We start from the raw sequence: 60,948 nt of genomic DNA, 5'->3' as shown, positions 1-60,948 counted from the left end.
TATGAATAATAATTTATATATTCCATTAACTGCATTATTTTTCATGTTCCTTCTCACAGATCTTTTTTTGACTCATCACTGTGCTTCTTTGTCACCCAAAATTATCTATGTTACTTGTTTTTTAGCTGCTTGTATTTTTTCCTCTTTTCAAAGTGTGTAGATATTATAACTCTGTATGTGTAGTAACTGTGTATGCATAGATAATATCTGTACAAAACAATTAGACATCATAATGTTAGGCAGAAATATCAAGTTTCAACACCAAACTGTTATTGACTTGCAAAACTTACCAGCTTTTTGTGTGTTGAATTTGAAGGGTGTTCCTGTGACAGATTATGTTACTTCGGGATAGAAAACCCAGCAAACATCTGGTTAACAAATGAGGTCCACAGCAGAGTTCGTGATTCAGTGTCTTTTCATCTCCACCACTAATATTAACTTTACTGTGAGAGATTCCCAGTGCCAGTGAGTCCTCACCAGCTGGTTTTAATGGGGAGCTGAGAACAATGTGGTGAGGTCATAAAGGACATGAGTTCTGAGACAGCTGCTGTGGTGTGAGAAATCTAAGATATTTATCTATGTGACCAGGATTTGGTAATTCTGGTTTTTATGGAACAACTTATTAGATGCCTGGGATAACGAAGGCCCTAAGTTGTTTATGTGACAGAAGATGAGTGAAAAGGAAGACTCTGAACTTCTCACCATGTGTGGGGACAGTGCAGACCACATTGTGCCTGCCTGGTGTCAAAAATACCCTACAAGCAGCTTGAGCCTCCCCTCATGAGTCTTACAGCAGGATAACTCTTTTTTTTTTTTTTTTTCTGGAGTTAATGTCTTGTGCTTCCAGCTGAATAATTTTAGACTCCCCAGTTGGATGATTACCACACATTCAGCCTCTGGGAGCCACTGAGCTGCAGCCCTTTGTGGCAGCTGATTCAGGCTGCTTCCAGCTGTGCTCTCAGGGGTGATGGTGCCTATAAACAGCAAGGCTGTGGCCCTGTAGAATCACTTGGAAGACTTTATCAGTCTGATGAAGTGAAAAGCAAGAGAATCTACACGCTCCCTTCTGCCCCCTCCTTTGCACCAAACACACTGCAGAGCCTTCTAGACCTCTCTCTTCCTTTCATGGACAAGGTGTTTGATCCTTGATAACCCGGTGCATGCAAATCGCTGACCCAGCTCAGATGTGCCTTTTCCCATGGCCAGGACGTGTAGCTATCCCAGCCTTTGCATTTCAGCCTCTCAGAGCTCTGCTCCCCTTTCACGTTTAACAAATGAGCAAATTCTTGTGAACGTCTCCTCCAAGTCCTGCTGACATGAAGCATGTTTTTCAGCTGGTTGCTACTCCTGTGATCTCTTTGCTAATCCTGCTTCTTCCTTACTGCTTCTGCAGCATTTTGGTAGCCTTTGAGCAGTGTGAAATTTCAGTGACGTAAGTCCGTGTACAGCAACTAAGCTGCTAGACTGCATAGAGGCAACTCGTGGAAAAAGAAAAGAATAACTTAGTGCAAAAAGCATTTCAAGTGGGTCAAAAATTGCTTTATTATAAATTATAGACTACTTTTGCTGATAATGGGGCACTATCTACTGTGATTCATAGTAGTCAAGCAGCATTAACTTCAGAGAGAAATGGGACAGAAGGGAAACTGCTCCATTGGTAATGGGATGCTTTGTGTGGGCAGGCACTGTGGCTATACTTAATTATTGTACTCTGCTCATTTAGATCTGACCTTCTCAGCCCTTTTGAGGTTGAAGTTATATGCTGTACATTAAAAAGTAAGTTAAAGAGTGTCTGAGTAATTGAATCAAGGATGTTAATGAGAATATAATTCTGAACTATGTTAAGTTTTAAAGAAATTACTTTTAACAGAATAACGAAAAACCCAGAACTAACAAAAACCCATTTGATAAGAGACTGATAAATTTGTGTTCAAAATCCTTCAGTGGATGAATTTTCCTGATTTTTAGCTACCTTCTCTCAGTGTCACATTCGACAGACCCCAGGGAGATATATCTCACTGGAATAAATTCTGTGAACCTCTGCCACAGAATATCATAATGTGTTAGCTGACTTCTATTTTAGCAGAAAACTCTCTTATTATGACTCATGAACACTGGGAGGCATTAAAGATTATAATTTTTTTTAGGGTATGTGTGTGTGTTCAAATTTAATCAGGTTGATATGCCACAACATACCATTTAATTGAAATGGAATTAATCAGTAGCCTCATTTTAATATTGTCTTAGTAAAATCTTTGACCTGTAGAACTCAAGAACAAGACTCCTCAGCATGGTGGTAAAATGACACTATGGCATCAGCTCTTTTACAAAATTAATGCAGCAAAATAAATTACTTCTTTCTTCCCTTGTCATTCTTCACGTTTTGAACTGCTGCCATTCAGACAAACATCCTCTATATTCTATTTTCATTTATGGAGCAAAAGTATTGCAGAGATTTGTAATGGGGGCTGAGACCCCTCCCTAATTATTTCTGTAAGAAGTGGTGAGAGCTGTTAGTGATTTGCAATGCCCAGATGTAGAGTATTGTGATTTTACTTGGAAATTTCATTTTACTTCAAGGGAAAAGATGTTATTTTCTTGATGTGGCTGGGAAATTCAAGATATGGCCAAGTCTCAAAGCTCTTTTTCCTCAGATGTGCATTTTTATTTTTAGTTAACTGGTTAGTTATTATGATGGATGATGACAATAGACTTGGGCTCATGGAGGGCAATTCTAACCTTGCTGGAGCTGGAGTTTAGCATTTCTTGGTAAATAGACAGAACTCTGTGTAATGACCTGAACAAGTATCTATATATTAACAGAACTAGACAGTGACAAAGGACCTTGGGAAAACTGAACTCAGCTTCGCTTATCCTTAAGATTTAATTTCAATCATGGAGAGGTCTTGATTGAATGATTTAGACATCTTATGGCCTTTCATCTCTGAGGTCTGTATAATATTATATTATCTTATAATTTCCATTCTGCCTTGGGTCAAGTGCAGATTTCTACAGTACTTGGAGAACTAATAGTGAAAAAGATTTGTCTCCAGATTAAGCAGAGCTGATCCTACTCTAGAGATTGTTGTTTTATATACGTGAAACTGGGCCTGTAGTACTTTTTAATTTTCACTTTTCAGTGTGCTTTAGTTATTTATGACTTTGTGACTGAAATTTTCCTATACATTTGTAAATCACCAAAGAAATATTTAAAGGTTACTTTTCCCATTGAGTAAAAGCAGTCATAACTAAAAGGTTTATTTAACTTGTTTACATCTGGATTCTTTTTATCAGCCTTTTGTACAATTTTCATTTCATTCTGGCAGTGTGTGCTGCATAGTCTACAGATCCACAGGGTTATAACTGGGCATTCTGTAAACAATACATTTCTTTTAATGGGAACATATTATTTTTTAAATATGCTTTTGGAGATAAAAGGAAAATTCTCTGAATGTAAATTTGGCTGTGCTGAATAGTCATTCAAAAAGAGTGGCTGGAAAGTGACATATGTACCCTTTTTAACTTGTATAACATTGAAAGCCTTAGAAATTTTACCACCATTCACGTTAACACATCAAAGTATTGCTGGTTGAACTCAAATCTCTCTGAAATGCTAATCCACACCCTTCACTGTAGTGAAATGAACATACAGATGGTTCTTCTAATTACTTGGAGAAAGAAAAGGGGATGATTTCCTTTAAAGATTTCCCCTTCTTTTCCCGAATGAAAGCAGTTTCAGCTCTTCCCTCCAGCTAATTTGACGATTAAAAGATGCCTTTGTCTTGCTTTCAGCTATTGAGGCTTCATCGCAATTTGTTAAAACTTTCTGTCATGAAACGAGGTGTGAACCCAGGGCTATGTAGCTTTGGTTCAGAGGTCATGTGAAGGGGAATTCCAGCCTTGAATATTTAAAGCCAGAATGCAGGGGGGTTATTATTACATGGATGGCAAAGATGGAGTTTTCAGATTAAAATAGGATCTTGAGTCTGAGATGCAGGAAGTTATTGACTTAGGAATACACCTCAGGTATTCAGACTCATGGCAGCTCCATTTTCCCAAGGATAGAAAGGAAGAGATTTGAAACACATTCCTTTGAGCTGTTGACTTCACTGGAGATTTGTGGGGCAATGTGCTTCAGGGGAACTGGAGAAAAAATGGTTTAAGAATAATTTCAAAGCTCTAAATTTTTGCTATAAATTACAACAAAGGTTGAGATTTTGCAAACTCTACCCTGAAATATGAGATCTACACACGAGGAACAGCTGGTGTGAGCACTGACCTATTGGTCCTCTACCTCTCTTGATTTCTTCTGGCTTGAGATCTGGCTGCAAGGAGCAGTCTTTTTGCTCTGTTTTGAAGGTTGTGACCAGTGGCCTTGAAAAAAACCTCTATGTCAATGGCAGTGTCATCCCACAACTCCTGCAAGTATTTCACTTCCTTCGACATCAAACAGCTGCTGTTTCTTCAGGATTCAGCAGAATGAAAAAAGTTACCATTCGATGGCATGTTATCCTGAATATTCTGGAAGCTCTCGTGCATTTTTCAAGTAAAATACTCAATGAGAACAACAAAAGAGAAAGAAAGCTTAAATAAATATAGATACTTCAGTGCTTCTGAGCTTTTAGCTATGTACCTATATAATCGGCCCCCATCAACAATGCTTTCTTTACTGTTTTTGAGGCACACTACTTCTCTCCAAGCTTTCAAAAGAATGGGGAATAATATTTCAGTGCTCAGAAAGAGTAAATGAGGGGCAAGTATTCAGTGGGGCTTTTTTCCTACTTCATTTTCTATTAGACAGAATATTGTAGAATAATTTTGTGACTAAAAGTCTAACCAGGGTTAAAAGCTCTTTTCCCTACTAGAACAAAAGTAGGGACCATTACTGATATAGAAAAGAGTTTTGGTCTTTTTTTAAGTATTGTGGGCATCTTCAGAAGAGGATTTGGAGTAGTTTGTTGCCTAGAGCTGTGTATTTTGATTTTTTTTTTTCTGTTCAAATCTGTCATTATAATGTTGGGAAAGAAACAGGAGAAAGAGAGAATTGTTAATTAGAAATTCTTGTTCCTCTTGAGCAATGTCACCTCACTTAGTAGTGGGGAAAGGTGGTTTGCCTATGTAAGATATCAGCAGGTCTGGATTCCCTTGTCAATTCTACCAGGAATATCTATCCTGCTCCAGGGTAAAAATTACCCAGCCTCAGTTTCATCCTCCCTGCTGTGGAATCATCATTGCTTGGTGTCAGAAAGCACTGTTCATTATCATGTATAAAATGCTGTGAGTTTCTGGCCTGTTACATTTGCAGTGATAAAGTTGTCTTCTGTTTGGGCAGGTCTTACCTTGCTCAATTGCAAGTCCCTCTGAACACCTGGAGAATTGCTTGAGCAATAGGGTTAAAATAACAAATTAGTCCTATATAACATGTATCAGCTCACTTCTATGGAGCTTTTTTAGATTAGGATATGGCTCTCATAATTCACTACTACTGGAAATGAAATATCTGGAACAACACTTAGGTTTCTTAATAGGAAAGATTTATTTTGCTGGCATGATGAAACAAAATATACGTAAAGTGATGTAAGAATTGTAAACACCTGGGGCATACTGGGCCTCACTTTCAGCCAAGCTCTCATCCATTAGTTATTATGACATTACAGTGCTTAACTGCAAGCTTTTAGCAAAAAAAAAATTTCAAGGTTAATGCTCCCAACTGCTTTGTTTGATGAGTATAATTTCACTATATTTCATCATCATCAGAGGGTGGTCACATCCAGCCCTGAAGTGAGTGACCATGGATAACAGACACTTAGAAATCTTGCACAGTAAAACAAATTTCTTCTTTGGAATAAAGATACCTATGGAAAAATAGATACATTATGGGATAGATATTTATAGTAGCAACTGCATGTCTTCTAACTGATGGGGGTTCAACCGGTGCATTCAGTTGAAACAAGAGTGTTCATAAAATTAGAGCCAACCTGTGACTCTTAGTGCTCCTCATGTACTTGACAGAGCCCATGGATAAGAACAATTCTCCCAACACAAATGCTGTCACAAAATAAACAAAACAATTCTATAAGAAAAAGTTAGGGGAAAGCTACTATGAGATTAAACTCTTAATCCAAAAGCAATCAGATAATGGGAGAATATCCATGGGGAATAATAGGGCTTACAAACAGGAGACGAGGTACTCTGCAGATGGATTCCTTCTGGGTAAGGCTCATTAAAAAGTGGAAGAGTATTCAAAGGAGGGGCTGGCAGAGGTGAGACAGAAGAAGTCACAGTAAAGGAAATCTGATTGTCTTTGTGGTTTCAGACTTCTTGTGTTAGATTAAAAGATTGGGGAAGCTGACAGAGCTGGAGAGAAACATTCTAAAGCAAATAAGTTAAAGAAAAGGGCAGGGGAGAAACTGGACAATGAAATCTGCAGCAAAAATTGATTTCCACAGGAAGAGAATCTTCAGCCAGTAATATTGTCATTTTTAACCAGCTACATATATCAGAATATCATGAGAGAATAAACAGCAGAAGTGGTGTTTGTTGGAGGGGACAAGTCATGGAAGAAGGAGTCACCATGATGTGATCATTCATCTTCTATATTCCTCTAATTTCTTCCTCATTAATTCTTTTGGACTGATTTCACACATCTGACAGTAGATGCCTTTAATGGCTGCTGTGAGCAGAGAAAAATAAACAACCAAATTCTACTGTGGAAGAGAAATGCAGACAAAGAAAGAGAATAAACCCAGGTGTTGAAGCCTAGGTAGAAGAGATCAATGCACATACACACACACACACACACCGAGTGAGGGAATAGTCCTGAGAGCACATATAGATCTGTATATTTTGAGAGAAGATGATCATAAACCAGCCTGGCTGTGAAGATGCTATAAAAAGTTTTATGTTGTTTAAAATGTCCTTTCCTTATTATTAATGTAACTGTACTGAAAATGTGCATAAGGCTTCATTAGAAGTTGTTTTATTTTTTTCTGATGATGTAGGTTATAAAAATCCAATTTCTCTTATCCTTTTTATTTTCTTTTTTTTTTTCTTCAAACAGGAATTTACATGAGAGACCAGAACAACTCAATTCTAAATGGTGTTCTTATCTCTACATAATGTTATTATGCAAACTATAATCAAACTAGATGACAGTCCTCCAGACAAACCTTTGGTATTAAGAGCTTTTAAAGCTCCCGGACAGATTGTTGTTAGTGGGATAGTTAATTAAATGGAAGTTGGATTTTGTTTCTTTATATAAACAACTAAGGGCAGCTGGAATGATGTTGGTCCTCTGGGTTTTTTTTTTCCTTTCTGTTTGGCAAATATTAATTGAACTCATTGTTCCATGAAATCAGCAAGTTTGCTTATGGCAACATGGTTGCTAAAGAACATCAAGGAGCTGTTGATCTCTTCTGTCCTTTACCCATCACCAGTGTAAATGGGAAATTTGGGATAGTGGTGGGTTTTGCTGGGATAGAGTTGATTTTCTTCACAGTAGCTGACATATGGCTGTGTGTTGGATTTGAGCTGAAAACAGTGCTGATAAAATGAGAGGTTTTTGTTGCTGCTGAGCAGCACAGAGTCAAAGCCTTTTTTGCTCCTCACTCCATCATTCAGGGGGATGGGGGTTCACAAGGAGTTGGGGGGGACACATCTGGAACATCTGACCCCAACTGTCCACAGGGGTGTTCCCTATTATATGGCATCATTCTCAGCTTGTGAAGCTGGGGGAAGAATGAAGGGGGAATGTTTGAAGGGATGGCATTGGTCTTCCCAGGTGGCCACTGAATGTGATGGAGCCCAGCTTTCCTGGAGATGACTGAACACCTTGCCCATGGCAAGCAGTGAGTGAATTCTTGTTCTGCTTTGTTTGCATATGCAGCTTTGACTTTAGTTATTGAACTGTCATTGTCTCAACCCATGAGTTTTCTCACCTTTACTCTTCTCATTCTCCCACTATCCCATCAGCTGGAAGTGAGCCAGTGGGGCTCAGTTGATGTGGATAAACCACGACATTCAGGAAGCAGGAAATGCTTTTCCCCTTCTTTCTGTTCTTGGGGAGAAATCCCCACGGGGGACAGAGTTCAGTACAACTTCTGGCCTGACATTTTTTCATGTATTCCACATGGACAATTTCGGTGGGAGTAGTAGTTGGTGGGAGAATCCTTAGGTACAGGGATGGCTCTGAGGGTCTTGCCCTTGCCTTTCAGCTCTGAGCTATCCTGTCTTGTCACACGGAGAGGGACTCAAATTCATCCTGGGGTGAGACCGCGGCTCTGGCGGGGCTGTCCCTGGTGCTGGGGGTGCCGCTGTCCCTGGTGCTGAAGGTGCCGCTGTCCGTGGTGCTGCAGATCACCGCTGTCCCTGGTGCTGCAGGCGCCGGGAAACCGCTTGGAAGGTGCTCGAACCTCTCCTCTCCACTCACACCCATGCACTGTTTCTCCGCGGTGCTACACAGCAGTGTCATGGGCAAGGCAGCATTTTGTCCCGTCAAGCCTCAGCTGTTGGGTTTTCTTGGCAGCCCTCTGCTGCCCCAGTGACCTTCCTGCAGTGGCCCTGACTCCCGGCTGTTCGGGGCTGCAGGGAACAGCTGCAACACCAAATTTCTCCAGGGCTCAGCATTCCATCTGCAGACGTTTGTGGCAGCCAATTCCCACAGTCTGCTCTGGCCTGGGGCACATATTTGTATCGCTCTCTGCATCCCTTCAGGACCTGTGAGCAGAGGAGAAATGCCAGTTTTTCTGGAGTGGTAGGAATTGTTGGATCTGATTAGTATGCAAATCTACCTGCATACTTTTCCATTTTTATCCTTCCTTGTAAAAACCTTTAGATCAGACACATTTAGATACCTTTTCCCAGGTGAGTTCTGACTGAGCCAAATAAAACAAATAAATGCATTTTCCATGATGTGTCAGCAGTATTGTCTAAAATTGCAGTTATAGATGATGAAGAAGAAAACTTCTAGCTCTGATATTCCTCAGGACTTTGCCCCAGGGATTTGTCTGTCTGTCTGTCTGTTTGTTTGTTTCCTAGACCTGTCCATGGGAATGCTGAAGACAGCCACTGTCTCTTCCTGTAACATGAATAGAGTGCATTTCAGTCGTGGGTTTACAGAAGAATCTGTAGTAAAAATCAGAAATTCTATTGCTGTTTGTCCAGTCAACTCAGAGATGGTCAGACTTGTTAGCCAGACCTATTTTTCAGCAAAATTCTACTTGAGCATGCTAAAGCAACATATTAAACACAAATGCCTCTTCAGTCATCCTAATGTTCAACCTGTGTTTCCTGAGCTTACTTAGAAATTAAATAAATACTCCCCCTCCAAACAGCACACACACACAGAGAAACAAAAAAATCACTCATAACTGCACATTAAAACACAGCATTAAAAAAAAAAAAATCAGCTTTTCTTGGTCATTAATTCCTGCGTGGGTTTGGCTGAGAAAGAAAATATTAAGGGGTTAGGGATGTGGGAGAATCAGGGCTGCTTGCATCAAGTCTCTTGGCAACAATTTTGTAGGAAGGCAGATCAGAGAAAGAAGAATCAGTGGCTGGAGTGCCTTGTGGCTGAAATGATTTCACAGAGTGACTGTGCTGACCCTGCCCCTCTCCCTGCTTTATAAATCAGCTGCTCTGAGCAGCTGCTGAGACCAGCAACAGGAAAAGTTTGTCTGGCAAATATTTATGTGCTGTTCTAGTAGATCTTCACAGGCACTACTGCAACATTCTCCCCATTGAAAAATGACAAAGAATACTAGAAACATATTAAGACAGTGTGAGCTGTGCTCATGTGTGTGGGTGTGCAGGTATATAAATTTTAATTCTGTCTTTTGAATTCTATCTTCCTATTGTCAATGGGAATACTGCTGAAAAAGGTGATAGTGGAGTTATTTTCAAGTGGGAGTGAATACAGTCTGAAGCCTGTGTTGATGAAGGATGAAAGGAACCCCCTGAAACCCATGGCCAATGCAAGAAATCAGACTACATGGATGTTTTTATCCACCATAATACACTGGTTGTTCAATAGGCAAGCAGTGACAAGGGGCAATTTGTTGCCCTCCAACCTAGAAACGTTCTACTTTCCATCCTAAATTTGCCCAAAGTGAATTTGTTCTTTCATTCTCATTGTTCCTTTCTATAAATACATGTTTTCCTGCCCTGGAGTTTACCATCCTCTCCAGTGCTTCTAAAGAATACAGTGCAATTCTGCTCTGGTGAATAGACACTAATAGCAACAAAATTGTCCAGAGGTTGTAAGAAAGTAGAGGCAAATTCAGTCTGAGAACTCTCACAGAGCAGAAGATTTTCTTTTGTTTGCATTTCAAATGCACTGCCTGTTCCTTTCTGTAGATCCATGACACAATTTGCTTTGTCCTAAGCCACAGTAAAAATTCTTATTATGGAGACCTTGATTTTGTCTTTTATGACAAATTTTCCTTCTGTTCTCCCTCAGGTTTTCAAAGCTTCACAGTTTAATTGTGCAGTCATCTGCATTGTCATCTCTGATTCCAAACTTGGTGTTTCTACCAAATTTACTTGGTGCAGTCCTGCTTTTTGTGCTAACACAGTAAAATGAAAAGAGCTACGAAGGCTGGTCAATCCTAAACAAGGTTCTTGAGTACCACGAATAGTTGCTGTCTTCTGGTCCAGTTTCTTCATAGATGCTGCTGTTCTTTGCCTGCCTCACAATTTTTATTCTATTTCCTCTGGTATAGATGATGGTTTCTCATAAGCTACACAAACCCCAACTGAGAATTACTACATATTCTGTGTTGAGAAAATAATTTTAACAACATAGATGGAAAATTAATTTCACAAATTCTCCTCTGGTATCCTATTCTGTCTAATTTCCCTCTTGAGTAAGTTCTTCTGTCCTTAAATCTAGTCTAAAACCTACTATAAAACTGCTATCAGACTACAGGACCTCCACTTTTCATCTATAGTGAATTATTTTAATCTGAATTTTGTGTTTATCAAAGTTTGATGCCTTGAATTTGAGAAAAGCAGTAGCAACAAGCAAAAAAAGCCAACAAAAACCCTTCAAAACAACAAATGAACCCCCCTCCCTTAGTTGTAAACATGGTTCTCAGAGTCTACGGACTGTGATGTCTCAGTCCACAGAAGGGACAAATAGGATGCATTCAAATGCTTAAATGGGAGAAGGGAAAGCTGCCCGGACTTGAAATTGATATATGAAATAAAATCTTATTCCCTGGCTGGCCAAAAGAAGAATTTGGTAAAGGAGCCTCCAGCCTGACATCATTAAAAATACGCAAATAATCTGCTTTTATTATAGGCTCTGCATGAACTACCTGATCTGTCCTGCACAGAACATTCCTGAAAGAATGTGAAAGAATTTTTAAAGTAGCTCTGTGATGCAAAAAAGTTGTGGTTTATAGGGAAAAAAAAAATAGAAACATGGAAAAGTAACAGCTGAAATTGTGAGACTTTAACGACAGAAGAAAACGTTTTGGTCTGTAAAGTCTAAAAGCAACTTCCAATGTTTGTACTCAGAGTTTCTGTGCAGAGCTGGACAGGTTAGCAAAAGCGATTATGAAAGTTCAGCTGTGAAACATTTCTGTGAAGTGCTGGTCTGGTTCTAAATATAACGTTCCCTGTTGGCTCAAGGAAGACCAGGGTTTCAACCAGACACTCATCAACATTCGTGTGTGTGACACCCTTATACACTTGGAATGTCAAAATAGTTCTAATGTGACAGTAAAGCAATTTCTGTGACCTTTTCTCTTTTAATGAGGAAATTCTGCATGTGAAAAGGACTTATAGTCCATTCAGGAAGGACTCTGTCAGATAGCCTTAGAAATTCTAAACAAAAGTATTATTTGCAGTTTTAGAAGGAGAAAAGATTATTACCTTGGGATAAATTGCTGGAATATTTTTCTATTCAAGCCCTTATTAAATATTATCTTTCCAGACCTTGGTTGTGGCATACAGCTGAACTGAAGACATTTTCTGCCTGAAGCCAAAACAAACAAAAAATCACTATGAGAAATAGGTGGGAGCCTTCAAACAGAGGGTGTACTGGTTACTGGCTTCGGAGGTGAAGAAAATAAATTTAAAGGGAAAATGCAGGAAGATTGTCTGGTACAGCTTGAAATAAAAGAATATATACGGTTAGTTAAGGTGACCTTGAAGGCTTCTTGAGATGACACTGTGTTCGATTTTTCTCCCATAGTGAACCATAAACATTTTACTCCTAGGAACACAATAAGGATATTTGTGGAATCTACTCTGCAGCTCAAGGGAAGGATGCAAAAAATTCACTTAGCTAAAAATGAAATTTTCATTTTTTTTTGTTTGCAAAGATATTATTGTGAGGGTTCATTCCTCACACAAGCCTTGTCATTCCAGTAGGATGTGGGCAATTTGAAGGCCTTTTACAAATGCCCCCATTTATTTTCCTGTGTTTTGACTTCCACGAGAGGCCAGGTACAAAGCCTGCTGCAATCCTACTTTAAACCAGGCCATGCTTTTCTCCCGCATTAAATGAAGCAATTGAATTTATGGGTTTTAGGAATTCTGCAGCATGCTGCTTATCACCAAACAGTGTGGTTGTGGGTGGTAACAGCAGTAGGAATTTCCTATTTCCTTGCCTCTTTGCAACATCTACCCTCAGGTCCCTCTCCTATTCTGGATTTGGGTATGTAGAGATACACAGGTGCTGTGCTCCCCTGGGTCCCATACAGCTCAGAGAGGCGAGATTGGACTCTGAAGTGGGCTATAACATCCCACTTTTAGTCTGGGTCATGCCTAGATGACTATAGCCATGAAGTGAAGGATGACACTCCTGAGCAATGGGGCTACATGCTCCATCTCCCTTCAGGTTGGAATTACAGCCCTATTCCAGTCCATGGCATAATCTAACCATGCATGCAGCAGCACAGAGCCAGCACTTGCCATATTTGAATTTCCCATCCTTCACAAGCAGAACGTCTCTGATCAGATGCAGGGCTACACAAGATTAGCTTCTGTTTTAGGATTAGGGAAAGGAGTAGGACAAAAATGAAGTCTATTTAAACTTCTGATTTATGTCAATGACATCAAATCAAAAGGATATGGTTCTGCCCATAGCCTCCTAGAAAATAACGGGCTAATATTTCCTTAGTCTAACTGAATAGGATATAAACTCTCATTTAAAATTGTGTCTAAATCCCTTGAGTGCCTTGCAGAATCTAACAATATTGTCTGCTCTGAAGCATTCAGAAGTTAGGCTGCTCCATGGATTTTTACAGTTTCTCTAGCTGGTACAAATGGATGCAGTGGATTTTCACTGTTTTTCACCAGGTAAGGTCCTGATCCTGGGCTGAAATGAAGAAGGGTTAAGGGAGAATTATAACAATAGACAAGAGCTGGATGGGGTTGTCTAATTATATGTTCTGTAAGCATTTATCCCGATTTTTTTGCTTTCTAATACCTGAACCAGGCAAAACAACTATAGATTGTTTTTCAGACTGGTTAGCACTTGTTGTCTGGTATAGAAAAGGTTAACAAATCTGACACAGAAATGAAGAAACACCCCAAATATTTTTGGGTAGTCGCAATATTAGCAGTTTGCTGTAGTTCTCTGCAGGTAAACTCTTACATCTGACCTATTTGAATGCTAATATTTCCTTTGAGATGCTCACATGTTTGTTTACTTTTAAAGATGTGTAAATCCTACTGAAAATAGTCATAGTGGGTGAGCAAACATTGCAGCACCAGTGGAAAATAAATTTAAGTAAAATAAGAACCTTTGTGCTACAAGCTAAATTCACATTTCTAATCCTAACTTCATTCACAGGTACATAGCTGAGACCCTCTAGTGGCATAAACATTTATTTGCCTTCAGCATGTGATTAAAATTCTATTTTACAGTTACATTATAGCAACAAAATTACAGGTAGTATTTTTGGACGCTCTGGGGGCTCTGGCAAAGCGAATCTGGGATTAGATACTGTGCAGGCTCATGTTAATGAAAGCAAATTGATTTTTAGCGTTGAGGGGCAATTATAGATGCACTGGAAGGAGAGGGGAATTTTTGAAAGGATATTCTAGAACTAATTACTATCAGTAAAAAACACACAAAGAGCAACGTAATACCCAGGGCAGCCAATGGGGATAAAAGCTTGCACACAAATCTGTCATGACCTAGTAGTGAAGACTGTTTAAAAACAGTGATCTCCACTTAGCTTGTAAATGCGCATCGCCCTCTTTCTCACTCATATATTCTCTCTCTCTCTCTCTCTCTCTGTCTCTCTCTCTTTCTCTGACACACACACACACACACACACGCTCCTGGATTTGCAGAAGACAGACATCTAGGGCACTTCTTGGCATCCACAGAAAAATCATATGGGATTTAAACCCCCCAGCAGTAAGTACTCACTGCATTAAATGTTTATTAAGTGGCATGCTGTCAAAAGCTAGATTTAATGGTAAATACAGGAGAACTTGAATGGAAATTGGTTGTATTTGATTTTTCTTAGGAATTGCTGAAAGCTGCCTCTCAAGGATTACAAGTTCACCTTTTGCATTTACGGCTGCTTGTTTACTATCCATGTGGTACCCTCTGGCCATGCAGTAATCCATTCATTATCCACTGATTGAGTGCGGGAGCAGCGCAGTGCTAACTACTTCGCTCAGCTGACGGCAGACAACAGAAGGAGGAAAATGATGAATTCGGACAATTTAACCTCCCAAAGCTTCCTCTCTGCGATTCACAGCAACACCAGCAATTTATTCTCAGGGCTCCAGTTTGTTCAGTCCTTCAAGCCACTCATCATCCCCTGCTACTCGCTGGTGGTTTTTATTGGTGTCATTGGGAATTACCTCCTCATTTATGTCATCTGCAAGACAAAAAAAATGCACAATGTCACCAACTTTCTGGTAGGCAATCTGGCTTTCTCAGACATGCTCATGTGTGCAACCTGTGTGCCCCTGACCCTGGCCTATGCCTTTGAGCCCCGGGGATGGGTTTACGGGCGCTTCATGTGCTACTTTGTTTTCCTGATGCAACCTGTCACGGTGTTTGTGTCTGTCTTCACCCTGACTGTCATAGCTGTGGACAGGTACTGTGCCACGGTGTACCCATTCCGCAGGAGGCTCACCATCCCTATCTGTGCTTACATCCTGGCTGCTATTTGGCTGCTGAGCTGCACTTTGGCTGCCCCAGCCTTGGTCCACACCTACCACGCAGAATTCCCGGAGCTGGACTTCTCCATCTGTGAGGAGTTTTGGTTCCACATGAAAAGAGATCGCTTGGCTTACGCCTACAGCACCCTCATCATCACCTATGTATTGCCTTTGGCTGTCATCTCCCTGTCCTACCTGAGGATCTCAGTCAAGCTGAAGAACCGTGTAGTCCCAGGCAATGTCACCCAGGGCCAAGCTGAGTGGGACCGTGCCAGGAGGAGAAAGACTTTCCGCTTGCTGGTCTTAGTGGTGGCTGCCTTTGGAGTCTGTTGGCTGCCCCTGCACATCTTCAACATGATAAAGGACATCGACATCAGCTTGATTGACAAGCAGTACTTCAACTTCATCCAGCTGCTGTGCCACTGGTTTGCCATGATGTCTGCTTGTACCAATGCCTTCCTCTATGCCTGGCTCCATGACAGCTTCAGGGGAGAGCTGAAAAAAATGTTTGCCTGGAGGAAGAAGAAAATTGGACCTGCTACAAACTGCATTATGGCCAGTGTGGTGCTGTAAATGAGAGCTGGTGGGAGTGCACCTCTTTTGTTCATTAACATTGTAAGTCTTTTCCACTTTTAATTAGTCCTCATTCCTGACATTTGCCCTTAGGGCTCAATTATAACAATACAAGTCCCATGTGCATCTTTCCCTGCACCTCCACTTCTAATGGAGAATGACAGACAGCTGTCATGCCTCAAAAATATCTTTATTTCTTTGATTGGAGTTAGAAGCCAAGGAGATGTAAACACAATAAGATACAGGGATCCTTCCTATCTGTTTTGGATGTTATTGTCAGTACAGAGATGAGTTTGGAGACAAAGAGAAGCAAGGATGGATATGAAACCTAAATATCTCAAAGAGGGAGTGTTTTGGATTGGATAAAAATTAAATCTGTGTGTCTACCCAGAGTCCATTCCTCAGCACAGGCTCTATGGTAAAGGACTCACAACATTTCTGTGGTCCTTTTTGAGTTTGGGCCATTGCCTCATGCAGCCCCAATTCACTGACCCTACTGCAAGTCAGCTCTGCTGTCCTCACAACCTTGTCAGTGCCAAGGTGAATTCTATTTATTCCTTGAGGAACTGATTTTGACATGTGGCAATGCTGCCATCAGCTCTGATGTTCAGAGAGAGCCAGAGGCTTTGGCACTGCCCTTCTGGAGGTGCCCTAAGAGACAGAAGGCTGAAGGGGCCGTGGATATTGAGCCGAGCATGATCATTGCATGGCCAAAGAAAGAGCTGCCAAACAGGAGGGGCAGTCCCTCTCCTTTGGAGGAGTCTTTTGGGAAGAAACAATTTCCTTTGACATTCACCTCTCAAAGGGAGTTAGAAGCTATAATCAACCCAGTGGTTTCTAGTTTCCTCCTCCCTGAAAATATCTGGTATAACAGTTAAGTGTACAGGGCAAAGTTCTGACAACAGATATTGGTTCTGAGAGGTTTCCCCCATCCTGCTCAGCTGGAATCTGGAATAGCATGACAAACTTCCTGGTACTGAACTGACATCAGCCAAAAAACAGCACAATCCAGGGGCAGTTTTGGCCATGGTCAGCAAGGGCATCTCTCTGACCATACCTGTACATGGCCAGAGATGTCTCTGCTGGGGACAGTGCAAATGGACATGAGGGGAGGGAGATTTGGTTGCTTTAGTTTGTAAATGTAATCTTACTTGAATCTGTGAAAATAATTTTGCTCATTGTATTTCAGTAAAATTAGATCCAGATCCGTATGCACACCCTGAGAAAAATGTTGGGAAAACATTTGAAATCTCATTTCATGAACTTCCTACAATTTCAAGTTGTTCTACTGCTGGTAATGAGGACATTAAAATCTGATTACAGAGGCACTGAATGAAGAAGGTCTGTTTAAATTGGGCACTACTTGCTTTCACTCTGTGATTATGTGTGTCTGCCTTACTTACCTCAGGTTAAAGATTTGAGTGACCTTCTGAAGAATGTTTTCCTTTTGCTGAATTTCAGGAAATGACTTTTCCTTGAAGCTCAATATAGGAAGTTACTGGAATAATTGGTCACTTTGAAAAGGCAAAAAGCCCACTTCCAAACAAACCAACCTAAATTTAAAAGCTTTTCAAACTCATTTTCAGGACTCTTTTAAAGAGTACAGAGAGCAGGACACCAAGAGAGCAACAAAAATGAAACAACAATGTCAAAAGCAGCTTCAAACAACAAAAAATCCTGATTTTTAGAGATTTTTCGTCTGTGGAATTAAGTCAATTCAAACGGCTAATTTTTCAGTTTGTAATGGTTAATTGACATTGAAGTGGCTCAGAATGTCTCCAGCCTCCTGCACTAAATATAGACAGTGCTGTCACCCAGAGGGATCCAAACTCCAGTGGAGTCTTCCCAGACTTTCTTAACCACAGCAGTCCTGGGATCTTTTCTTCCTAACACACCATATTTTATCCCTCATTTGCCATTCGTGTTCTCTTGAATGATGATGACTGGAGATGGTGACTGCAGTGAGCTGCATGAAGCAAACAAGGATTTCTCTCTCTATTTGGTTTTCCTTGAGACAGAAATGAAGGCTGTTCAGTGCCAAGATTGTTCCCACAGTGACGGATTCATTGGGAATATCTCACTTCCAGCTGCCTCTGGAGCTGCTGTTAGAGCAGTGCCAAGGTCTGGCAGCTCCTGGAGATGCCCAGCACAGCTGGCATCCTCATCCAAGTGCTGGTTTAATCTGTACATGCCTTGATTCTGTCAGGATGTGAATTTGCAGCAGAAAGCTCAAAGCCTGCCCTTGTTTCAGGCCCTCCTCATAAGCAGGTTTTCAGATGCACCCTGAAATGATCTGCATTCCCCAGCTGTGAGCTCCTGAAGCTCCTTCTCTCTCTTTCACAGCCCCCTTGGTCCACCTCAGTGGTCCTGTAATGCTATTTTTCCAGGCTTTCCCTGCACAAAGGAGGTCCAGTCCTGAGCTTGGGGTCTGGGCATTCCATAGGGCAGAGAACAAAGCACAGCCACATTCACTGAGCCTCAATTCTGTTAAATGAGCCCCAAGAATCTCTGCCCAATTTAATTATTGCTTTGTCTGATATCCAGAATAATAAGCAATAATAAGATTTAGAGGCACGTTGATGCAATTCTGTAATCCAGTTATGCAAATAAATATATTGGGAGCTGTCATGTGAAACGTGTTTGCTAATCTCCAGCCCTCTGCAGGGAACTGCTGTGGTTCTTGGAAGGACCAGGGCTCATCACTGAGGCATTTTTGATGGTATATTTTTTAATTGCATTTTAAGAAATCATGCCATGCTTCTATTTTGTAGAGTAACTCAGTTCAAAACTTGATAAACTACACTAGTGCTTGATCAAGCATAAACTACTCCCTGTGGTCAAGAGTGGGGCTGGCATTAAAAAGCAATGTACTCATGAAACACATAGAGAATTGAGTGTTTCATCAGGAATGAGATTAGAAAGTGACCAAAGCTCACTGAAGTTGAAATCAGGCAGCCAAAGGAAAACAATAAAACCTCAGTTAGGGTCAGGTAGGGTTGATCTTTCCCCCACCTCAGGGATGTCTGCTCAGATCAGTTGCCAAAGACTAACTTGTCTGTGCAATGCGTTGCTTTAAATACGTTTTCCTGGTTCTTGGCTGAAGAAAACTCAGAGTTATATTTGCACCATGTTTGGGGAATGGCAGTTTATTGGGGTGGGCAAAAGCAGCTCCTGCTTACTCACAGGAGCAGGGGAAGGTTTCACAGCTGGATGATAGACTGAGGAAAGCTGGCGTTTTTCATACCTGATGAACAACAAGTGCTCTATTCAGTTTTAATTGAGCAAATTTTGCTTGTTGAGGTGGCAATGGTGAGTTATAATTAGTTGTCTAAGGTGATAGAAGCTGAAAATGATGCACCTGCAGTTGGGGAAAAAAATGTGACACCAGAGAGAACTGTATAATACATGAATCCATCTCCCCACCAGATGAGAAGAGAGTAGGGACAAAACCAGCATGCTGGTGGTAAAGCCACTGCCATCTTGGCCATTTCTGCATTAAGAAATGTAGTACAAACTTTTCCCTTCAGCCTTCCCCTCTTGCTGCTCAGTATCTTTTTCTTTTCTCAGAAAAAAATAATCACATTCCTCTTCCTTACACTGGAGAAAATGTTGCTCAAGGGTCAAAGCAAACATTTCTGCCTCATGGAAAGCAAGAAAAGAAGAGTTTTCTAAAGGGAAAAGGGCTTTCTAAAATGAAAAATATCCTCTTCTCTCTCTCTCTGCAAGACACAGGCTCTGAACTGAACCATTTGCTGTGTGGATCTGAAGCTAGCCTGGCCTGACACTTGGAGCTCTGGCTTTTGTATTTACAAGTAAATACCTCTCCCTATGCTCAGTGACCTCATTTTGGGTCACAACCATCACTAACTCTGACCCTTTGCACCTGATTTCCCTCCACAGCAACAAGATGTTTCACTGAAAGTCTCAGAGAGGAGCTGCAGATGCATCTGAGGTATCCATCCCATATTATAATGGGACTTTTCCTTTGGAAATCACAATCCCTGTCTCAAGAGCAGGTCTGAAGTCTCTTCCTATTGTGTAGTGACATAACCAGATGGGACAGGCTTCCCCAGGCTGATTTCAATAAAATTTTATACTATTTTTTTCTCTGCTCCCTGGTGTTCCAAATTTTCCCCCAGACTCTTGAAGCTACTCAGTGGAAGCAGGAGCCTCAAGGTTGTTGTCACCTGAAATTAGGAATATCAGCATTTTCTTATTGCTCCCTGGGGAAGAAAAAGACATCCAAGTGCTCTCTCTTTTAGGAACTCACACAGGATTACACAGGGAACAGATATTAGGAAAACTTTCTACACCAAATGGCTGGTCAGGTATTGGAACAGCCTGTCCAGGGCAATAATGGACTCACCATCCTTGGAGGGACTTAAAAGATGTGTAGATGTGGCACCTGGGGACAAGGTTTAGTGGTGGGCTTGGCAGTGCTGGGACTTGATGATCTTAGAGGTGTTTTCCAACCTAAATGATTCAGGACTAATTGATAGTCAGGCTGCCTCCCTACAGGGCAAAAAATGAGAGGTTAAGGGCATGAAGCTCAAATACATCCCATTGGGAGTTATGTCCCTTTGGGATCTATAAATTTACTCCCTTCACCAAGAAGCAGATGGGATTGACTTTCCCTTTCTACAGCTTGCTTTGTTAAATTAAGTTAATGAAGCTAGTAATCCATATAAATAATAAAGCACACACTCAAGAGCTCCCCAATTCATGCCTCCAGCCCATTGGAAATCAATTTGGGATCACTGTTTTCTATTTGTAACTGATTGGGCTCTCCATCCTTTGCACCTTGATTATGTTAATTATCACATTGTAATTTTCCTGTGTTGTTTTGTCTTTTTGGTTTTTTTTTTTTTTTTTTTTTTTTTTTTTTTTTTTTTTTTTTTTTTTAATTTCTGCAGGGAATATCGAGAAGGAGATGATGGCAAAAATCTCTACACGTACATTTCCTACAATTTCTACATTTCCATGACGCACTGGAGACAGGCAGCAGCAAGAGGCCTGCAAAGAGATTTTGTGTCTTTGCAGCGTGGAGATGGGATCTGCCTCTCCTGCTGAGCACAGCTCTGGGTTTCCAGACAACATGCTGGAAAGGCAGCTTGTGGCTCACAGCTGCAGGAGTGGTTTTAGTGCTGTGGTTTGTGAGAAGCTGGTGCTGGGTGTGGAAGATCACTCAGTGCAGCTCAGGCTCTCCCCAGCAGCATCCCCAGCAGGGTGATGTGCTCAGCTCAAGGCAGATGTGCTCTGGGGGGGTTCATCAGCTCCAGGTGTTTCTCTTTCTAGAGCTTCTCAGCCACAGGGAGATGTGTTTGTTTACTCCATCACACCCACAAGACAGGTGAAAATGTGAGACCAAATGACATGGGAGCCATGGTGCTGCCACCACCCACAGCTCGAGTTTGTGACCTGCTGTGTTTGAGAGTGGGAAGGAGACTGTGCTGTGAACCAGCCCCATCCTGGGTTCGTGGAGGCAGAGCAAGCAAGAAAGAAAAAACAGTATTTCTGAACTTCAAGCTAACAATAACCAGCCAAAGGGTAAATCTCTAATCACCAGAGGCTGTTCCTGTACCAGTGTGGGAGCCACTCAAGCCTTCTGGAGAGCATGGTCCTCACTTGTGGCTGTCAGCTCGGTGTATTTGCTTCGTGGTATTTCTCTTCCCTCCCCTCAGTCCCTCAGTGCAACAGGGGCAAGCCAGGCAAAAGCAGGAACATTAAGGTGGGGTCCATATCCCATTTCTGTACAGTCCAGAGGCAGAGGAATTGAGGGCAGATGCACTTGTGAAAGGGTTTTGTTAATAAAAATATTTGAAAGGTTAGGGATGGAGTTCCAAGGCAAGAGTTCAAGCTATTCACTCCTCAGCAACTGGAGGAAACTCTGGAGGAAATAAGATGATAAAAATTAAAATATCATGTGCAAGATCTAGCTATGAGCTAAATAACCAATATATAATGCATACAAAGTGTTTCAAATCATTAACATGACAAAATTATCACTCAGCTTTGGAATGATTTCCCCTCGATTACTGAATAATTTTAAAATTCAACATCTGTTGTCAATATGCATAGATTAAAAAAATAAAAGTAAATTTGAAACCATCTGAAGCACTTGACAGCATATGGCAGACCTGTTTAATCTTAACAAGTCAATAATATTATCATTGTGAATAACTTCTTCATTAAAATATGTATTAATGTCTGTTGTATAAAATAATGTCTATTTGTAAAAGCTTTTTGTGCCACCCATGCAATTGTCACTTGTCACAGCTAATTCTAGATTGCTTTGATACTATCTCCTCTTGGAAAATTGTCACAGACTGAGGACAGAGGAAAAGCAAATCATTGCCTGTCAAAGTGCTGACAGCATCACAGACAAAGTGCAGGGAAGGTATTGAAGATCTGTGTTTTGCTGTAGTGACAAAAATACGGGTTTCTTTGTTTTTAAGGCACTGTGGAAAGCACTGTTCCAAAAAGTTCTGACCCCCAAAAAACCTTGTGACACTGTCTGACAAGATTTGCATTATTTCATAGTTCTTAACATTTTTTGTTTATTGCTAAATGAAGAAACTATTCCCATTAATTACTTTGGAATGGCACTACCCACCTGTAAATGCTGCCTAAATGTCTGTAATATCTGAAAATTTAGGCTTGGGGGAGGAGATAAAAGAAGTGGGGATTAAATGCCAGACTGCCCAGATCCTGAAATCATTGGCTGGATAAAGGCATCATAAGACTGAAAAGTTATGTTTCAACAATTGACTGAGAAGACATACCTCTTCCCTCTCTCCATATATTTAAGGAAAGGCTCTTGAATTTCAGGCTATTATTTCTCATGCAGAGATATCTCCCTTCAGCTCGGTATGAGGCACCCAAACTCAGAGATGCAGGATTTGAAGTCACATCTTCCCTTTACACTCTCAGCAGGGGCTGTGAATTAGTTCAGGCCAGACAGGAGCTTATTCTGCACATCTGCATTCAATGTTTTGGGTGAAACCTCTCCTGCAGCATTGTACAAACAAGTGCCTTGGGATGCTGTCTAAGCTCCCCTGTATTCACCCACTCTAAAAAAATTTAAATCTGATTTTTGAGTATAGTTCAGATCTGCTTTCCAGAAGTGGTACAGTAACCAGCAGCCCCAGGTTAAATATCTTCTCCATACATGCAAAATTTATTATCTAGCAAAAATCCCAAGCACCTAACCCAAACCCCCCAAATCATTCCTTCCATAAGGGAATAATAGATCAACATAAAAAATTAAATAGTTCTTAAAATGCCTTGATTCCTGGGGATTAGGTCACTTTTAAGAGAAGATGTTCTAATGTTTGTTCAACATTGAAGAACCTTTGTCCAAGTGGAACATTTGGTAGCTTTCTAAACCATTATGGGTTTGCTGAATAAACTGAAAAGCACAAAAGATTTGAGGGCAAGAAGAATATGCACAGGATTTTTAGTGCTAATATGATTTAGCTGGGCAAGCTGAATCTGCAACATGATGTTCAACAAACAGCTTAGTTTACAATGCTGAAAATTGAGATAATTAGGCAAGCACTTTCTCTTCCAGTTCTAACATGAGATATTTAAAAGCAGGGTGGAAGGTGGGTTTGGAGAAGGCTGGATTGACACAAGAATTTTTAACAGCTGTGAATGAAAATTAAATTAAGTGTCAGTACAGCTTTCTAATGAGGTGGATAAAAGGTAATGTGGAGCTACACTGAGTTTCACAATTCACCTATTTAAAAATAGTTGCAAAAATGGCAAGCTCTATAGATTACTCTAAACTGCATTAGCTGAGGGAAAATAGAATACAAGGGAAGTTCCAACCTGTTTCTTCTTATACAATATTCCCAAGTTTCCTCTTGGGAATTAGAAAAACTTTGTTTTGTTTTCCCCTCTAGATCAGAAGGCCTCAGGATGCAGCAGTTCCTCCCTCCACACATTTTGTACAGCTTCCAGTAAGAGGAAGAATCCAAGATCTGAGATATCTCCTCCAAACAGCTCTGGGAGATCAGAGTCCATGTGGCACAACCCGTGAGGCAGAGCACAAATACATGTAATTATCATCCTAATACAGAGCTAAAACTAAACTCTGAATTAGAGCTAGTAGGTTTATCAAGCACCATCTCTTCACAAGAAATTAATATCAGTTTCCCTTCAGCATTCAGCATTAACACATTTGATAAAGTGGCTGGGTCTTTATTCATCAAAGTATTCTTGTAAATTATTCCTGTTTCCCTGAAACCTGCTAGTCATCTGCTTTCTCACTAATTCCTTCTTCATTAGAGAAACAAAACCTGTTTTCCCTACCCCCAGCAACCCTTACATCACATTTCCCAAGAACTCACCCTCTGATGACCGTGGTGCTCTTCCACCACCATCAGTTGTGCCCAGCCCAGCAGGCAGAGCCTTTAAACACACACAGGACCCCCCTGTCAAACACTGGCAGTGTTGCTGCAGGCTGGGGTGGATGGGAATGTTTCAGCTTATTAAACAACAAGTTTCCCAAGGTTGTGTCATCAGGAGATGCAATTACATGAAGCCAAGTAGAGCCCACATATGCAAGGCAGTGATTAAAGTGTCTGATACTAATAAAGCAGCCTATTAAAACTGAGTAAAAAAGTCTTTCCTAATCTCTTGGGAAAATAAATACAGAAAAGAATTAATGAAAATGGATTAAAAATATTTGTGAGTGCATGAAGAATTTGACATTCCGCTTAATCTCCCATTTCTCACAGTCCTAAAATGCTGTCCACAGTTTGTTCTATTCTTTCTAAAAATGTTTCAGATTTAATTCCCACGGATTTATTATCCCCTTTTTTGCTCCAAGTGGGTCTCTTGCTCCTATTGATATTACCTCACCTATTTCCTCTTGCCCTGGCCATCTAAAGCAGGCATGTAAAGACCACATAAACTCCAGACCATGTCATGTATCCTCTGCTTGCAAACCTGGAACCTGCCTGAGCAAGGGGACAAATCTGCACTAATTACTTTTCTCCCTTCTGAATGAGAAGGTATCAAAGCTCATCCAGTGACTTTAGATGATGTTTATTGTTTCCTCTATGTCCAGGCCCCGAGCCCATTTGTAAAGAGAATTGAGTTTGTTCTGAGAGCATTTGCAGTTGAAAAATCCATTTTACTCTTCCTCATTGCCTAGTTTTCTTTCATTGCTCACAAAGATTTTGTGCTTTCCAATATTTTTCTGGTAGTTGAAGGTAAGCTGATTAGTCTTTTCCTTCCATTCTTAGAAATGGAATATATTTGCTCCTCCCAGTTTTCTGATGCTTCTGTGACTTCTCTAAGATAACCCCGAGCTATTCTGACATTAATTCTGTCATATTTTTCTGCAGTATTTTGGGTTGAAATGTATCGTGCTCAGGCAGTGTGAAATTTTCCATTTCTTTAATATCTCCTTGTGCATTTCCATGGAGGCAGTTATAGCAGCATGAGGGCAGTTAAAAAGGGGGCTACAGGCTCATTAACAAATATCAACTTAAAATATGATGTTGGCACTATTCAGTTCAGCTTGCTTTACTCTGAGAATCCTGTATGTTTTTTAGTCCGTTGCAGTGGATTTGATATGCAGATGTTTTACTCATTTGAGTAATTAAAATAATTAAAACTGTCTTGAAATTCAATTCTTTCCAATTACACACTCAGAAGAGCTTTTCTCCTCCTGGCTTTCAAGTGAGCAAGTTTCCTGACACATTTCCAGGTTATTAAATATGGAGCCACAGATTCTGGCACTTGGGGCATCACAGACAGGAGGTACCTCTTAAAACACCCTAAAGTGCAGCTGTTTGCTGTGCTGTGATGTCCAGCAGCCCTTGATTCTGCTCTTGGAGAACCGTGAGCTCCCCGTGTTTGTGGAGTGATGGATGCTCTTCCACTGCCACCTCCTGGACACGACCAGGGGGACTTGAGAGATGTGGTAATAAAAGCATTAAAAGAACTGGAAAAGATACTAAAGCAAAGACAGGATATATAACCTTGACCACGAAGTTTGACATTTTAGGTTTTTCACTCGATCCTTCCAGTCTGGCCCCAAAGCACAGCAGTGGGGGCTGCTGCAGACAGACACCCTCAGCACCAAGAGATGACTGAACTCTTCTGAAGATTTGCCTATAAATTATAGATTTTAAACAGTGTTTAAAAATTCAGCTTGACACTTAAAAAGGAATACTCACAACCCACCAGGAGTGGGGGGAAGGCTGGAGGGTGGGGGCTGCATAAACATGAACCACTGCATTCACCACAGCAGAGCACAGGGAGGGCTCTGAAGACATCCCCCTCTGACTTGGCCACTCTGGCTCTAATGATGACTTACTTTTAATTAAAACTGCTCTCAAAAGAAGATGCTTGATTAATGACCTGGGAGACCTTGAAAATAGAGTCATTCCTGCAAGAAGAAGGTAATTAACTTTTTTAATCAGTGGGTGCTGACCTCAAGGTCTAGTGAAGGGAGTCACCAGCAAACACTCCCAGACACACAGCAGAGCCCTTCCACATTACTGGAGACCCCCGGGAGAGGACTGGGAACTGGCCTCGGTGCACACCAACCTGCAGAGATGCCTCATCCCATCCCACTGCCAGGCTGGGAGCAGTCTGGCCGCTCCCCTGGGGCAGAGACACCTTGTGCTTTTTCCTCCCTCACCTCTGACATGAGCAAAGCTCTGGCTCTTCTCATCTCACCGTGTCTCAAAAAAAGATAAAACCACCAAACTTCCAATCAGAGACAGCATCAGTCTCTGGAGATAACTCCTTAGCAGCCCAGACTCCCCTCACTGTCTTACAGGGAAGACCCTGGCAAACAAGGTCAAACATCAGGACTAAAGGCTTTCCCTTGGCAGATGCAAACAGTTCTGCACCAGAAAACCTCAAATTCTGCTTTCTTGTTCCTCACCTGGCCCAGGTGGGCATTCCTGGCAGGGACAGTTAATCAGGTCCTGTCTGAGATTACAGTGAACTCTTGCCTTTCATACCCTGCATCCTAAACCTGCTGTCTAATTCCCTAAAGGAGAGGGATTTACACTTTCAGTTTTATCTCCAGTTGGTTAATGGTCCATTACTGTCAAAAGGACAGCTAGAAGTGAAATCCAACAGGATTTATGTTAAGTAAAAACCTAAATCTGCAGAATAGAATGTACCAGAGAGAGGGCTCAAGGAACACACAGAGGTTTTTGCAGGTCCTGAGTGCTGTGACATTTGTGACTGCACTGTGGCTTGGTGCCAGCTCCACAGCAAGGCTGTTTGGGCTGCAGCCAGGCAGCACAGAGCAGCTTTGAGGTCTGCAGCCCTCAGGACAGTTCAAAGTCCCTCCCCAGCCTGGTCCACACCTGCAGAAGGAGGACACATTGGGGCAGGAAGGACAATGCAGGACAGCTCCTAATTCTAAGCCCCTCACTGCCTCACCACCAAACACTGGCATGCCAGCTGGCTGCTGGCTCTGGGAAGCCTGGGACAGAGAATGGGAACTTTAATGCTATTGTGTGACTTTCCAGCCATGCTGCAATTCTCTCCCTGCCAGCACACCCCACTGAAGTCTGCCTCACCCTTTGGATGCAATCACACATCTTCAAGGAACCCATTGCACACACCATGCAAATCTGTGGGGCACATATTGGGAAAGTAAGAAAATTACAGCCTGAAAAATATTCCAGGCTGGATCTTTTCAGCTCTGTTCCCAGCCGATAAGCTGGTCCAGCTCAAGGCTAGGGACAATTTCTCCCAGTCAAAATAAAAAGGAATTAATAACAAAGATAGAACACCTGTTGTGGTGTGTGACCAGGCCCTGGGAATGAGGTGCCTTCTCTCTAAACCAATTACCTCTTCTCTACTCTTAGAATTGCAAGTCATGCTGTAAAACCAAGTGTATTTCTAAACAAACTTGTCTCTTTCTTCCTGTCATGAAAAACAAGCATGTAGCTGTGCATCTTATTTCTGCCACACTTAAAGGGTTAAAACCCCTTTCCACAGCAACACAAATCCCTGCTAGCACTCAGAAATTTTACTGCTATTGCTTTAAACCATTTCCTCTGCCGAGCTTCTAAGAGATTACAAGTTTTTATATTTTTCCCCACTCCCAGCACACCTAGGAGCCCTCTTCCCCAAGGAAATGTGTGTCCAGCCTGCTAGCATAGACACAAAATAGAGCTGTGCAAATCAGCACAAACCCTTAAAGCTCATTTTATCCTTCATATTTACCCTACCAGGAAGACAATGTGAAACCCCCAAAACTGAAAGAACATTAAAATAACAACAAACCAAATCAAAACTCCCCCTATCAGTGGGCTGCACCCATGAACAAAACAGGATTTCTGTATTCTACAGTGTTCTTTGTGTTTGTGCAGAGCCTTAGGATGCAGCCTGCTCCACCCCAACAAGCCTCACCACGGGGAAAACAGGAGCACCACACCAATTCCCACCAGCACTCCAGCAAAAGGCACCCTCTGCTTCCCAGCAGCACATCCAGTCTGTCCCCTGCCCTCCAAAGCTGTTTTCTTCCTGTTCTCCTGACTCTTTTCATCTGCTTTTACTGCAAATTCCCTTGTACATCTCCAAGCAAAGCCGATTAATGTAATATTTACAGCAAAGGAGGAAGAAGGCAACTCTACCAACTCATTGCTTTTCATGAGCAGGACACACAGAGACTTCAGGGCAGTTTTTGTGGTCCGTTCACACTTGACGGATTCATATTTACTACATTTTATTTGGAAATTTTTTTTTGTGATTTATTTCTAATATATTTTCAGAAATGTATCCCTGGTCTGCCAGCACAGACAGGAATTGCATTAACATAGGCTGTGATTTGAGTTCTAGCATTTATTTACAATTTCTGTAGTAAACAGCTGGTTGCATTGTTTGTGATGGTTGATGTTTTTGCTAAGCCTGTGTTCCTATGTAACCAGATAAGAGCAAACAATGTTAAAATTCAGCAATGTTAGCTAGTGAAGGTTGCCTCTCATGAGCTATGGCAGAAAGTTCTGGGCTTTTTGTGCCCGTGCTAAAAGGTTTGTGAAAGTGCTGAATCAATGTTGCACTGGCTTCATGTGCAGCTCAGAGGGAAGGTTCAATACTGGCCAGTTATAGGAAAAGGAATTTAAGAATTTGTCAGGCCCCTTAATTACTGATGCTCACTTAGTGATTTCAGCTTTTGGGAAGTGAGTCAGTGCCATTAGTGGAGGCAGATCCTTCCTTTATCACAGTCCCTTCCAGCAGGGCTGGCTCTCACAGGATATTTCATTTAATTGCTCTGAGAGGGGACAGGGCATTAGGAAATGGATCATCCTGCTCTGGCTCAAAGGTGTGTTTGAGTGTTGTGCTGAATGAATGTCACTCCATTACAAGCACATGCCATGGCTTTTGTTCAGGAAAGAGTATCCTGGATTGCAGGAAAATTGCTACATTTTCATTAGTCCAGCATGTTTATTCAGCCTTTCAGGCCTGTGCCATGTCAGAGTCTGATGTAAAACCCACTTTTCTCCCTTTTGAATGAGGAGGTATCAAAGCTCATTATGTAACTTTAGATGGTGTTTATTGTTTCCTATCAATCCAGGCCCAGGACCCATTCATAAAAAAGAGATGACTTTGCTGTGAGAGGATTTGTAGTTGAAAAATCCATTTTGACTTCCTCCATTGCCTTATTCTCTTGCACTGCACACAAAGATTTTGTGCTTTCCAAGATTTTTCTGGCAGTTGAAGGTAAGCTGACTGATAGACAAATCCCTGTTTAATCTTTTCCTTCCATTCTTAGAAACTGAATATATTTGCTCCTCTCTAGTTTTCTGATGCTTATTTACACCCCATGACTTCCCTAAGATAACCCCAAATGGTTTTGACATTAATTCTGTCATATTCTTCTGCAGTATTTTGGGATAAAATACATCAGGCTCAGGCAGTGTGAAACTTTCCAGTTCTCTGAGTGTGCTGTTGCCTCCCTGTGCATTTCCATGTGGATTTCCTCCTGCTCTGCTGCTGTTGCTTGAAGCCTTTGCACTTGGCCTTTCCCTCAGAAACACAAAAAAGACACAAAGAACTTTGTCCTTCCTGGCTTTTTTTATTTGCTGATGACCCCTCCCTTAAATCTGCTGATGAACCAAGAACCTGTGTGCTCTCTAGCCCTTTGTTTCTCAACGTATATTGAGAATTGTTTCTTGCTATTCCTGGTACCACTTGTAAATTCCTTTTTTGCCCCTTCACTTTTTAAAATTTTGACTCTGCTTGCTCCTGCTGTTCTTTGATACTTGTGACAGAGTCCTCTTTAGTCACTACATTCTGTAAGCAAATTCTGTTTTTAAATTGAAGAACTAATGACTTTTTCTCATATATCAAAATCTTCTCTAGCACTTGTTTTTTAATTGTGATGTGCTGAGAAGAGAAAGTGTCAGTACTTTTAAGTGAGCCTGTACTGCTCAAAAACAGAGCTGGAGTCTAACTAAGAGTTCTGCCATGCTTCATACTACTCACTCACACATGAATTTTTTTCCTTCTTTTTTACATCTACTTTTAAAAAGCTACATTGAATCAAGGGTTTTGTAAGATTTTCACAACACTTCCCTGTCTTTTTTTTCCTTTTAAAGGGATATTTTAGAAAGAAAATTAAAGCAAACCCAAATATCCCTCAAACACATGAAATAGGAGGTTTTTAGTGTTTATTTATGAAAAGACATCAACCTGATCCCGCTGTCTTTAGCAGAAAATAAGATACACTCGGTAGGGGACACATCATAACCCCTGGGTTGCATTTCTCTCTCTGGTATTGCTTTTGCCCTGAGCCTGGCTGTGGGGACAATCCAGGTTTGTCCCATCGCTCAGGACCTGGGAAATGAATCCAAATACCCGCGGAGCTGCCCCAACCCTGAGCCCTGAGCCCGTGTTTGGGGAGCGATGGATGCTCCTCCACTGCCACCTCCTGGATGCGACCAGGGAGACTTGAGCAACGAGGACATAAAAGCTTTACAGGAACTTGGAAAGATGTTAAGCCAAAAATTCAGCCGCCCTTCTATTCCTACCAGGAAAAAAAACCAAAACAAATCCACCTTAGATGGCCCCTGTTGGGCAGCACTCAAAATGTAATAATTTTTTTTGTCTAGACCTCTAATTTTTTCTCTAGTCTTGGGACTTCAGTGGAAATCTACTGCTGTCAGCTAGGTGCTGTGAAATCACCCTGGAAAGGCATTTTCAGTTTTACATAGTGTTTACAAAAGCACAAACTGTGATGTTAATCTGGAAGTGAAGGAAAGGTTCAGGTCTATCAGACTGGCTCTGTTACCTGGCTCGGCAGAGCAAGAGCACACCAACATAAACAAGCTACTGTAAAAACTGTCATACGTTGTCTAGTTTTTAAAGTTCTAGGACTGTGCCTTTATTTTAGTGTTTTGTTGGTTGCTTGTTTGTTTTTTTAAAAACCTGAAATTCTATATATTGCTTCAGATGTTCGTCAGAAGCCTGCTGAAATTTCTAACATGAAAAGAGTTAGGAGGGACCTTAAAGGTCATCTAGTTCTGTCATGGGCAGGGACACCTTCCACTGTCCCAGGTTGCTCCAAGCCCTGTCCTAACTTGAATATTTCCAGGGATGGGGAAGCCACACTTCCCTGTGCCAGTGCCTCACCACCCTCTCTGGGAAGAAATTCATAATAATGTCTAATCTCAACCCACTCTCTGTCAGTTAAAAGCTGTTCCCCCTTCTCCCATCTCTCCAGGCCCTTGTACAAAGTCCCTCTCCATCTCTCTGCCTGTTCAGGCACTGGAAGGGGCTCTCAGGTGTCCCTGGAGTGTTCTCCGGGCTGAACAACCCCAGCTCTCCCAGCCTGTCTCCATAGCAGAGGTGCTCCAGCGCTCTCAACATTTTTGTGTCCTCCTCTGGACTCACCCTGGCTCCTCAGTGTCCTTTTTGTGTGTGGTGCCCCAGGGCTGGACACAGCGGTGCCCATCCCTCTCGCAGTCTGGGGACAGAATTCAGAATGATAGCGCCTGCCTCCAGCAGGTGTCAGTGGAAGCTACAGAATAGAGAAACTACAGCAAAGCCAGCATTTATTTACCTTTCATTCCTACAAGATGCTCCGTGGCTGGGGGACAGAGGGAATGCTCCATTCTGTGAAAAATATTATTGCCAGCCAGGTTATTTAATACTTTTTTCCTTCTTTAAAATATAGCTCAAAAATGTCCAAAGTGACTTCAGAAGGGACCAGTGATTAAGCAGGTGTTAAATATTTATTGAAGGGACAATAGATATGTTTGAAACATTTGAATTAGTGACCCAATTCACTCATACTGCTACAGGGAGTTGAGAATCTCTGGCTTTACTCATTGGAGTAGTGCTTTACCCTGTACAGCACAAACACACAAAAGGGCAGAGATAAGGTTCTCTCAGCAGCTTAAATCCTGACATTTCCTAACATTTGAGTGCTTTAGATGTGGCTGATGGCCCTGCAGAGTATCTTCAGGCTCTTGGAGACAGGAATATGACAACTTGGGCAGACGTAGGAGAAACTTTCCAAAATTATGTGCAAGGTAATGGCGACTTCTTACTGTCTTCCAGGGTATAAAAATATTTTCATCTTAGTGCTCTGTTGTTAATGACTTACATACACTGTCCTTGTGCCCTGTGATGCTCTCTGAGCCCTCAGTTGCCTCTGTGCATGCAAACACAGTCACACAAAATTTCCAGCTGAGATCCCAAGAGAATTAGAGCCTCCAGTGATAGAAAGCAATGATGATGAATAAGGACAGACCTGCAGTGATGAGCTGTAGAATGGTGCAGAGCTGGGGTACAAGAGCTTTGGTATAGCTGGAGGCAACACATCTAAAAATCTGTGGTTCAGCTCCTTGGCTTTACTGAAATATCCACCTGCTAGGCACTGAATTCCAGCAGGGGCCGAGCTTCTGAATGCTTTTTGGAAGATTGGTGCCTGGATTCCATAATGCTGCAGGGTGTATTCAGTGCAACACAGCTCTGCTACCCTGCTCACTGGATCCAACGAGTGCACTTTGCCACAAGACATTGACTGAGAGTTGTAGGTTCATCACTCCTGTGGAAAAAATAGGTTAATTGAATGTTAGAGGAAGTAAGAGAGGAATATCAGTCATCTTGCAAAGGTTGAAAAGAGCTCCATGCTGAGAATCTTCCACTATGTTTTTAAAGCATCTCTTAAGTCATACCTCACTTGTGAAGAGCTACTCTCACTTGGGGAGAAATGTTTCAAATGGCAGCAGCATTTCAGTGACACAATTCGAATAAGTGTGTGACACAACATAAACACTTTAAACACTGATGTGGTGTGTTTCCCCAGAAGGTTTTGTCAAAAGAAGTTCCTACCCCATATCATTTGAAGATCATGATGCCTCAATGCCACTTCACAGGAATATTTTAGCTTTGCTGAATATTAACAAGGGGTAAGCCTACCTATCTTGTGTGAATAAAACGTTTTGTGTGATGTTTTATTAACAGGTTCATCAACACACATTTGCAAAGCTTTTCATGATCCTCTCTCAATTAATCCATCTACCTATTCAGAAATGCAAATTTTTTAAAACATGCATCCATCATTGAATAATGACTCTAAAAGTCTTTAAAGACACTTGGACTAATACACGGAGTAAGTTTCTATTAACATCAAGTATTGAAAAATAAATTAAAAAAGAGACTTAATCTCAATATCCATTAACTTAATTTACAACTCTTTAGCAAGAGAATCTCATGCTCATTTACTCTAAGATTTATAATTAAAAATTTTGTCATGAATTCCCAGCATCTTCATTTCTGTTGCATCAGAATTCAGAGGAAGAATTTAGAGATGATTCTTGATGCATTATGTAAACTTTTTTGCTTTGAATAGATTCAATGAGGGTTACAGAACCTATCTTTAAGAAAGATTCAATAAAGTATATGAGGAAACAATTTGGAGTTGACTGTAAATAAGAACCATTCTTGCTCTCACAGAGGAAATTGCTGTCACAGTTTCCATAAAATCGAGGAGCTGTTCTGCTGGTGTTTTGCATCTAACATTTCTCTGTATATCCAGTGCCAGACTTTACTTTTGAAACAAGGTTTGTTTGCTAAAAATGGCAATGTGCCACTTCTAAAGCATCAGAGATTTCTCACAGGCTCCTGTCCTGTGAGGGACAAAAGGGATGGGGTTTGGGTGACAAACGCAGGGAGAGCAGCTGTGGGTTTGGTGATCAAGTGGCAGTCGACAAAGGGCTGTTCCTTTCTTCAGGAGGGTCTTTTACAGGAGGTGCTACACCTGAAAACGCCGGATTGTGTTGCCAGATCTCCTGGGCCCAAACTGAGGTGCTAAACACCTCCATGGTGCCAACATTTTGGGAATCCTTAGAAACTTAAGTTTGACTACATTTTTTATATCAGAGCTTCACAGACACCCCCAAATGGGGAAGGAATTCTTCAGCTGTAGTCATGTGAATCACCAATGAGAATACCACGAGTTTGAGAAAAGCTTTCCCCACCACCAAACTGACAAATCTTCCTTAGCCTCAGTGGGATGGGGAAGAGGGTGACTCACTCAGGGAGGATTTTCAGGGGTGTTGTGTATCCAGCTAAGGACACCAAAACAGCCAACTTTGAATGAGTGTGTTATACAAGATACCAGAGGTGACCATCCCTGTGGAGCTGCTGCCCAAAATATCCATGGGGCCAAAGGCCACAAAACAGCTGCTTCAGGGGGAGAAAGGCATGGGAAACTCTGCTGGACACTGCAGAGAGGGAGAGGTAGAGCCCTGAGCTGCCCTGGCTGCAGTGTGGGCTGGGTTAGAGGGCAGTGGGGTCCGAGGTGTGACAGGATCCCAGCAGTTCCCACCCTGTGACCCCAGACAGGCACATGGCTTAGCTCTGATGTTGGCTCTGACCTGGGAAACTGCATCAGAACTGCTCCCAGCTAAGGGCTGCCAGCAGTGAAGGGGGGAAAGAGACACAGGAAAAGTCCCAGCTACTGGAACAGTTTATTATGAGGTTGTACCACTTGGATTGTGAATGTCACATCACAAAGTGATCTGCTGCCCTCGTTTTCTAACAGTCAGCTGTGCTTTCCTCTACCTCGGTGAGGTCATCAAACCACGCTGTAAGAATAAAATCTAGCAAGGCACTGTGTGTATTCACATGTTTAGGGAAAAAGATTTCTTTATTTTAGTTATTTTTATTTTAACCATGTGACACTGATTATCTGCAGATACTTGATGTGCTTATGATTTCAATCAGAATTTTGTTCATTCACTGCCTCTTGGTTTATTGATTTATAAGCCCTTTAGAATGGTATGATTAGTCCTAGCATTTTATTCTCAGTGGGGGTAAAACGGTATTTCATTATTAACGTGTTAGAAGCTATTTCACACTGACAGTTTGTTTTGAATCCAGGCAAGAGAAGTGACATTTATATTTGGAAGTGGGAGATTGACATAGAAATTATTCTGAAACATAATTACAGTAAAGGCAAATGCAGAAGAAGATAGAAAATCCAGCTAGAGTTTCTGGGGGCTGCTCTGCTCCTGCTCTTTTCCCAGCTCAGAGTAATGAGACACAGCGGTGGTCCCTGTAGGCACTCACAGGAGATGCAGGATCAAGATTTTTATGCATTTAAGCAACTCAGCACAGGGCTGTGAGTGAGGATAGAAGGCAAATGCTGTTCTACAGCCTGTTCTGGCTGTCCCAGAAAGCTGCAGTGCTGTGACACCCTGTGCTGGGAAAGGAGGAGAGGGTTAATGGCAGTGAGCAGACAAAGAACAACTGAGCAGAGTCCAGAGGAGGATGTGGGGACTGGAGCATCTCTTACAAGGAAAAGCTGAGGGAGCTGAAGCTGTTTGTCCTGGAAAAGACATGACCACATGGGCACAGACTGAAACAGGAAGTTTCATCTGAATACGAGGGAAAACTTGTGTGCTGTGAGGGTGATTGAGCATAGAACAGTCTGCCCAGAGAGGCCGTGGAGTTTCCTTCCCTGCAGATATTCACAAGCCAGCTGGAGGCAATCCCGAGTCACCTGCTGTAGCTGAACCTGCTTTAGCAGGGGGGTTGGACCAGGTGATGCCCAGAGGTCGCTTCAAACTCCAACCATTCTGTCCTTCTCTATGCACCTGTGCATGATTTAGTTCAGGCTGAGTTTTCCAGGGCACCTGTGTGCCTGTCAGCTCCAGTGGGGTGGGGATTTGTACTTCCGTGGTGGTTTGTATAAATTTCCTCCTTGCTGCCTAGCTGGTCCTGCACCACCTGGACCTGCTCCAGGTGTTTGTGAGTGGCCAGAGATCAGCTTGGATTTTCCAGGAGTCAAGCTTACTTTGTGTGCACTCTGTTATTGTAAGCTCTTCCTATTTTTTTCTCAAGTTAAACATCTCTAACATTACAAAGGTGCCTTTTCTTGCCAGTGTCCATTCTTATATACTATAAGAGAATTCAAGAAGATTTTGGCCTTTAAAAATAGATTATAGTAGGTTTTTTCCCCAAAGGTTTTTGATTTTAGTGACTGACTCTCCGTTATTGAAGTCTAAAGGAACTTTTCCATTTATGTGAGCAGAAGCAGAGAGGCCAGGGCTGTGTTGGAGTGTTGGGAATTTCTATCTTGGCACTAAGGCTCATGCAATGGGGAGGCTGCAAGTTTCATATAGAAGTTATGGACAACCCATACTAATAGTGGTATAAGGAATGGTGTAAGGAATACACAGATCCAGAGAGCAGCAATGAGTCAACAAAACTGGGTGCCAAAAATGACCTGATTTGTTGCTCTCTCCTCTGGAGCAGATTGAGTAAGAATACAGATTGGCCACTATTGCATTATTTGTGTGGTGGGTGATTTTTGGGGTTGTTGCTCAGAGGTACATATAATCTATTACAACGTACTTTTTAATAAGTTGTAAGCATATTAAATAAATAAAGTGCAGGGGCTCAAAATTCTTTTACTTAAATGCACAGGCTTTTGTTTGTGTAGGACTGAAACCTCATTCTATGGCAGCGAGCATGCATTCGGGCTTGAACTTACTTAGAACTGCAGTACTATTAAATTCTCAGGATGAAATCCTAGAATCCTTGTTGAAGTCAACCAGAGCACTGCCTCTCATTCCAGCAGGATTGAGATTTCAGATTTCTGCCTGGTCCAGTCTTGTTTTACCCCTCCCAAGCTGCTGTGTTCTGATGGCTGATCTCATTACATTGCATTGTTTCATGTTCCTTTCTAATGAATGAAGTCAAATGTGTATCCATTATCCATGCAGACTCTCTTCATAAAAAAGAAATTACAAATAAATGTCCAGCTCTATCTGAGAAGGTGACTCAATGACTATGGAAAAACAAATATATTTGACACTAGAATTATTCCACTCCATATGAAGAAGAGTTGAAGGAAGCAGAATGCAATTAGATACAATTATGAAAGATATACAGGAAATGACAGCTGATCGTAGGTATTTTTCCAACTAACATTTGCCTTTCACTGGAGGAAAACATTTAACTGAAAATAACCACCAGAATTATGCCATGTCAAGAAAAATGCTGATTTCCTCTTTATGGGAGAGAGAAACAACACAAAACCCCCAACAACCCATCCTAAAGTGCTTTTCAGGGATGAAAGATTCAAGGACTGAAAACTGTTTCTTATTTCAATGAGAAAAATCAAAATTTCCATGAATAAATTCCTGGATGAAATAGTAGAACTCGACTTTATCCTAATGATGACATCTGTTTGCAATTACACTCCATGCCAGTAAAGATGTTATTTTAACTAATCTATTGGCGTGGCGATGAAAGTGACAGTAAAATGTTGATATGGAAGCTAATTTCTGTGTTTGGCCTTGGGATCCATCTTCACAGACTCAGGGTGAGTGCAGAAACTATTTTTGGCAGCATCATAGCCATCAAGACTTAATTCTGACACTTCTCTGCCTTCCTGAAATCCAAGGAAGACATCTGGCTGCATTTTCTGCGTATGTTTCTGGAGTGCCATTGAAATCATTTGCACCAGAAATGAATTTGGAGATAGAAATGTGACGAGAAGGTGCATGTGAGGAGGAGCGGACCAATACCCTGGGTTTATGAAGAAAAAAAAGAGAATGGCAGCTCTTCAATGTGTAATGCATTTACTGAAAGCTGGGACATAGATGCCATTCTGAATGCGTTTCTGTGACCTTTTAACTTTATTTAGTGCTTCTATGTTGCTCAGACCCATGATTTATATGGAATTATGCATATGCATGGCATGTGAGGAACCAGGGGATGGCTCTGCCTGATTCCCAGGGCAGTACCTACCAAAGGCATTTGCTGTCCCTGCCATGGGTGTGCTTCCTGCAGCCCTTCAGAAGAATAACTGACTGAAGTGTTTGTGAGTTGTCAGTTAATTTAATACTATTTAGGGTGGCCACAGTCTCCTCATCATACTTTTTAAGCTGGAAAAGTTTGTTTAGGCAAAAAGTAGCCTTTGTGTTTGCAGCCATTCCACACAACCCACCACTATCTTATTGTCTTCCGCTGGGAGCCGAGCGGAAGATTCTGCAACTCTCAGTAACTGTGAGTTACTGGCAGTGTGCTCAAGTTGCAGACTTCCTAAAAAAGAATGGAAAACCCCATAACAGTTTAGAAAAACCCCCATAATAGTGCTCCTGATGTGCTGGGCTACCTGCGGGTTGTCCTGCATGGCAGCAGCTGGGCCGTGCCGGGTGCCCGGAGGGTCACGCAGGGGCAGTTCCTGCGTGCTCGGGCACAGCTGGAGCAGGATCCTCCAGCCAGGAACGCTGGCCTTCCTGCCAGGAACATGGCCCAGGCTGTCCGTGGCCTCCCCACATGGCAGCCATGTGGGTGGAAGGCGGGCGAGTGGCGGAGTGAACTGGCTTGTGGCTGCTCCGTCTCCACTTCGGAGACCACTTCTTCCAAGCGGCCTAAACACGGGCCTTAATCATCAGCACTTCTGAAGCACTCATCGTTCTTGTATCCAGGCAAGGAGCCGTGTTATTACCCCTGGAGAGATCCCACATTCCCTCATTTCCTAGGGAAGGGGCCTGCCAGCAGTGTCAGTACAGCCACAGCTTGGTTTGTTTCGGATTAAAAATGTCCCCAGGGAAGGTCTGAGTTCGTCTTCAGCAGGGTTTGGGGAATAAACCCCTGCTGCTGGTTGCTTCCAGGAAATGAATAGGTGGTTGCCTTCACTGAATACCCTGCTTTGAAAATATTCTGGATTGGGAAACCCTCCCTCTCAGGCTTCTTGTTGATAAAATGGTGTCACAAGAGGTCACTGATTGTCCTTCACTGACTGTTCTGAACCATCCTGTGTGTGGGGGTGGGTTGTGGTGACTTCAGTCCTCGGGGTGGTGGCTTCCCCTGGGTTGGACAAGCCTGACTGGCTTGGCTCCAGCCAAACGCTGGAAGAAATTCTTGGAACAAAAGGAACCACAAAACACTGTCTGCAAAGCCTTCTGGAGCATGACTGCCCACACCCCAACCTGCTCTGAGCTCCCAGCCATGGAGAGAGCAGGAGGAGCTGAAAGGAAAAGCTGCATTTCCAGCAAAATTTAAATTTGCCTCCTGTATTTCAGAGAGTTACGAGATGCACATACTGTAACTGCACACACTCCTTAAAGGGATCCATAAACACCAGATGCTGTGGCTGTCTGCACGAGGAAACCATGGGATGCTGCAGTCCAGGTTGTGTATGAAAAGCCCAGACATTGAGGGGGAAGAAAATACTGTATAGATGTGATATCACAAGTTATATAATATCATGGCCAAATCTCCGCAGCTGGATATCATCAAATCAAAATTAGAAACTCATTGGAAGCAAAGGACAGTCTTTGCACAGATTGCCTATAAATCTGCAATAACTAGTTCTCCCTGGGCGTAACATCAAAAACATTTTTTAGTGTCTCATTAGTAAGAAAATTTATTGCTCAACTATTGAACTATGTCGATTTTTGAAAACATTGTGTGAATAATTCCAGAAAGCATGTGTTTGATTTGTATTCGTTTTGTGCCGCTGGATAGAAAAAGTGGCTTTTCCCCCATGATGAAATGACACTAATCATGAAATTATAAGGTGAAGCATGTCTACAGTTTCAGAACAAGGTAAATTTTTATAAATATGCTAATGCCCTCTCTTTCCCATAAGTCAAACTAAGATTAAGGAGTTCATACCCCAGCTGAGCTTAAAAAAAAAATAAAAAGAGAAGACCCAATTACAGCTCTGTAGAGGGGGAAAGAACTTCTCCCAGCCTTTATTATTTTTTCTTTGTGCTGCAGTGTGTTTCCCAGCTGTGTCTGTTGGCCAGTTTTGTGGCTGAAATAGCCTGGAAAAAAAAAAAAAAAAGAAAAGAAGATTGGGAAATGGGAGAAGTTTAAATCAAGCAGCACTGTCCATGTAGGATGGATGGAAGGAGTTTACAAATATCTGTTGGGTGGTGAGGATTTACTGAGGGAGTGATTGGGTTGACACCCCTGCGTGCAGGCAGAGGTGCTATCCTCTCTCATGTTTTAGCAATAGGGAGAGCAGAAAAAAAGGCTCCAGGGAGATTCACCAGCAAAGACCCATGTGTACAAAATTCCTTGAACCATTTGGGTGCCAAGGCCAGTGGTTCTGTACCCAGGCACCTCCCTCAGCTTTAGCAGGACTGCACAGGTGGGTGTGGGTGAGAAAATCGCACAGCACACCCTTACCCTTCACCAGCATTCCTTTGCTGGACTTACCTCTGCAAGCAAATGCTTGTCAGCAGCCTGTAAGATGGAGGAAAACCTCTGAGCAGGAGGATTTGTGATGCTGTGTTGTCCCTGAAGGTCCCCAGGGTCCAGCTGCAGGGATGGCAGGAGCATGGCAGGGCCGCCATGAGGTCTGGAGAAGTTTTTGGGGCAAGCCTAGATCTGGACTATCCAGAGGCTCAGGTTTAAGTTTAGCTGGTGAGCAAGGGGACAAACAATTCATGCAATTAAAACCCCTTGTCTTCAGCAACACATCCAGTTGATTGTTTATATCACACTCTTGCCAGGCTTTCCTCAGTGCTTTTGCTTCAGTCCTGCCCTCTCCCCTGTTTCATGACACACGCCACAAATGCAAACTAACAACCAGCTCTTCTATCAAGGACTTTAAACTGCAGGAAAATAAAAGAGAAAAGAAGAAACCGAGTCAGAGGGGCCAAGTGGTCTGGTCAGGGTTACTCACACCTCAGTGGCAGAGTCAGAAATAAACTCAGGCTGGGGAATCACAACCTGATGCCCTCCAGACTATGGAAAATACAACTAAAACTCTCAGCTGTCTTTGCAAAATGAGGTATTGGGGAATTTTTTCAGAATTGAAAAAGACAAGAAATAACTGAGTCTGTGTAGCATTTATAGTATGTAATTCCTTTTCATGAAATAGTTCTGGCATCATCCAGTCAGGGAGCTGTGGAAAGCACAAAATGATAGACATTGCTTGATAAAGCCCCATTCCAATCTGTGAGCAGCTCCTGCCCTGTAAATGCCTGCACCAGGATCATGGGTGCAGGTAAAGCAGGTGACAATCAAGAAGGAGTGTGGGGGCAAGCTGAGACCTTTCCAAAAAGGTGTTGGAGACTGGCAGTGCAGCTGCCCTGGTTCCTGTGCTGGCACTTGGCATCCTGGCTGGCAGAGGGTCTGAGGTACAGGTGGATTTCCCCCAATTTCAGGCATTACCACCCTAAGCACAAGAAACCCCTGACATTTCTCAGCCAGGGCTCCCCACTCTGAGCTGTGCTGTGAATGAGGGGTGCCCTCCCCAGAACTGGGGGATGCAGGAAGGGGATCACTCCCGGAGGAGCTGAGCTGCAAACTTCACCAGAGCACCTCTGGTTTGCCTACAAAGGGCTCCAAGCTGGGCTCCAGAGGACACCAGCACTGCTTTCTTCCAGCTGTGCTGGCAAATCTCTTTCCTGAACATTGATGGGAAATGAGAAAGTACAGGCACAGCCCTGGCCTTCACTGGAACACCAGCGAGCCCCTCTGTGACCCCACTCCCCCCTCCGGCCCCGTTTTATGGGTGAGAAGGATCAAAGGGCTCCAAGTGCTCCCATATGGTAAATGGCCCTATACACTGTGTGCAATTACACACAAGCATCCCCACATCCATGTTCTGTGTCTATTAAAGATCCCTGGGCTGCAGCCAGCGCTGCTTTCCCAAGGCAGGAACGTTCCAGACGTCACGGCAGTGGCGTCACACTCTGGCACGCCACGTCCTGGGGACCAGGACACACCTGCCCGAGGCACGGCATCCCCTGCACTGCCCACGCCCTGCCTCACAGCACTGGGATGGGGCAATCCCAGGGCACTGGAGCCCTGGCTCTGGACACCAGCTGGGAAAGGTGTTCTGCAGCCACAGGGTGGCACCTGATGGAAGCGTTAGTGCTGAGTTAACTCTGCTGGCTTTTCTTGAAATTAAATTTGCTGCGTGACTATAACCTCCCAAAGGGGATGTTTGCTTTTTATTAAGATTGGGAAGAAATGGGAAGAAAATAAGACTTTCAGTCACTTATTTTAGGCTGCTATGATGCTTTTTTGAAGCAGTGGATGCATGTGTGCATGTGGCAGCCCTCAGGGCAGGGTGCTGGAACCTGGAATGGCACTGGTTGCAACAAAAACATCATCTGCAGTTGGGGACTCTGGGAACAGGAGGGCCAGGCCATAGGAAACAGGTTTGTTCTGATTTTAGAGGCTGAACTCTCTAGAATGCAATTCTGCCTTGCCAGCTGGGTAGAAGGAGGCTTTTTTCTTGTGGCACTAAGATGGAGAGAAATTGAGGGAGAAATGGATGAAAGAGATCTAAAGCTAAGAAAAAAGATTTTTTATCTCGTGTTCAATCAGCACAAGAAATTTGGGAGATTCAGAGTCAAGTACCCTTGGTTCCAGAAATGATGATTGACTTAGGAAAGGGGAATGAAAATCCCAGTTCCCATTTTCAGCCTCATGGTGAAGCTTTGTGATGGTCCCCAGTGGTAGATGGTGTAGGGTCTGCATTCAGCCTGGTCACCCACCACCTCCAGATTGCTCCCTGCTTGTTCCTGGGCCAGCTCATACCAGACATAGGAAGAAAACTTATTTTAGCAGAGCCATCTTACCTGGGTAGGTCTGTCCCGGAGCAGAAGGACACTGTCTGCTGTCACTGCAAACTGTAAGTGCCAAGCTGCCATCCCTGGTCATCCTTCTGGGCTGGGAATGGAGAAGTTCCAACACCAGAGTGAGTGCTCAGGTCAGCCTGAGTTCATTTTCAGGCAGGCTCTGTTGCATATGTGGGATGTGTTTCATGTCAGCATGCACCACTGCAAAACTGGCACTGCAGACTCCTGGGGTGAGCTGGTTTCTGAGATGAAGCTCAGAGGTTCACACAAAGATCCACATGAACACCTGGGCTGATATGGGAACCTCCTTTTCATAAACATAATGACTACAGAACTTGGTTGGTGCTTGACTTTTGTTTTTAACTGAAGAAATTCCTCCCTCCTACCCCTTCCAGCTATTCTTACCTTGGGTCACCTTCTGCAGGAGCTTGTAGCAGATCTCCTTAGGGATTTCCCATCAATGAAATGTTTTCAGACAGAAAATATACTGGCAAAGGCTGTGTTTTGGGGTGGTCTGCCCAGCTAAGAAAAAAAAAGCAACCAGGCTTTTTTCATCAGGAAGATTCTCCTGGTTCTCAGAGGGAGACCTTTGGCCACGACTTCCTGAAGGACTGATTTGCTTCTCCATTTCTGTGAAGGGTTTTCTGAGGGTCACCCTGATGCTCTACAGAGCCAGCAAGAAAGAATTTTCCTTCTTTGCTCTCTACTTTCTCCTATTGTGTGTCAGCTGGCTGCTGTGGCTGGAGTGACAATGCTGAATGCAATTTTGATACCTGGTTTGAGTCCAAGCAGTGTTTTATTCAAGTAATTAGTTGGGGAAGTAAAAGCCTGCATTGCTGTGCTTTTACAGGGACTGGTGTGTTGGGTTACCTGCTGAGTTAGAGAAGTTACCTGTTTGGGGTTTCCCCCCCCCCACTCCTAGACTTGTGATAGCCTGAGAAAAAAAATTGCCTTTGTACAGGAACCCTTTAAAAACAGCCACAGGCACTCCCACCTTTTTCTGCTCAGTAGCCCAAGGGAAGAGTTAATTAAAAGTTCCTTCAAAATATACTCCTTACCACTCTCCTGTGTTTCAAAGACTCTGGTGCTGTGCCAAAGTGGGAGCAGGCATATATTAAAGTGACAGGTACAAAAGAGGTTGTTATATTCCTCGTGCTCCCTCCTTCTCTGATCCCTCCAAGCTAAAGCCCCACAACCTAAACATTATTGAAAATAAAGAATAATAGTCCCTCTTCTCCCCTGCCCATACAACGAACAGATCATGGTGGAGTGTTTGCCTTTTGCATGCAGCCTCCTTGGGCATAGGTTCCCAGTCCCCTTGGGAATGTTTTCCTGGAAAGAGCAGCTTGGTCACACCATGTCTGCTGGCAGCAAGTCCCATGGAAGGCTGGCACACTGTCCATGCCAGGATGATCAGGCCAGGGCACCCGAATGTCTACCAGCTCCTTGTTAATAGCTGAGATAAAGCCATCTCTTTACTGGAATACTTTGAATTTTACAAGGATATCCATACATCTCAGCCTTTCTGAACAGCACATCCCAGGTGCTACTGACTGCCAGCAACACAAGCCAATACTGGGTTGAGAGTGATTTCAGAGAAAAAGGTGGGATCATCACTTCTCCAGCCTAGGATGGAAAGGTAATGACAGCCATGTCTGGGCAGAGGAAGAGATAAACATCCTTCCCTGAAGACTGAAGAGACAGGGGCATGAATTGGAGCACATCAAGTTAATCTAGCATCTTGGCATGGACTAGCTTCCCATTTTCACAGTAAATGGAAGCCTTATTCTGTCAATGTGCTGAGGATTTTATTTCTAGAGATTTATTGCCATAGGTTCTGGAGTGCTCTGCAATTACATGAGTTTACACTTGCAGGGACAAAGGCTGAGTAAATATTTTATTAGGCAATTTTTTATCTTATTGAAACTAAATACACGTGATAATTTGCCTGGTGAATGGGGGAAGGATAGTGAAATAAATAGGATAGTTTACACAGAGCAATTTTTGTGGGCTGCATGCAGAATCAGCACCCACACTGCATTGCCCCACACAGGCCCAGGAGTGACACCCACAGCCAGAATGAGAGCCTGGGCAGAGCCATGAGCATGGGGCCACTGCTAGGGGGTGAAATGTGACATCCCACAGCATGAAAGGGACACTGGGAGCCTCCTTATACAGACACATTGTCCTGGGACAGATGGATTTTTTTTTGGCCTGGTGGGTACCTGCCACCACACCAACACAGGCTGAATACACCAGGTGTCCTTCTGAGGGTCCCCGAGGGATGCTGCCACTGCAGCATCACACTCTGCTGTTGTTTATGACAGAATAATAAACAAATAAGATAAACATCAGCTTTTACCCTGGTCCTCTTGCTACTGCAAATTTTTCAAGGTTTGTCTGCTGTGGGATCGTGCAGCTGATGTGAGCTGGGAAGGGCTGTACAATCACCTGGAGCACTGACCCATGAGTGCAGCAGGTTTATTTCACTGCAGTGGAGAAATTATTGCAGAAATTGAGGCTCGTATTCAAGAACTCACTAGCAAGGCTGCTCTGAAGTTTACAGCTCTCACAAAAACCAGGGAGATTTTACAAGAGGAGCACTTCATTTTGTGGAAGTTGTTGAAATGAAATGGTTGTTATTGTCTGGCAGGTAAGGGGCCCTGGAAGGCAGGAATAGATGGAGCCAGCTGGGCTCGCTGCTCTTGTCCTGGGCTGCCCCATTCTACAATTCAGTGGTGTTGGATCATTTTTTATTGTCGTTTTTGGAACTCTGAGAGCAGGTCCCAACCCTGTGGCTCCTCTGGCAATGAAACCATCTTGCTCTGACACCACAAAGCCAGGGAGATGCTGGCACTGGCTCCTTGGGGTGCTTTGCTCAACCCCAGTTTGTCAGTAAGAGTGGGGCAGAGATTTGTGCCATTCATTGCTGGGATTCTCAGGAAGCAGCCAGCTGCTCTTTGCATTTACTTTGCATTTACACTTTGCATGGACAGAACACGGCCTGCCTGCAAAAGAGCCCCTTGATTTTAAGACAACTTACAGTGAAGGGTGAACTTCCAACAGCTTCCCAATGAGCAGATAATAAATGTTTGGATATGGCAGTTGTATGTGAAACTCATATTTGAAACTCTTGGTGAAGAAACACTGATATAGTATTTCTTTGCAGTAAGACATTTATTAAGCATCTTCACTGACCCACATAGAATTGAAAAAAGCAAAGATTCCTATAGCATTTCTGAGTTTCATATTATTATTCTATTCACAAACAACTGCAGCCTGCTATAAGTCCCACGGCACAAAATTTTCTAAGAATAGTCAAGGAACCTTAGAATTAATTTATAAAATTTGGTAATCATTCACAACTTCATTAAATACTCAGATGCCTAATAATAATACATTATTCTTATCTTGATTTTAAATTTTAATTGCATGAAGTTTGGTCCCTCAATAATTAACACATTGTATATCCCACCTAATTCGTGAACTAATTGTAATTTCCTAGTTCTTAATGTTACTCACTAATTCTGCCAGTGATAAAGAATTTTATGTCAAAACTCCAGAGTAAGTGACATTCTACATGCACAATAATGACAAAACAAGTTAATTTACTGCAAAGTTGCTGAAAGACAGAGCTTTTTTAATTGCATATTTGTTACCTTCATTAAAAGGTAAGTGGCTCTTCAGTTATGTATTTGCCCATTTCTTACACGTTAAAAAAAGTGCTAATGAACCTGATTAAAATTAATTGAAAAGGTCCAAGATCTGCAAAGAGATCCTAACACCAACAGACTTCTAATTACTGCTGAAAGATGGACCTAAATGGGGTTTAGAGGAAGATAGAAAATCATTTTCCAGCCCTATTGTAAGGGACGATTCAGGGAATGCAAAAGCTGTGTGAGAGCTGGAACGCCTGGTTATGGCAGAGAAAATGCAGAGTGTCTGGACACGATTTCCTCTCCCTCCCCTCTGATGATTGCTGCTCTTCCTGCCCTGGCTGGGCAGGCTGTGTGAAAGATGCACAGGGGAGAGCAGGGCAGGGCAGGGCTCAGCATCAGCACTCACTGGGCACAAAGTGCTGGGAGGTGCCGGGGGGAGCCCAAACTTGGGCAGATTCAGGGAAATTCTCACAGAAATGTGGCTACAGGAGTCAGAGGGGGAACCTGGAAATGCAGGAAAGGGATGGGTGCTCAGGGGAAGGCTGGGGAATGGTACTGGATGGGGAGCCCTGAGCCCTGCAGAAGGTGGAAGCCTTGTTCCATCCCACCCTGAGCTTTCCTGGAAGCTCTGGTCGTGCTCCCAGTCATCCAGGATGCTGGGAGACAACATTCCCTACCACATAGTCCTTTATATACGCTGCCATAATATAATATAGTCCTTATTTACACTGCCGAGGTGAAAACTGTCATTGATTCATGGAGTGGAGGCCCAGTTCAGGCACCTTTCTGGCTTATTGGAAGCATTTTGGTGTTTTTAGCAGTCAAAAACCTCACCGAGCCAGAAAAAGGAGCTCATTCCTTGTTATCAGCAGAAGCATTTCTGTCTCAGGTGGGAGATGGTATAATTATGTGTTTATAGCAAGAATAGAGTTGCCTTAGACAGCAGTCAGTCTCAACACACCACTTTATTACTGTAACTGCACCCTTTGTAGCTGCCCCTTTTCTTCTGTGCTTCCCCACTATCTATTGCCATTATTCCAGGATATTCTAATCTAAAAGAACTATTTTCTTCCTCTCTGTTAATAACACATACCACTTATCTTGCTACCACTATATAAATGTAAAAGAAGAGAGAAACATATGAGCTATTTTAATTTTTTTGTTTTGATTGAATTTAAATTGCTGAATGAAAAAAATAGCTTCTTCTAGTAATTCTGCTGTAACTAACTCAGTTTGATATTGGTTCTATTAGCCTTCTAATAGCATGAAAGCTAAAAAATTAAATCGTTCCACTTGCACATTCATAATTATGTGCAATTAAAATCTTTACATACCCAAAAGTCTTATATGAAGCCCTGAACCCTTCAACTGTCACTCTTCATTATCTCCAAGCCTAACAATTTTACAGTGACACATTGTACACAATGAGATGTGCTAAAGAGGAAATATTATATTTTACTGATGTATGTGTTCTTTTAATTTCTCTGAATTAGCTTTTTGATATGGATGCTAATTGTTTTCTTTGAAAGGAGTCGCCACAGATATGTGATTTCTCTATGCCTGTTGCGCTTCAAAAAAAATACAGTTAATTGCAGGAAACAGGAATTTCTCTCTTTTTTTACATATTAAAAAAATAATCAGCTGCATATCAAAGGAGTGAATCTTAATCCAACTTTCTGATTGTACATTAAAAAGAAACCTTCAGTGTTTGTGACCAGCACAGAGTATTTGGCGACTTTTGATGTTTCCCCTTTTCATTTATTCATGAGGCGAGATGAATAATTAAAACAGGACGTTTGGCAAAACCGGCACACACACACACACACAAAAAAATATTTCCATATGAATTTCCAGCCCACGACAGTCTAGGAGACACGTTACTGCAGGATTGTCCATATGGCAAGTGTGCATGGAGCTCTGAAACCAAAGACCTGGCCCAGACTTGGGATGGGGCCATCAGTGGCTGACAGCTGTTACTGCTCCACAAATGCAAATTCTACGTGTGGGGAGCACAAGAGTGGCACAAATATTCAATTTAGACCCAGTCCTGGATGTGAGGAAGCCACTGATAATGAGTGCTCACAGGGAGAGTGACAGATCCACCCTGGGTCTCCAGGGAAAGGGGATGGAGTTGCCACCCTCTCATACAGGTATGCAGGAAAACCTGGGCTACAGCTCAGAAACTTCCCTGATGGAAGAGCAAGACAAGGTCCTTGTGATGGAGAGGGAATGTTTGGTCTGTAGTTTCCCACGGGCTGCTCACCAGATAAATTTAACATTTAGTTTCAGCTACATGTTACGGGAAGTGACATTTTTCACCATAAATCTCATAAAGGCTAATATGACTTAGCTTTTATTCATAATAAGGAAATATTATAGAGAAGTGACAATAAACCATGCACAGCAAAATGTCTTGATCAGTTCGAGCTGGGCTGCCCAGAGTGATCCACAAATCTTCAAAGGAACTTGTGTGTTTCACTCGTCACATCCTGCTCTATTTCACATCCCCAATAACCCTGCAGCTGAAATGCTCCTTCTCTCCATATCTAACCCAGAAATTCCTCACTACTCCTAACAAAGGTCTACGTTCCTCTTTGCAAAATTTCTAAGTTTTTTCTTCAAAATTTTTAGAACAGCTCCAGTCGTCCTGAACAGTGAGCTTGTGCAGCAGTGTTGGAATAACAAGGAAAAGGGCTCAGTGTGATATTCTGTCACTGTATGTGCTGTCTCTTCAACAAATTTCCCACAAATTCTTCTTATCTGTGCAAATTATATACATGTAATTTGGTTGTTTTTTATTTTTAATTTTTTTAATGTAAGCAGTCAGGATTTAGCTTCTTACACAGATAAAAAGACAAAAAATTCCAGAACCTGGCTGGTTTGTGCTTGTCTGTGCACACTTTCAGGATGCCTCTAGAAACAAACTAGTTTCACTCCATCTCTTCTTGGAGCTTCACCTTTGCCTCTGCATTTCCTGAAGTGGAGTCTGTGGTTTCTGAATTGTTTTGCTATGACTTTGTCTTGTTTTCCCTCCAGAGCTGTGGTCTTTGCTTACATTCTCTGAATGGCAAAGCCCATTTGTTTCTTTTTATACTTCTGTCAGCTTAAACTTCCATCAGCCCTCTTCTCTGCTTGAGGTCTCTGATCCCCACTCAGACCTTATCTTAAATTAGGGATTCCACAAGCTTCTGTAAAATGAGGATCAACTTAAATTCTCAGATTAAGTAAGATGAATAATTAAAATAAAAATTCTGTCTCTATTTTTCTGTTCCCCATCCAGTGTGAGGATCATCTCCTTTTTCTGATCTGAAAATATAATTTTAAAAGCCATCTTTTTTTTCCAATGACATTTTTGGTAGGTCCACCTGCACAGATTTCTTTTTTAATTTTTTTCCTGAGGCCCATGGGCTTTAGGATAGGGAAAGCTGAATACACAGATTTGTTCCATATTCTCTCTGTGGTCTTAGGGCACATTTAACAGTGTGGTAGAAAGACAGTTTCCCAGAGACAATCTTTTTAGAAATTAATAAAATTGTAATAACATTTATAAAATTAATCAAAGTTGTTTTGTTTTTCCCAGGCTCTCTTTACTCATTCTCCCAGAAATTTACAGTCAATAGCTACAAGCAGATGAATCCTCACAAAGAATGAATTCCCCACCCATGAGCTCTGTCCTACCAACATGTCCTGAGTGCCCATTCTGGGCATGGAGGACATAGACCCACCATCCAGAAGAGAAATATTTAAAGGGGTGGCTGTAAAAGGAGTGATCTTGTGGTGTTTTCTTTTCCACAGGGACTTCTTGAGGGCTTCTGTGTGGAAGACTCACTCACTCTGCTTATATCATTATCTAATATAAATAAATTGATGAAGTGGCTTGTTTAAATTGCATTTATCACATCCCACCCTTGCTGAAAAACACTCTTCAAAAATCTAAGTGGCTGGAGCATTTGCAGAGAAGTGTTATACTCACAAGAGTGATAATGAGATAGGTGCAGCTGGGAATCAGGTATATGAGAACACTTGGCAAAGACTGTTATTCCCTTTCCCCCCCCTTTTCCTTCTAATGATTAAAAATAAATTAGGACTGATAACTGTTCTGACCAACAGAGGCTTGCTTGCTATGTTTCACAGAGCTCTTTCAGATTGTAGGTTCTCTTTCATTTCTTTTTCTGCTTCTTTAAATTACTGAGAAATGTTTTCTAACACATCTTTATGCTATTCCTTTCCTGGGAAGTTGATTGTTTCTACGACCCTGTGCCTCCACACAAGAACCTCATCCTTTCCTCAGATGTCACCCACATTTTTTTCTAGATGTTGATCTACACATATATATTTTTCTTTCTACATTGTGACTGTGGTAGTGGCCCTAAGCAAGTGGAAAACAGCACAGCCTCCTTGTATGGAGTTTCCCAGGACAAGCTGGGTAGGGCACAGCTTCAGTGCCATTCCCCAGCTCTCCTGGCCCCAGATGGGTGGAGGCAGAAGGCATCAAGAGTGCTGAGCACTCAGACTCCTCTGGGCTGAAGGGACATCCTCTGTGCAGTTCTCCAGCTCAGAAGATAAATGAGAGCAGACTCTGGTAGTCTTCTGAAATGCTCTTGCCCAAAGAGGGGATAAAATTGTTTTCAGCGGCGCCAGAATCCGTGAAATAATGTAAACAAGAGTCATGATTCTTCTTGCAGATCCATTGATCCACATGTGTGGTGAGGAAGAATAAGGATGAGTTTCTTGTAAACCCATCACTGATGAGTTTTTACCACCTGGTGCAGGAATAGCTGTTCCATGAGTCATGTACAGCACGCACGAATCCTCTCAGCAGCTACAGCCAGAGGGTTACACAAGCCCCATTCAGCACCACCCTTTTTGGTGTGGGCTCTTCCCTGCTTTTAGGCATATTCACTTTGAAAAGATTGATAGGAAGATGAAAATATAAGAAAGAAAAATGGCAACATAAAAATATGCTTTATGCTTCCTATTTCTTGTTCCTGTTAGTCACTCTGATCATATCCTCAGCTAAGTGGAGTCTAACTGAACAATAGATCAGCTTGGATGGCAGCTCTGCTGCAACAAACACCATTTTTCCTTCTAGAAAGGTCCTGTATCAGACTGGTAACAAGATGTCATACAGATGTTAAAAGATTACCCATTAGTAAAAAATATCCCAGAAAAAAACAATATATTTAGACAGCATTTTTACTTGAGTAACAAAGAAATGCAGTTGCAGGCGTAAGAAATCAGCTCGAGAGTTCCTAGGAATGTGTTGTTGGGTGGTTTTTTTTGGCCTAAAATGTGTTGAGCACATTTGCTCACACAGTTTCATCACTGCCCCACCACGGTGTCGAGGCACGTAAGGCTTGGGGGGACAGACAGGATTCACTGCAATGAACAATTGAACCATCACAGAGACCTGGCCCAGTCACCCAGTCACTGACAGCAGGGACAGAAGTCCTGTGCAAAGCTGCAGCTCTGGGCTCTCACCTGCCACAGGCTGAGCAAAGGCAAAACCATCCCCTGCTTACAGGTCACCTCCAGTTCTGTCCACAAGCTTCAAATCTGTGCATCCCAAAATGTTTCCCCCAGTGTTTTACTCTGGCCATCCCTCTAAAGTGGTAGATGGACTTGGAGAAAGCACCTGAATGGCCCCAGAGACATTGGAACTGTGTCAGGAGTATCTGATGGAAGGGTCACAAGGAGGGGACAGTTATGGTGACTTGGCATCATGGGGGAAACTTCAAACTTGTCCCACAGGACTGCTTGGAAAAGTAGGGCTGTTAAAAATAACCTCTCACCCCAGTGCTGCAGGACCTAGTGCTGCTATGGATGACCAGGGTATTCTCTCCTGGAGCAACAAAGAAGAAAAATCAAAGTTCTGCATTTGGTCACTGAACTGAGACATTTCTGTTAATCCTAAAAGAAAACTATGCATTTCAATCCCCAGCTTTAAAGCAATGAGTGTTATTTTTTCGTTTTGAAATAAAAATTTTTTTAACACAAATCTAGAATTATTTTTCAACATTTTAACAGAAACACTGTATCTAATGCAAAGTCACCGCTTTTTTGTGTTTTTTCTGGACCTCCAGTTTACTCTCCTTGAAAAAATACTGAAGGGCTCTGGTAAAATTAGGAATGGACAGTTCCTGTTGTTTTCCTGTAAGAGAACAGTGAGTCAGTGAGGTGGGTGAGTGAGTGAGTCAGGTGGAAACCTCTGGCAGGAGGAATAGATGGTTCCTGCCCTGGGAAGATACTGAGTCTGTTCTGAGAAGTTTCCAAACAGAGGTAAAGCAGGCAAGGAAATCAATCAAGAGTCTGCAAACAGCAGATGCTGTGTAGGAGACAGTGTGAGTCAGCAGACAGGTGAGGCAGGACCTCAGGCACATTTCCAGATCAATTTTGTGTTTTCCCTGATATTAAAAGTCAGAGGATAGCTCTGTGTAGCTGCAGGAAGGCTCCAGACCTTTAGATTTTGAAATGAAGTGTTTGTAGATCGCTGAAGATCCAAATTATGCCAAAATTATGTTATTAAAGTGTAATCATCTTGTTAGCTGCTTAGAACATTTTCTTCATTATCACTTCATTCATACTTATGATGATGAACAGATGGTACCAGTGTCACAACGCAGCATAAATCACTCCCAAATGTTGTTTGAAAACACAGTTGGAAGGTGGTAGGGACATCCTCCTGCTGATGAGCCTGGCTCACTCTGCTTGCTCCAAGAGGAATTACACAAACCTGCTTTGCCACTTAACCTGCTGGCTGCTGGCACCAAAACACTGCCAGTCCTGTGCCAACACAGGTTGTAGTCATACTGAGAATGAAGTATATTTATTTTTTTCATCAAAACCTGGTGAATTTAAGCCTTGAGTAGCCAAGGAAATGGTGCAATTGGAAGCTGCCTGTTGCAGTTTTAGCAGCAGTGGAGCTGGACCTGAGAGGGGAGCAGGGGGAACGTCCCAGGTGCTCCCTGCACCCACAGCCCAGCACAGGGCTCAGAGGGAAAACCCAAAGCTCAGGTTTAATCCAGAGATCAGTGCTCTTAAAAAAAAAAAAGATCATCAATTCCTGAAGTATCCCACAGACTTCCTGCACACTGTCCCTCTCTCCAGCAGCTGGAGAGCCACGGAGCTCAGTTGGTTTGTGACTTCCCCTGGGATTGTTCCCCCCTAGGTTTGGGCAGGTGCACCACAGCAGCCAACAGGAGGAATGGAAGTGCTCAGACAAAACACTCCATAATTTCACTCAGAAAACACACACACGCTCCAGACCCCAGTCCCTAAATCCAGGAGACACAGATGGAATTCAAACCCAGGGCACCTAAGCAAACAAAGGTGCACATGCACAAAACCCCCATGGAAGCTGAACCCAAAGGACCGAAAAACCACTGTCAACACTTTTCAGACTTGTACAGTATAGAATTGTTCTGGCCTCTTCTTCACCCTAATTCTGTCTCATCCTCCAGATACACCAAATATGGAGCAGAGCCTTTGTTTTCTAGGTGTAATGGACATTATTCAGGACAAAAGAGCAATTTGATCCCTACCTACAGCACAAGGGGGGTGAGTTTTGTCACTGCATGAGGTAAGAACCCCCTGCTTAGGTTGTTAAAAATATTTACATCTCTAATTCCCCTGGATTTCCCTTTGCAAATTTGGTTTTAGCTCTCAGAATTTCCTCACATAAATCTTTTACCAGCCACTAGAGGGGAATGTACAACAGAGTGAGAAGGGAGACAGTGACATGGCATTAAAGTTGCAGCCAGTTTGCTCACTCAGATGAAGCATTTAGTGTCATGCTGGATCTTTACAATTTTTAGGGGCTAATTTCACGTTTATCAGGTGCCTTCCTATTTTACTCTTTTCTGTCATATTGATTTCTCTCACCTTCTGCCAGTTTAGGCTACTTTACATTAAAGTCATGGACTCCTCAGGTGAGAAAAAGATCCTTACAGACATTTAATTTGATGCTTAATACCCTCATAAGCCCATAAATCATGCATTTGAGAATGTGATCTCCACTGAAACAGTGTCCTATTCAAAATTGTTTACAGAGTATAGCAAGTACAGCATTTCTATCCCAGGAGAAATGTTGGTATTTCAGCCTTTCTCTCAATTTAAAACGGGATTAAAAGTAAAATTCCGATTTTTTTTTTTTTGTGTGTGTGTGGGATGGAAATTCCACATTAATTTTAATTCGGAAATGACAAACAGATTCATTTGGGCGTTCCTCTAACAGAATGAAACTTTCAGCACTTTGAAACTGATGGGTTTTTTTCACTCCAGCCGCTGATAAAAAACCCGAAATGTCCCGCGTTTCTCAGGAATGTGGATGGAAACCAGGCACTGGGATCTGCCCTTCCCTGCAGCCCAGACTTCCTGCAGCAATGGAGCAGGGACTGGAGCACCTCTCCTGCCAGGAATGGCTGAGGGAGCTGGGCGTGGGGAGGACACAACAGGGACATCCTCAGTCCATGCAAATATCTCAGGGACAGTGTCCAGAGCATCTCCAGCGGGACAGGACGAGGGGCAGCAGGCACAAACTGAGACACAGAATTCACAGAATTCACAGAATAACCAGGGTTGGAAGAGACCTTCAAGATCATCGAGTCCAACCCATGTCCTGACACCTCAACCAGACCATGGCACCCAGTGCCACATCCAATCTTTGTGTGAACACACCCAGGGATGGTGACTCCACCACTTCCCCAGGCACACCATTCCAGTGCTTTATCACTCTTTCCATGAAAAACGTTTTCCTAATATCCAACCTAATTTTCCCTTGACACAGCTTGAGGCTGAGAGTTCCATCTGAAAATGAGGAAAAATTTCAGTGCTGTGAGGGGGACTGAGCACTGGAGCTGCCCAGAGAGGCTGTGGAGTCTCCTTCTGGACATAATCCCACCTGGACATGATCTTATGCATCCTCTTGTAGGTGAGCCTGTGTTGGGTCAGATGCTCTCCAGAGGTTCCTTCAAACTCGAATCAATCTGTGAATCTGTGATTCAGAACATGTTCCAAGTCAAATGAAACAGTTAATTCCATGTTTCTGTGGAAATTGCAAATATTCAGTGAAACAAAAACTTTCCAATAGAAAATTCTGATCTGGCAGCAACTGCATTTTTATTAGGGAGAAAAAAATACTCGTAAAAAAATATATTTATTGTCCTGATAAAAGATTCCAAATCATCTCTGTTATTTGCATCAGAGATTTACATTTCAAATACATCTTGTTCATGAGCCAAATTTTTGGCAGATAGGAATTAGCAGATTCGAGTCAACAGAAATAGAGGGACTGACCGAAAAAAAAGAAAGGAATATGCATCTCTAGATTTTCAAATGCTCTCTCCTGGTACCATACAGATGGATGCTGGATTAAACTACCTGTTCTGCAAAGAGGCTTTCATCAGAGCACTAGAAGGTCATAGCACTCTCAGAACCCTGAAAATCCCCATGCATGCTCTCTAGGAGATGTGCAGCTCCCATACATTGCTGAGGTTGGCCTCTACCTACAAGCCCTGAGACACAATCTCTAGATTTACCCATGGCAGGCTCCTTATGGCCCAACAGAAACTTTGCCATGCAAATAAAGGCAAATGCTTGACTTTGGACCCTCAGCTTTTATATTCAGAGCACAGTTTGTGAGGAGATGAAGGCAGAAGTCTCAGATATTTCTGTAAAACAGGGTAGATTAAACTATCCATTGGAATTTGCCATATTTTAGGTGTATCTTCTGCTGGGGGCCCAGTGAGGCCACTCCTGTGTGTGCTGAGTGGCCTCAAAGTTGGACAAAAGCTCTTCATTTGTATTCTGCTGATGCCAGGGAAGCACCATTAGGAGCTGATGGAACACACACTTCTCTAAAATTATCACATTTAGTGTGATTCCCATTATAAAAGCCTGAGCCAGCATGGGGAGCCTCTTTCAGTTTACACAAGGAGACTTGGGGTCTCCAGACATCAGAACAGAGCCAATGTTTCTGAGTAAACTTTGTTAGGAAAACAGATTAAAAACTCTAGAGGTTTAGCTAAATCTTATGCAGGAAAACACTTTGTTATCCTCCTGATTTAGAATCATAATTTAGTGAATAATACATATTAAGTGGTGTCAAATACGCCTTTGTAACAAAGTTTACATGATGAATTTTTTCTTTTATCTGAAACGTGCAAAATTAGCTTTTCTCTTTTGATTATTGTTGTTTCACTGTGACTAGTTGTGCAATAGTTGCTACAACCAAGTTTTGATGGCTCGTTAATGAGTTGTTTACTGAAAATAGTCAATTCTCCATATGTAAATTCGTCTGCTTGGACACATTAGCCTTGTCATATTGATGTGCCTCTGACTGGAATATTGCCACATCTAGAATAAGGATTTAGGTTTTAAAACAGTAGAAATAAGTCCCCCTGCATTTCAAGAAAACAGGAAGATACCTCCTTAAATCCTTTTTTTAAACTGACCCCTTTCTTTAAAAATCTGCACTAAACCCTAGTCACTCTGCTGGTGATCATTTATATAAGATGAATGTAAGGAGAAAAAAACTCCTCCAGTCTGAGATGGATTTGCAATCTCACATTCCTTTTCTTTTCTAGCATTAGCCAAGTATTTATCTCTATTTATATTTGTAAGTAGTAATGTTAACTGGTGCAGTTGCCCTTTCATGTTGGTACCATGGGGAGATGGACACACAGACAGACTGATGCTTTAAAGACATGGTTACCCCTGGAGTTCAGGCCCATGGCTGCTTTTGCTTCATGATTCCCTCAACCTGCGACCAGGATCAGCAAGATCAGGGAAGGATTGTGCTGAGTTGCAACTCCAGGAGTTCAGGTTTTGTAATCCCGTGGAAATGTGAGTGCTGTAGGCAGCCTGAAACTCTTACATAAATATGATGTGCTGCTGTTGTGCTGGAGATCAACTGCTCCTCTCTCCATTTTCTGTATTTGAAAGAGAAAGACATTTTTCTGATACACTGTCACCCATATCTTTGTTTAAATGAAGATGGAATTTGGATTCTTATAAGCAAGGTACCCATGGCAGGGTGTTGTGAGTAGATCATCCTCAAGGTCCCTTCCAACCCAATCCATTCTGTGACTCTTTATTTTCTGCTGAGTTTTCTGCCTTGTTGTACCTTCTCCTGAACCCTGTTGTCCCCTCCATGCCAGCACTCCCCCCTTCTGTCCCAAAGAAAGGAGTGTGTGTTCATCCAGACATCCAGGACTGCATCTTACCTGAACTGAATTATTGTGTGTGAATTCTGTGTGGGCTGAAAGTGAAAATCTAAGCCACATTCCCTTTCTCCTCGCTCTAGGAAAAAGAAAATCCCAAACAAACCACCCAGCTTCTAACAAACTGCTCAGCAGGGATTATTTTACCTTTTTATAACTTAATTTGATTTTACCCCTGACACAATGGAGTTTTTGACAGTTAAACTTTCCAGTCTGCATGTTCCATATATTTCAATATCCTGCTACCCTTGGCAAGGTAAGAGCTAAAATTTCATGCCAGATACTGAAGGTGATGTGCCAAGAGACTTTTCTGAAAATTTCCTTAAAAAATAGACCTCTATCTCCAGCTATACAACTTCCTAAACAACTACTGGTAATAGTTAGCTAAGCAAGAAATTGGAAAATAAAAAGTGAATAGCCCAGCTCCAAACACTCCCTGTCTGTTGCCTACACAGAAAAATGCAAATTACTTATGAGGAGCTCTGTCATCCTTTCAGTCCAAGGTGATGTGTCAATACAAAATCTGATTACTGTGAAGCCCTTGTCCCCCTGCTTGTCCCATGCTGTTGTGCTGTGAGTTGCCTCCAAAGCTCTCACCCTCCAAAAGACAGGGCTGAAAGAAGGTTTTGAGATGGTCCTATCAAGAGGCTTGGGGAAGGAATAGATCTCAGTGTAGAGATTATGACAACCATGGCTCATTCTTTGGAACAAATACAATCTGGAAAATCTAAGGTCACGATTGTGGAAGGCAGTGAGTGATTTTCTACACTTTTGGTCAAATTCATAATGCTCAATATTTCACATGCAACAATAAAAAAAAGAATCCCTGTGATTTCACGAGTAAGTTGTTTGGCTGTTTCACAGATGGTGCTAGAAAGGAGACATTGAAATCATTTGCCTAATGCAATTGCATTACCAGAAATTTTAAGAACATCCCATCTCAATTTACTCCTGCCTCTCAGATAGAACTCCTCGCTTAGTTATTTGAAACTAGTTTATTCAGGTATGCAGTGACTCTGGGACATTTGCACAGCAATGTCAGATGTTATCTGGGAAATAAGTAGTACATTTGCAGGCTCTGAATGTAATTTTTGATGACACCCTTAAATAAACTTCATGGTCAGTTTTCTCATTTTGAGCAAGAACTGGGATTCCATTGTGATAACTGAAAGCTGCATGTTACTTGATCTACAGTAATGTAGAATAATTACGAGTCCATTGCACTTCATTACACTACTGTAATAGGCAGCAGGTCAGTGTTTGAGCTACAGCTGCTCTGAAAATTGAGCTGACACTGATACTATGGTAGAAGTGATAGCAAAAGGCTCTCATGCAAATTGCTGAAATTAGCTTCCACTCAATGGGTTTTGAAATGCAATACATGGCTCTGATCCGGACACCTGGTTTTGACTAACATTTTTTATCTTGGATACAATGGGATGGTCATGAAATAAATTAATTGTTCCATGCAATCTGCCTTATAAAAGGTCACTGAAATGCCAGAGGATTCTAAATACCACACGGCTGCTGGACTCTGACTAATAACATTCCCTAACACGTCACTAAAGACTATCTGATGGACGTTTTATTTAATTCAGTCGATTCTCACAATTATTTGCAAGAATTCTGCTCCTATATTCACAGGACATTTCATTGCATAAGACACTGCTACTTTTTCTCAATTTACCTAATTTGTCAATCCTTCAGGAGAGGGCAGTAGGCAGAGGCTATGAATAATGAGGTGCTTTCCTTTCCCAGCCAGCTGCAATCTATGGATTCAGAATCTATGGATTCAGAATCTATGGATTCAGAAGGATCCCCTGTGCAGGTTGTCTTTTAGTGAGGCATGGAATGATCCTAATTTCTAGTCAAATATTCCTAAAAGACCTCTCAAGAGTGCTCAGGCTAACACACCACCGAAATACTTCTTACTGCTATTCAAAAATAGACATGGGTTTTTTAAAGAAAAGTGAAATATTTCTCCTCTGAAACACTCATGCAATCAAACCATCCATTTCAGTAAGTTTGGTTCTGCTGGAAAACAATTGTCCAGGCAGACATAGCATACCCACACTCTGGGAAATGCTTATCAATACATGCACAAAAAGAGAAATTTGACACGTGGAGAAAGAAATACTGTCATGTCTCTAAAGTTTTTACAGAAAGACCCATGTACATGTAAATATTTTCTTTTCTGCAGCCTGCCCAGCCACACACTGTGTATCCCACAGAAGGTGTTCAGTAGCTCCATCCCTGTGGCACTGGACTGGTGTGTGTTCCATCCTGTCCCTGAGCAGCCTTGAATCAACTTGGGGGATCCCCAGCTGGCACCTTCCTTTCTTCTGAGCTCAGACACTGCAGTACGTGTTCTGGTTCTGCCTCTGGCATTTGGTGTTTGGTGTCATTAACACAGGCCTCTTTTTCCTCAAAAAATCCCTGAGTTCAGAGGGATTTCCTTGTCAGCTGCCAGCACTTCTTTAAAGAATAGCCATGCTGCTTTTTATATGAGGTGGAATAATTTAAAATGCTGAAAATATTCCCTTAATATTTGTATTTACCAGCTTCAATACATAGACAAAGGGATATTGTGAACATATACACAGACATCTGAAATCTTACCCCATTAATGCACTGTGCAATGCCTTTAGATTGTGCACTTGTCTGTATCTTTCCTAACCTCCTGGGGGATTATTCCTAGAATTGACTACCACTGTTTGTTTGAACTGTTTATAAATTAATAAAAAAATCAATACCTGGTTGTAAATGCCAGCTAATCACAAATAGCTTTGTACAAATTAGAGCAGGGATATAAGAAGAAAGTAAATGGACAATGCCTGTGAGGGTGAAAAAGTCAACACTCAAAGTTCATCTGCTACCTGAATGATTCCAGAGACATTCAGCCTATTCCTGTGGTTTTGTTATTCATGAGAAATGGAAGAGGAGGAGGAGAGCTAAGCAAACACAGCCCATGCTGGATGGGCAATGAATACAAAGAGCCACTAAGCCACGAGAGCAGGAACTCTGGCAGAGAGAATTGGAATGCTGGAAAATTCATCATCTGGATTTCAAAATGGAAAAAAAAAAATTAACAAATAATTTCTGGATTGATACCTGGGGAGGAATTACCTGCCAGATTCAGACTCATTGTTTTTCTACCTCAGGAAACACTTCTCTGGTTTACCTATGGTAACTGTGATATAGCTGTGCTGGCCATGAGGTGGGATTCACACTTAATATACTGTAGAGTTATTAGAAGATTGATGTATTCCCCCAAAAGTTACATCTGTGACACATAAAAACATTTCTTTTTCT

At 42.2% G+C, this 60,948-nt stretch overlaps 1 protein-coding gene across 2 annotated transcripts; it reads left to right on the top strand.

Moving 5' to 3' along the window:
- The first annotated feature begins 14,145 nt into the window (after nucleotides 1–14,145).
- PRLHR (prolactin releasing hormone receptor) lies at nucleotides 14,146–25,333 on the top strand. Of its 2 annotated transcripts, XR_015805202.1 has the most exons (4): nucleotides 14,146–14,374; nucleotides 14,487–15,747; nucleotides 19,606–19,657; nucleotides 20,619–25,333. XR_015805202.1 is itself a non-coding variant. In XM_088169384.1 (3 exons), exon 2 carries the CDS (start codon nucleotides 14,671–14,673, stop codon nucleotides 15,703–15,705), a length of 1,035 nt encoding a protein of 344 aa, XP_088025510.1. In that variant the 5' UTR covers nucleotides 14,147–14,374; nucleotides 14,487–14,670; the 3' UTR covers nucleotides 15,706–15,747; nucleotides 20,619–25,333. The 2 variants fall into 2 exon arrangements, 1 of the variants encoding a protein (XP_088025510.1); XM_088169384.1 differs by lacking the exon at nucleotides 19,606–19,657 and having other exon boundaries at nucleotides 14,147–14,374.
- Nucleotides 25,334–60,948: the final 35,615 nt, after the last annotated feature.

The sequence above is a fragment of the Sturnus vulgaris genome, chromosome 8, assembly GCF_052056855.1.
Source record: "Sturnus vulgaris isolate bStuVul1 chromosome 8, bStuVul1.hap1, whole genome shotgun sequence".
In the NCBI taxonomy this organism is placed as follows: Eukaryota; Metazoa; Chordata; class Aves; order Passeriformes; family Sturnidae; genus Sturnus; species Sturnus vulgaris.
This window is presented reverse-complemented; position numbering and strand designations above follow the sequence as displayed.

Coding starts and splice junctions, on each gene's coding strand:
- PRLHR (XM_088169384.1), top strand. CDS start 14,671: ATGATGAATTCGGACAATTTAACCTCCCAAAGCTTCCTCTCTGCGATT.